Source organism: Pinus tabuliformis, chromosome 1_2 (assembly GCF_031772625.1).
Source record: "Pinus tabuliformis cultivar Carrire ecotype Pingquan chromosome 1_2, CPIR1, whole genome shotgun sequence".
Lineage (NCBI taxonomy): Eukaryota > Viridiplantae > Streptophyta > Pinopsida > Pinales > Pinaceae > Pinus > Pinus tabuliformis.
In genome coordinates this window covers 1,343,433,588-1,343,505,676 of record NC_142298.1, presented here as the reverse complement: position 1 = coordinate 1,343,505,676, position 72,089 = coordinate 1,343,433,588, and the positions used below count along the sequence as shown (strand labels likewise).

The 72,089-nt window shown below is 38.0% G+C and overlaps 1 protein-coding gene across 1 annotated transcript; it reads right to left on the bottom strand.

Annotated features, from left to right (window-relative positions):
* Positions 1 to 37,905: 37,905 nt before the first annotated feature.
* LOC149211194 (uncharacterized) lies at positions 37,906 to 38,316 on the bottom strand. The gene has a single exon (XM_089399209.1). The coding sequence runs from the start codon at positions 38,314 to 38,316 to the stop codon at positions 37,906 to 37,908; it is 411 nt and encodes a 136-aa protein (XP_089255335.1).
* Positions 38,317 to 72,089: the final 33,773 nt, after the last annotated feature.

Genomic DNA, 72,089 nt, shown 5'->3' with positions numbered 1-72,089 from the left:
GAACTCCTACAATCCCTGTCTTGAATACAGTGAAAGCCTTTTTATTTCTATCTCTTTTCCGTCCCGCAGTTTACCAAGGAACACACTTCTAAAGCCACCAGACCCAATCTGGTGACTAAAGTTTTGTGTGGCTTCCACAATCTCGTGTAGGGTAAAAACCATCGATTCGTCTATAATCCATATAAAATTCGCAAAGTATGAAAGCACCGTCTATATGGGGAATTCCCACTATATTTTTTTTTCAGAGAGAAAAAGCATCATTGTATTATATTGAGACAATATAAAAACATCAGAAGATACAAAATGGTGGCTCGTGGAGCACCCACGATAAAAGCATCAAGGACAAATACAGGATCATAGGTCCATAAAGAGACATATACAACATCACGAGCCAGATCATGACATATTGAACTGAGAAACTATACAGGACAGCCAAAAGGCATGTCAAAGACATCAGCAAAGGTTAAAACAAAAACCATTTCAAAAGAAAAACAAAGAAGCATCAAAATTTAATAACTAGGGATAAAAAAATCCTGGACAAAACAGGGATACTCTTCCTCCTTTACTTCCATAGACCATGATCCAGAGTCAAAGAGCAGACCATCCTTGGATAGGCAATCAGCATGGAGATTCTTATCATGACCAATGAGTTGAATGGAACAATCTCTCGTGAGCCCCCATAAGAACATTATCTTGTCCATCCACCCTGCCATGAGAGGGCTCCTTATGTGGCAAGCACCATTTACATGATCGATCACCAGCCTGGAATTACCATAGATTGAAATAGCCTAAACATCGAAGAAAACACAGAAGGCAAGAACGCCCACTAAGGCTTTAGCCTCAGCCATCCTATTAGAGCCTGTTCCCACTATATTTCACATTAGAATGTTCTTAAAATATAAGTTCTTGACCTTCATTATATAGTTTTTCCCAGTTTTTATTTTTTTCTTCTCATGTTTTTCCCCGAATGGAACATTGAACATCTGAATTTATATTCTCACCTTCATTGAGAAGCAGCTTTTCGCTAAATTTTCCCCCAGCACGCTGCTTTGCCCTGGATTTCTTCCAATATACGGTAATACCCGCTATCATCACTAAAGTCCTGAAAAACTACTTAAGTTAAACCCTTAACAACCGGTGGATTCTTTAATTCTTAACCCGCTCAGCTTTTTCTCACGATCTTCTATCTACAGTCCTATAGTTTCGTTACCAATTTGTTGGAAAGATAGGGAAAACATAAAAATTGATACACACAAATAATATGAGCTTGATAAACCAAAACTTGATTCTAACAATGAATCTGGTTAGGAGTAATTATGCTTAACTGACTCTCCTAAATTAAGCCAACTTTAACATGCTGGAGTAATGACAATTTCTAACCACACCCACTTTGTTCTTCCCTAAATTATTTTTGGTTTCTTGAATACAATATGCGCCCTTATACATACATATAAGGATTTCCAGAGTATCTGCAACACACCAAATGAGGAATTCTCACTGTAATCGTGAACCTCTTGCAGTAAGATTTTATAAACTTTCAACCGTTTAGGTATTACTGTTGTACTGGGCATTCGTTGTTTTGCTGGTAACAAAAATTTTAAATAAAAAGCATAACTTGAACATTTGATAATGGAAATTTGTTGTGAATACAAATAAATATTATATTACTCAATTTAATGAAAGCTTGTCGAAAACTTATGCACAAATTATACAAGTGAAACAATTGTTCCATATAAACTTTGTTGGGAATTTTTGATAATTCCAAAACAAAATGAAGAGAATAATGCTCTGTTTTATCAAAGGATTTTAACACAGGGAAAACAAAAATTGTTTGGAAGAAAAGAGTTTTACACATGGACAAAGAAACTTATATTCATTAATAAAAACCACTGTTGTTACAAACTTCTTCCTCGCACAAAGGGATTATACCAGGAACGCTTCAGTTCCACAAAAAAAAATCTGAAAAATACTGTCTCTACTTACAAAATGTCACACTGCTATGTGTAAAATTTTCAATACATACGCGCTGCTGCGTCTCTGGTATTGCATTACATATTCACCAACAGAAATTACATTCACGTTGCTGCTTGCTCACTCTCGTTTTCTCTCAACGAACAACAAAAATTACCTTCAGACTTTCACGCTTCTGTGTATATTACATTACAATGAAAAAACAAACAGGGCATAACATTTTGTTTTACATCCGTAAAAACAAAGCTACTTCCGTGAATTTAAAAAAAATATTAAAATTAAAAATCTTTACTTGCATTGTACGAACATCAGTAAATTTCTTTAATTATTTCACTGAAAAACTGGCAGGCAGTCAATGAAACTTTCACTTCCCGTCAAGTCCATATGGTGCAGGTCTTACATTCACACTTTCACGCTTCTACGTATATTATATTGCAATGAAAAAACAAACAGCACATAACATTTTGTTTTACATCTGCCGTAAAAACAAAGCTACTTCTGTGAATTTAAAAAAAATAATAAAATTAAAAACCTTTACCTACATTCTACGAACCTCAGTAAATTTCATTAATTGTTTTACTAAACAAACTGGAGGTCAATGAAACTTTCACTTCAAGTCAAGTCCATATGGTACAGGCCTCTACATCCACCGTTGATTTAATCGGACGGGCACGGCCATTTTGACCGATCTTTATGTTCTAAGGAAAACCGTTTTGGAAAAACTGCTCAGCCACGTGTCAGCTGTTGAAGCTGTTGATTGTGATCGCAAACCATCATCACGCGAAAAGCAGTGCGGGGAACTCATGGCGGTTTTCTGGAAAAATAAGGCGGCAGTGGAAATTACCATTTCAACAAACCTGCGATAATAGTAAAGAGATTGTAATATGATATTTAGTGATTAAAATTCCCTTCAGAGAATATAAATAGGTATAAACATGGAACTCTTTAGGGTTTCTGAGATCAATACCCAGTCTGGAAAATTAACACTCAAGTTTTTGTTTTGAAGATGTATGCACAACAAGCGAACCGATCCGCAGCAGTTTCAGAATTTATCTAAAGAAACACCCGAAGAGAGCTTATTTCTTTGACAATGTCTATCAAGAAACACCCGAAGAGAGCTTATTTCCAGAAGAAACGCTTACAATTTGTCCAACAGGCTTAAACTGGAGAAATCTGAAGGGAGAAATCTGGCAAAGGTCCGATCTGACCGACTAATTGCCACTAATCGATGCAAGCCTTGTGGAAAATAAGACTACAATCAGGTATCACTAGTCGCTGAAGCAAATCGACTAATTTATGTCTTATAGAAAAACTTCGTTCATTATATTATCGCATCTCACATGCTTAAGTATTCCTTATAATTGTTATTCATAATTATTGATCCTATTTATAAATTTGGAATATCTTTTATAATTTATAATTATATTTAAAAATTAGAATATGTACTTTTATATATCTGTATATATATAAAAATAATAATTTCAAAATAATATAGCTTATTATTATATTTAATATTTATAATATTTAGGAACAATTATCAATCACATTTACAAATTTGAAATGCACAACATATTTATATTAATTAACATTCAAATAATTGCATAAAAAAATTATATCTTTTATATTATTGCACTTCACATTTATAATTGTTTTTCACAATTACTATTTATATTTATAAGTTTGAAATATTTATTATATATGAATTGCAGATTGGCAAATAATTGAGCACAGAGGCTCATTTTACAGCTGAGTATAGTGTGTAGCTCTGTCAGTCCATCATTAAAGTTGAAATTTTGCTACGTCTACCCAAATTAAACTAAACCTCAAAAAACACTAACTATACAACCTTACTAAATTTATAATTTATTTTCTCAATTAACAAAAACAAATCATTTTGAAAAAATTAAAAATTAAAAAATCAATAATCAAATCACCGAAGATTAATTAACAAAAACAAATCATTTTGAAAAAAATAAAAAATCAATAATCAAATCACCGACGATTTCCCGTCAAATTTTATTCCTTTGTGCCAACTAACATTCAAGCGATGAAATATAATATTACGGCTCATTTTAAAAAAATCCAACAAATATGGGGTCATCGTTCCTGTTCTTTTCTCAACGTGCCAACTAACATTCAAGCGATGAAATATAATAATGATGATAATGGTTAATGTGCGCTGAGACTAAACATTGCTTTATCGGACCTAAGGAAACAAATTATTTATTTTGATTTAAGATTTTATTCCTATGCTCAAAAAGCTTGGAGAGAAGCCTCCAAGCTCACTATAATTTTGACATTGTAAAAGGCTGGGAAGGTCAGTGTTGTAACAAAGATTGTGACACTAAAATCTAATGTGGTTATAGGCGAGGCACTCTAAAAGAAAGTGGGACCATCGTTCCTTGTTCTTCATTAAAAATCCAACAAATATTGGGCCATCGTTCCTTGTTCTTTTCTCGTCCTGCCAACTAACATTCAACCGATGAAATATACTATTACGGATCATTAAAAAAAAATCCAACAAATATGGGGCCATCGTTCCTTGTTCTTTTCTCGTCGTGCCAACTAACATTCAACCGATGAAATATAATATTACGGATCATTAAAAAAAAAGTCCAACAAATATGGGGCATCGTTCCTTGTTCTTTTCCCGTCGTGCCAGTTAACATTCAACCGATGAAATATAATATTACGGATCATTTAAAAAAATCCCACAAATATGGGGCCATCGTTCCTTGTTCTTCCTGTAAACCAAAAGTTTGTCTCGGACTTTATGATTTCGATGAAGAAACCGTTCACTTTGATGTGACTTGAGCATTTGCCTATGAAATCGATCACCGCATGCTCGTGAGCTCGCTTTTATCCTGAAATATGGATTAGGATAAAATATGGATCAATATAGTGTTGTTAAATTATTTTAATTGATATCATTTTTGGGATTCAACTGCGTTAAGTAAGTCATTCAAAGTATGACCATTTCCATGAGAGGTAGTCGTAAAGTGACTAATTTCTCATGATTTTTGAATAGTTCACTTAGCACTCATTGCATCGGGTGATGCTCACAGGGGTGAAGAAGTGGGATTGAAACTAGTGAAATGTGGAGAACGAATCACATAGCATCAATCATCACTTCCGGGGCTTGCACCCGGTAACCAGGACTTCCCAGCATTTGTAAGGGGATAGATTTCAAGCATTTTACTTTTATTAAATGTCATTAAGTGACTTAGTAGACTCATTACATGTCACAAAGGAGGTATGGGTACTACAACATAGTGAAGCATGACCTGTGTTAAACTCACAAGCACTCGCGGGTTTTGGTGGGTTCTATACCGAGCTGTGTCACTCGCATAAAACCTGCATTTAAGATCCAAATTTTGCGGGTATCTTATAAAACTCGTCTACCCATATAAGACCTGCGAGTATTCTATAGGACCTATATAGAACCCGTCGAGCCTCAAAAGGCACAAAATGTTCAATTCTTTTATCTTTATTTTTATTTTTTATTTTTTCTTTTTTGGAAATGAGGTGATCTATCTCTTGCATTCCAATTAGACTTATACCATCTAGCTCTTTCAAATATTTACTTCCTTGCGGTAAACATCCCGCCACTACCAATGGCTTCTTTGCAACTCTACCCTTATGAATCAAGGTCTCCATGGCTTATTGACTGAGTGACTTTAGTGTGCATTTGTTCAAAAAGCATATAGTTATTCACCTTGTGTGTATCATCCATGTCCATAGTCCTTGAAACCCTCCTGAATTCTAACCAAGGATTTTCAATTTCTTTTCGTTATAATTCTTTTAATATTTGTATAGTAATGCACCTGTATCTACCAGCCAATGGGCTTTATTTCTTTGCACCACCACCTTCTTGGAAAGGAAATTACCTCTTTGGAAGAAAGTTACATGCTTTCTAAATGTGAGTTATGCTCCAAAATAAAGTGAGGCATGAGGAATGATCCTTTGACTCAAAATAGTTTCAGAGGTGGGTGTACATGCTTTTCTATTATGGTGCAATTTTGGCCATACCCATCACTCAATTGAAGGACCTTTAAGCTTGCATTATTGGGGTCACACGTCCAATTTGCTAGCATGCTTTTATACATGAGTTTGATTTAGATTTAGAGTAGAGTTTTCTTTTATTGTGCTCTTTGCTGGTAGATGCATTCTTGCATTCCTTTTATAGTTGTTGATGCATGTTAACATATTTTGGTCATTTTTGGATGTTAATCAAATTTCAATTTTTGTACAACTTGCATACATTTTTCTCAAAGTCTCTCCTAAATTTTGTAGAAAAGTGTCAATCTAACCTTCCTCCTTTGAACTAGGTTTAATGTCCCCTATCTAGTATCAACATTTTCTCTCCAAACTTCATCATTGCTTTATCTTTCTCCTGCTTGGTGAAGTTTGACGGTTTATGAACTTTGTTCATTTCCTGTTGTGGTGGTTTTGGTGGCAGCCCCTCATCTTATTTTTGCTTCTACAGGCCCCCTTGTATGTGCTTATTTTGAAGAATGTAATCTCTAGTCCTTTCAATCTAGTTTCATGATATTAGTGAAGAATGTAATCTCTAGTCCCTTCAACATAGTTTCATCACTGTGAATGTAATATCTAGTCCCTTTTGTGCTTAAAATTTATCATATTTTAACCTTTTTTTGTATTTTGACGAGTCTTATAAGGGTCATTCCTTAGTCTTATATGAGTTGATGAGTCAATGACGTGACAAGTCTTATACGAGTACAAGTCGTCCAACATTGCTACAACGCATAGGGGATTTTACGATAATATTTGAGACAGTTTTTGGGTAAATTCTCTTAATTTGAGATAAAAATAAAAACTTCTATATTTTCTTGAATGTTGTCTTTAAGCGAGCATCTTAAATTATTGTCTTTATAGGGACAATAAAGAATTATATTCGAAGACAATATAATATCACTTTTGCTTCTTTAGAGACAATATAAAACAATGAATCCACAAAAATATCACACCATTGAAATAAATCAATATAAAAAAGTTTAATTAAAAATAAACTACAATATCATTGATTAATTCATGTTAGGGCACAGTGGAATCGAACTACCAACCTCCTTCTTATAAGGCAAGTGTTCTGCCATTGAACTAACACCCTATAAAGAATTATGTGATGATATAGGCGTTGATTTAAAAAAAAATGCTTGATACATAATGACATAATATTTATAAAATCTATAATCACACAACCCCTATTTTTAACTTAATAAAAAATAATTCAATAGAGTTATATCAACATCACACCCATGTGGCATGACCCACACAACAATAATTACAAACAAATTAATCTAGTAATACAAAAAAAAAGTAACTAGAATTAGCACAAGCTGTTAAAATATTGCCACAACTATTGAATGGTTTCTGTTTAGTGTGTTTCCACTGTTGATCTCTTTCTCTAGTTCCTCTTTGTCCACACCATTGGTTAAAATATTATATTGAAAAAAGATAAGAAAGGAAATTTTTTGCAACTTGGTAAAGCAAGGAAAATCTTTAAAATGATTATCTTTGAAATCTGGTTAACAAAAAAATCAACAACGATGTGTCTACACAATCTAGATTGCATATTTCATATAAAAAAAATTCACCTCAAATTCAAAATACCATTTTTAACGGACATCCCTAGATGAAGCATTAGCATGTCAATTTGTAGGAAATTTGGAGAAGGTTTTAGCCATTTTAAATCAAGTTCTATTGTTCATCTACTTATATATAAATGAGGCAAATGTCCAAAGAGAATAGAAGAACATCTTAGGATTCTATCGCATGCTTAAAGAAAGTCTTAGATCAGCCCAAAAAAAACCAAAACAGAAGAAGGATCAATGGGGGAAAAAGGGGGACCCAATGAGGAGTGGACAGGTGGGTTGTTGGCACGAAAATTACAGTAGGGAAGAGACCTTGGGGTTCAGGCTCAAGAGGCCGACAAGGCTTTGTTGTAGTCTAGCACAACGCCGACATTTTCACCTTACCCGGAGGGCAAGGAGTCTCAGCCGAGGCATGCCACGACTGAAGTTAGATGGAGCAGGAGGGGTATCGAGGAAATGTAAATAACATACAACAATAGCTCATCACACTCAATTTGTTGTAATATCTAAGGTTGTCATTCTGCTCATGCCATCGCAATAAACTACCTAGTTATTGATCATTCATTTAGAATTTTAAATAGCCCATCAAGAACACAATAATACAATAAGGAACCCAAAATGCTTCTTTCATTAACTGGAATATAAGAGAGTACATGACAGAATATAAAAGGCTCGAGGCCCGTTCATCAAATACCGAAAGAGTACTTTTCATAGAACACAACTGACAAGAATGGACATAAGCAAAGTTGAAGACAGTCCTAGCTCTTTCGTAACCAATCCGACTCTCAGGATCCTACCCTTGCTCACCCACTTCATCACCAACCCCTTCCTCATGATCTCTTTTGCTTTTTATCCTTTGTTCTACATTCCCACTGCCAATTTCGTTTGATTGAAGCTTCCCTCACCTGCCTTCTATTTCCCTCGCTCAGTTGCTTCTGTACTCTTCCGCCACATTGTCACAACTTCCCGTTCACTCCCAGTTCCTATCCCTTTCCTTTGGTTTTCAGCTTCGCAACTCGAACCGTTGTCCCTGCCCCATGTTCTTGACCTTTCTTCCCACCAAAATCCAAAACGAAGGCCCTAACAAGCGCTGACTACAGTTCTTTGACTCATCCCCAAGTTAATCTATCTTCAGTGTTGTCAGCTCTGTTGTTGCTCCTAGTAGGGTCTATCATTATTGTTTGTTTTTGTGTTGGTTCCTCCTCTTGCGGCATTGTTTCTTCTTCCCTTGGGTGTGTTGGTCCTGCTTCATGTGGGGTTGCTTCTGCTACATTTTGGCCCTTCTTTCTCAAACGAAGGCCCCAACTCAATTACTGCAACAATCGTTTCCTGGTGGAAGTAGTTATAATCTTCCAATGTCGTATGCCAGATGCTTGTGAGGGTTTATGTGTGTTGGAAAAATTCGGTTGTTGATGTGTAGTTTGGTTGCTCGGGCCAGGCATTTTGCAGGGTGCTCAACTTTTCTTCAACATCGTCACATACCTCCCGTAGTGCTCTTACATGTTTACGGACCGGTGACCTCAGATCACAAATTTTATCTTTCGTTTCGGCCAATTCCTCCTCAATTTGTTGTACCCTGTCCTCAGGAGAGGCGATCTCATCATCGATTTGCTTCAGCTGGCCTTTGTCCCTACAGGCCTTTCTATCAGCGATGCGTTGTTGGAGTTGTTGGCAAAGTGGATCGGGAAACGCTGCTCTGGCCATATCTAAACTCTTCTTTAGCTCCTTGTTGGTGACCACAAGTTTTGTACATGATGTCTGAATATGGTCACAACAGTCAGCCAAAATGATGGCCGAAAAATCATCAAGCGCTTCAATTACTAAATCGACCACAATTGGCCAAAGTGCTCTTAGCTTTGATGTCACCTGCTCGACCTGTGATTGTAGTTGTTAATTGTTATTTCAGAGACGATCTCACTCAATCGTGATAGTGACAATTTGTTTCTTCTCCTGTTCATGCTCGGCGACCATGTCATTGTTTCTTTGTTTATCCCTTTGAGCTTCCTGTTGGATAAATTCGAAGAGTTGTGTAGATGACCAATGCTAAAGGTTCTTAGGTTTCATTGTTGATGGGTCCAGGAAGTTTCTTTACAAGGGTTGGCTGCTAGCAATGGATTTTCCTGAGTGGCCTTGGGGAGAAGTTGCAGGCTATGTGGTTTCAAGAAATTGGGGAGCAGGAGGGATAATTACTCACTCTGGAACCACTGGGAAATTTATATGAAATGAGGCTTCAAATAGTTCGATCGAAGTGGAGTGTGGTGTTGATGTGATTAGTTCTTCGCCCGGGAGTTGGCCCATTCCTAGCAATACGGATACTAGGGATGTTTGAACAACAGTATGGCCTTCACCCCCATTTAGTGACTTATTGGATTGGATAGCCGAATCGACTTCCATTTCTTTTATGGTTATTCAAGTACCTGGAGGGACTATGTTAGATAGGGTCATGAAGGTGGAAGTCGTATGGGGGGATGGATCTCGCAACCTGGGTGAGACAATAGAGGTAGATTGTGGGTTTTCTTCAACAATTAGGGAGGTCGATGCTAACTGGAGTCCATCTCTGGTGAGGTCAACAATAGTCACGGCAGGCATTGTCTTTTGCTTCTTGGCCGCTGGTACCTTGGTACCTTTGGGCTACCTGGGTTTGGGGATGGTTGGCTTTGTTTGAGAGTGAGGGCTATGATGGGGGATAGCCACAGCGAGGGGAGTAGTTATGATCGGATTGAACAAAGTAAACCCTTGAAAAGCACTAAACTAGGGAGTCATACTTGATGAACCCTTGAAGATGGAAATTGTCTGCTTAATGGAGCTCATCTGTTGCTCCATTTGATAGACCATCGACTGTAATTCCTCCTCTAGCCCCCTCTTCCTATTTCTACCAACCATGTCTCTTGTCAACCGTTGTGGTTGCATTCCCCCGAACAAATATTTGAACTGGCCATTTGTAATCTCGCAGGCAACCCCTGGCCATGATCTGACCTCCATGTGGAATGCCCCTTCTGCTAATGTGAACCTCTGCAGCCTCATTTGGAAAGTCTCTAGATGGACACATTATGGCCTGATATAAGTCTGGCCATGTGTTACCCCAAACCAGATTTCTTGCGAGTAGTTATCGAGCAATCCCTTGGGGATTCTTTTTGTCACCCTTATGGTTGCAACAATCTTCTGGTACCAGTCCTTAAATCATACCTCATTGATCTCTTTGCTGCTAAGGTCCTTGGACGTCCTCCATGGTGTGTATCTAAGCATTAGTGGTTGCTCATCTGTGATTTCCGCTAGGTTCCTCCCTGCCGGCACGCACCATTTCCACATCGCCAAAGTCATAATCAAATACCCAAAAATGAAATTTTTAGTTCGTCTGTATAGATCCTCGCAAGCTTCAAATAACTCATTCAGTAGAAATGTCGATCAGTTGAGCGAAATTCCTTCGTAACAGTGCTCCACAACTGATATGGTGTCCAATGTGCACTCATTTCTAGAGAAATGTCTCATTACTTTCCCTGTAATGATGTAGCAAGTGAATCTGATGTGGTCCTTGCTGATCAAATCTATTTTAGTGCCCTTGCCACCGCGCTTGGTGTTATACTCACTGTAATAATCATTTTTCCCCTCCTTCTTGGCTTGCTTCGACCTGGTCTTGAACACGGTCAAGATTTCATCTCCTATTAGTGAGAGCTTGGTGAGGTGTTGAATTTCCTCCACATGAATTGGACATTATTTGTCTAACCAGAGTGAGCCACCATGCATCTTACTCACCAGAATGTTAGTGCATTTCATTGCAGTGAAAGACGTTCCGAAAATCAACAAACTCCTCAAATTTATCAAAGTCGAACGCTAAAGTGACTGAGATGTTCCTTTGATATTTGTTGGAAATGTATCATCACCCTTCGAAACTTCTTCTGTATATAACTCTCACTTGAGCGCTAGAAACTGGAAATAATTTGAAAGATCATTGTCTACCAGTGTTGCCTTATCATATTTCCCATACAATGATTCTATAACAGTGTTCTGTCATCTAGTTTGTCTTCAAGAACTGAGATTATCTTCGTCATACTTTTGCATTGCTGATATATGACAGTTACAGGGGGCTGATAGTGAGTGCTTGAGTAACGTTGTTGAGTTTCGAGCTGAGACTCAAATAATTTTGTCACCTGAATTGGAACTTCTAAAATTCCTACATAACCATGCAAATTAAGTAGACCGACTTTGACACGACGTTTCTGACTAGACTCGCTAACTAATTACTATGACAACTTTACCTATGCATACTTGATCATGTTCACTGGTCATTGGCTAAGTTGTACCTAACTTGGAGGATGCATCATGGGAAAAGCACAAAGTGGAGTAGATGGGTAATAATGTGACCGAATGGCGAATTTATTGGTTAACTCTTTCCATAACAGGAAAAGATTCTATGGAAATTTAATTGAAAGGGGTATTATTACCTAATTATTACGGAAAAACTCTGAATACAATGGATAAGAATTATGAAACGTGTGAATGACCTCCACGATGACTGTCAGTTGCGGTGAGGTGGCATAGGTGCCGCAACTGAGCTAACACACGAGAATTATTATATGGAAAATAAAATAAAATAAAACTTAAACGAACTGACTGCTTGATTTTCTTATTCCTATTAACTCTAAACCTACCTATAGGCCCTTTTCAGAGACCTAATCAATTAGAATATTGGGTGTTGTACTGATGGAAAGGCTTCAAGCATACGCCATTCGCCCATCCTGGTATCAATATTCCATCCAGTTGCACAAGTTTCACTGCTCCAGAATCCCTGATTTCTGCGACTATGAATGGACCATGACAATGCATCTGGAACTTACCTAGGAACTTCTGAAACTTGATGTCTTATAATAAAAATTGTCCTCCAACTGTGAACAATTTTCTCTTAATGTCCCTGTCGTGCCATGCTTTCTGCCTTGTTTTCTCAATAGACTAGTGGAATTCAGCTAGAAATCTGGCTTCATCTAATTTCATCAATTCCTCCAACCACTTCTGTAGCGATGCATCGTCTTTCATCTTTGTATCTTGAGCAATGAATATGCTTGGTGTTGCAAATTCAGCAGGTACTGTGGCTTCTTGTCCATAGACCAACTGGAACGGTGTTTGCTTATGTGATCACTTGATTATCATTTGCTACACCCATAATGTAGTTGGTACACGCTCATCCCAATTGTCTCAACTTGCCGAACATATCTTCGTTAGTCCCTTCTCCAGTATCTTGTTGAATGCTTCAACCATCTCATTAACCTAAGGGTGGTATGGGTTGCTCTTATGATGTTGGACTAGGAAATTCTGCAGGACAGACACAACTATTTCATTTATAAAATGAGTCCCTTGGTCACTTGTTAGGATTTTTGGGCATCCAAACTTGGATATGATATTTTCAAAAATAAACCTTGTCATTGTGTCTGTTGTACAATATTTAACTGGTGCCACCTCTACCCATCGCATGAGATATTCGGTAGCTGTGATGATATATCGTGTGTGATAATGACATGCTGGTGGGTTGATCGACCCAATGAAATCAACTTCCCACTTTTCAAAGATCTACACTATACATATTGGTTGTAGTGGTAATTCATCATGATGCAAAAGTTTTCCAACTCTCCAACACACATTGTTGAGCTCCAAAACTGCCCTTTCCTTAATAACTTTTCTCATCCATTCTTCTTTGAAAAATGCATCCTCGTCATCAATAACCATTATACATTGCCTCAAGGAGAACATTTTAGTGATTTACATGTTATACTTTTATGTTTGTTGTTTGAATAAGTTTTTGCCTTTTAGCTACGAAATGCAGTCACATTCTGTAACTAATCGACTGTTCCGCAACTACCTCCATGCTTTTGCAGGTTCCAGGTGTCAGGAGGGGAAAATGACTACATGGGAAGCTTGGAAAACATCAGGGCATAGATCGTGTCCTATTCACCTAGCCCAGATTGACAAGGAAGACTTCGATCAAAGGGAAGTCAAACATAGAAACCTAAGGCAAACAGGACTCTATTTTGTACACGTTTCTCAGTGATGGGATCCGAAGCAGTTTCCTGAGGCCATGGACTTCATCAGCCACTTGTGCAAACTGAATCCAATAGCCATTACCTTAGATTTATGTCTCCAGCAACTAAGGAAGAGAATTCCGTGGGCTTGTCTGCCTATGTGTTTTGTTGTAGCTCATTTTTCTCCATAAAATAGTTGTATAATTTCTCTATAAATACCTGTGTGAAGAACACAGAACCAGTTCAAATTTTCTCATGTGTTAAGTTCAAATTACTGCTCTGTAGTTTTGAGAACTCATTCTCTATTTTCAATATAAAGACTGTGTGGCTCATGGATACCTAAAAGCGTTTGTTGGAGTGTTGATTTTGCATTTGTGATTCTACCCAAGCGATCAAGTTGCCTTTCAACAACATTTTCAGTTTTGGATGATTCAAGAAAATTACATCTCAAATACAACAAACTTTTTGTTGACTTCATCATAGAGACAGTATGCTTTGGAGGTGTTTGAATACCCTAGGAAGATACACTTACGACTTCTTGCACCAAGTTTGTTTCTATGTACATTTGGTATTAAGGCACAACAGGTGGAACTAAAGTCCTTGAGATGCTTTACCAAAGGAATATGCCCATACCACATTTCATAGGGAGTCTTGTTTCTGATAGCATTAGATGGACATCTATTCTTTATATATACAACACATAGAACTGTATCAGCCCAAAACATCATTTTTACATTTTTGAAGAATAGCATAGAGCATACCATATTTAAGATTTTCCTATTCATTCTTTTAGCTACACAATTCTGTTGGGGATTATAAGGCATAGTTGTTTGATGTTTGATCCCATGTTAGCAAAGATAGTTTTCAAATTCATTTGAAGTGTATTCTTTTCCATTATCAGTGCGAATAGAGCCAAAATGAGATTGTGCCTCATTTTCAATCCATGTATGAAAGTTCTTGAATGTTTGAAAAGCATCAGATTTGTTCTTCAATAAATAAACCCAACACATTCTGATGTAGCTATCAATAAATGTCATCATATATTTATTTCCATTTGCAGAAGGAACAGGCATTGGACCACATAAATCTGAATGAATGAGTTCAAGTTTTCTATGTGCTCTTAAATGTGAATCATGAAAAGACTGTTTGCTATGCTTTACTAGAATGCAAGCATCACATTGCTTAAGTTTCCAAGGAATTGTAGGCAAACCAACAACACCATTTTTCTTCAACAAGCAGAGGCTGTCACAGTTCAAATGTCCAAATCTAGCATGCCATAATAAACTTGATAGAAGTGTACCTTCTTCATAATGAGAATTGTATGAGAAATGTTTTGCATGAGCAGAGGTACCTTGCAGCTTGAGAAGCCTTTCTTCTTCTATTCCCCTCATGACAAGTGAGTGGTTAGATGCTTTTCTCACCTCAAGCTTGCCATCAAAAATATGAATGGAGTGACCTTGCTAGCAGATGTGGACCAAGGACAACAAGTTTCTCTTCAACTATGGGAGATATAGAACATGATGTAGAAGAAAGTCTGGAATACCAAACAATTTAACCCTGATTGTGCCAAGCCCTGATGGCTTGATTTTTTATTGGTCTGCAAAGTATACTGCTCCATCAACATTGTTAGTAAATTCTTCAAAAAAATATTTTCTATGAGTCATGTGGCAAGTTGCTCCTGAATCAAGCAACCAATCATTTTTCCAAGAAGCAAGTGAAGCATTAAATAAATCTTCATTTACTCCAATATTACTTTGAGCCACAACATAATGAGCGGATTCAGGTGCTTTACCTTTGTCTGTGTCATTAGTTTTACCTTTCTGTTGGTTTCTTTGCTGCTCAATTTTGTCCCCTGGTAACTTGCATGTAAAGGCATCATGTGATCCATTTCTTTTGCAACGTATGCAGTGCAAATCTGACTTTTCTCCTTGAGAGTGTCTACCCCCCTTGCCTCTGAAATATCTTCTTCTTCCTCTTCGACCACATCTTCCTCTGGAAGAATCTTGAGCAAGATTCTTTTCTTTATGAGCAAGGCACACAGCCTCTTCAGAAGATTCAGGGGCTGTCTTCTTTCCAAAAGCTTTCTCTCTTTTAGCAATTTTTTTCACAAGATAGTTAAAGGTAATATCTTTGAGATTTCCATTTGCTTGCAATGACTCAAGATAATTGGAGTAAGTAGGATAAAGTGCCTTGAGAAAATTGATAAGAGGAATATCCAATTCAACATTAGTGGCTTTGATATCATGCATTATAGATTTTATTTCGGATGCTTTTGCAATTCAAGAGTGAAGAGTTTAATCATGAGTTGAACAACTTCAAGTGCAGAATGTGAGTCATAGAGTTCTTTCAACTTTTGTAAGGCTTCAAAAGCAGTTGAAAATGGCGTAATATGGCGACTCACCTCTTCACTTACAGATGCTGCAATTAATGCATAGGCTTTGTTGTTCTTATTTTCCCAAATGGCGAGCTCTTTGTCTGAGGTAGGTTGTTCTGGCTCTTTGTCTCCATCTCCAATACACACTCCTTTCCACAACTCATTGAAAATGAGGGTGTGTTTTATCATCCGGGACCACTCAGGATAGTTCTCCTTGCCAGTAAGAACTATTCCCACAATAGATATGATTGAATGCATACTGTAAAAAAAAAACTTCTGCTGGCAAAAATGTGCTTCAAAGCTGTCCAGAAATTTCAATATTTCGATGAACAGTGGAGTGCCAGTAATGTTCTGGGGTTACACGCATAGAAAAATACAAACGAAATCTATATGGAGTCTGCCAAAAGATATGGTGGCATCACGTGGAGACAATAACAATATTTTTGGACAGAATTCGATATATTGATGGCAGGTGACTGCACAATAAGCTGAACAACAAAAACGGGGTTAATTTCTAGGAACGTTACACATAGTTGTTCGTGCAAATTGTCGTGATAAAAAACATTCAGTGTAGTTTTTCCTATTTATATGGAGCTACTTAGAAGCAATCAGCGTAATCCATGAGCATAAAGAAGGGATTTATAGCATACAACCTTGGTACATAGAGTTTCATGACAATGTATATATAACAATGCACTGAACAAATGCCTCAAACAACGCACCGAACAACACAATGAACAACACATACATATCATGTGTTTTTCAGAAGGGATTTATAGCATACGACCTTCAAATAGTGGTGTTTCAAAACATTCAATGCACAAAATTGATGGCATACATATGCCAATCAATGTATTAACGCCTTAACGTAGAATGCAACACCATACCGGTTAACATAAAGCATACACACCACTCAACGAACCGTCATACTCACAATTAGTGCTATAGTCATAGTTCGGTCGTCTTCCACAACGCCACTCTCAGTAGACACATTCAGACCAGAACACGCCTGGACCAGCGATATTCACCCAACAAAACGGTTTGGAGGGCGGACTATTCACTACAAGAATAAAACGTATACTGACACGGAGCAAGCTTCAGGGAACTGACACCATCAGCAGCATATTATACCATCAGTAGCGTATTATATGGAAAATCGCAGATGGAGCAGGTCTAGCAATGAATAATGGTAAATCGCACATGGAGCAGGTCTGGCAATGAATAATGGTAAATTGCAGATGGAGCAGGTCTGGCAATGGAGCGCTATTATACCAGCGTGGAAAGAGCAGCAAAAGCTCAAGCGTTACTGAGATTATCAGGTAGAGGGCAGACCCAGATTACTGAAAAATGGCAGAAGGGAGTTACAATGGCAGTTAAAAGCCAAAAATGGCATTGGCTCTGATACCATGTCAGAACAGGCAGTAACTCCTCAAAAACAATTCGTTAATATTCATTTAGGTTGGTCTTTATTATATACAATAGGGAGACACTGTTCATTTCATCTCTCGGTGACTATTCATATTCTCTATTATTTATTTACATCAATTTCAGTGATTCACCCAATCCTGATGATTAAGTGTCAACAAAATTGAATTATTTTCTGAAATTTTCTTTTTGTTTTAGGCTCTCTCCAATAGACACTCTATGTTATCAGGTTATGGAAATTTTGAAATATGCTCTCTACCGTAACTGTCAAATTGAATTATTTTCTGAAATCTGCTCACTACAGTGACCTGCAAATTGAGTTATAATTTATATATAACTATCACAATCTACAAATATTAACATCTAATATGAGTACATATTATTTTGATTTTTGATTTATATGAATCTATCATCTGCCATTTGCATTTTTCTCTTCTAGTTGCTAGCTTAGGGCTTAGAATATATTTTTTGAAATATTCCTGGTTTTCTCCATGTTGGAATTTCTCTTTCAAAAGCTGAAAAACATATATATATGCCAAACAGAAACAAGGAAAACAAAAAAGTAAAGTCAATGTTTTAAGGTTACTCTTGAATCTTTACATGTTTGGCAACGACAACCTCCTTTAGCTTTACTTTCTCATACATGAAAGCCTCCTTCAGCTCTCCTACTACCTCACTCATGCTGGGCCTCCAAGATGATGTATGCTCAACACATCTGAGCGCTAGTTTGGCAACAATAGTGATTGATTTCATGTCATATTTTCCGTCCATATCCTTGTCTATGATTTTCACCATTTTTCCAGGGGTTTCATTGATGGCCACATAGTCTTTCACCTGTGATGACGTGCAAATATAATTATTCGTACACACACTTAAAATGAAAGCGTATGTCGTAAATTTGGATGATTAATTACAAATAAATTCCTTACCCATCTCAAGAGATCAATTTCTTCCTCAGGTAGAGTGTGATCGAAGGGTTTTCTCCCACATATAATATCTAATAAAACCACACCAAAACCATATACATCGCTCTTTGGAGTGAACTGTCCAGTCGTAGCATACCTGTAAGAATATGCAACAATAAAAGTGAAATTGCCGTGGCTCTTAATACTTGATCGAATTCCTGGGTCATCAAAAATAAAATTTTGAAGAGAAATGCAATTTATATGTGTCATTTACTCTGGATCCAAGTATCCCAGAGTTCCGATCACAGCATCCTCGATAGGAGCCTTCCGATCCATTGTCATCATCGACAAACCGAAATCGCCTAATTTTCCATTCAAATCGCTGTCGAGGAGGATGTTTTCAGTTTTCACATCCCTGTGAATTATCATTGGAATGCAACACACGTGCAGATATTGCAGTGCTTCATACAGAAACAGAAATGGGGGAATATGGTTAATCACGATTTCTCTTATTTAGTTGTATTCAAACACACAAAATTAAACATCGTTTACACTACAAAAATGTTGTGTGATCCCTTTTTTTTATATATAATTTACCCTCAGCCACATCGATTGCTATTTTGAGCCTGATTTTCCAATTTAGTTTGGAACGCCATGCGTTCTTACCTGAAAGACAAATTTATAATTAAATGTATACTGTTTTTGTTGCAATATCAAACCAACCAAACAATATCCCTCCTTTAAAGACGTATTTACCATAAAGATGGTCCTTTAAAGACCCTTGAGACATGTACTCTTAGATAACCATAGGCTGTTCGGGTTTAGCAAAACAGTAACCCAGTAGAGACACCAAGTTCTTATGATGGACTCTAGAAAGCAGATCCACCTGTTAACAAAGTGAATCTGTATACATCAATTTTACTATGTTCACATATATTTTCTTCTTAATTGCGAGATCAGAAGCGAAATGATTCGGAAATTGGAATTACCTCACTGAAGAACTCCTTAAAATTCTGTCGAGAAGGCAGTGAAAGCCTTTTGATTGCTATCTCTTTTCCGTCCGGCAGTTTACCAAGGAACACACTTCCAAAGCGACCCTCCCCAATCTTGTGAGTATCACTAAAGTTTTGTGAGGCTTCCACAATCTCGTGTAGGGTAAAAACCATCGATTCGTCTGTAATCCATTCGCAAAGTATGAAAGCACCGTCTATATGGGGAATTCCCACTATATTTCACATTAGAATGTTCTTAAAATATAAGTTCTTGACCTTCATTATATAGTTTTTCCCAGTTTTTATTTTTTTCTTCTCATGTTTTTCCCCACATGGAACATTGAACATCTGAATTTATATTCTCACCTTCATTGAGAAGCAGCTTTTCGCTGAATTTTTCCCCGGCACGCTGCTTTGCCCTCAATTTCTTCCAATATACGGTAATACCCGCTATCATCACTAAAGTCCTGAAAAGCTACTTAAGTTAAACCCTTAACAACCGGTGGATTCTTTAATTCTTAACCCTCTCAGGTTTTGCTCACGATCTTCTATCTACAGTCTTATAGTTTCGTTACCAATTTGTTGGAAAGACAGGGAAAAACATAAAAATTGATACACACAAATAATATGAGCTTGATCAACCAAAAATCGATTCTAACAATGAATCTGGTGAGGAACTTGATTCTAACAATGAATCTGGTTAGGAGTATTTATGCTTAACTGACTCTCCTAAATTAAGCCAACTTTAACATGCCGGAGTAATTACAATTTCTAACCATTTTGGAAATGACACCATTTTGGTTTCTTGAATACAATCCCCGCCCTTATACATACATATAAGGATTTCCAGAGTATCTGCAACACACCAAATGAGGAATACAAATAAATGTTATATTACTCGATTTAATGAAAGCTTGTCGAAAACTTATGCACGAATTATACAGGTGAAACAATTGTTCCATATAAACCTGCGATAATAGTAAAGAGATTGCAATATGATATTTAGTGATTAAAATTCCCTTCAGAGAATATAAATAGGTATAAACATGGAACTCTTTAGGGTTTCTGAGATCAATACCCACTCTGGAAAATTAGCACTCAAGTTGTTGTTTTGAAGATGTATGCACAACAAGCGAGCCGATCCGCAGCAGTTTCAGAATTTTGTTGAAAATATAATTTCAACTGCGATTGCCGATATCGCATCGGCAAAATGAAGTGAAGGAATTATAAAGGAGCCTTTGTATTTGCGATAAGCGATCGCCGATATCGCATCGGCAAAGTCAAAGTGAAGGGCCGATATCGCATCGGCAAAGTTGAAGTGAAGGAGTCATAAGGAAGCTCTTGTGTTTGCGATGAGCGATCGCCGATATCGCATCGGCACTTCGCTATCGGCAATATCATAGGGTCGGGGTCTTTGACATGAGTAAAGTTGCGATGCGATGGAGTGGACCCGATGGCTTCCCAAAACCAAATTGCATAATGTTTGAAATTCACCCCGCGGCAAATATTAAATGTTGCGTGGAGTAAATCTAAGTTTTGGTTGACCATACGTCTTAATGAAATGTCATAGTGGTAGGTAAAATATTAAAGTTTTACATAGAGTTCGTAAGTTTTTTTTTATGAGAAGGAATGGGCGTATGTACTTATCACATAAATTCTGTATGGGATAGGTGTATGTAATTTATTACTGTGTTGACTTGTGTTTTTATGAATGGCACACGGGAAGTGAATGTTGTGTGTTCGCAGCAGCAAAAAGAAGAACCAGAGGATGTAAGCACAGCAGTGCAAAAATATATTTTGTAAATTTTGTGAGGCATTGAAAAACAGAGGTGAAGGAAAACCATGTGTGGTTTTGCAAGTGCATAAAGATAATTGTGGAGCGAGTTTTTGTAACTCTGTAAGTTTTGTTTTTACAGCAGCATGTAAAAGTGTTTCACACCAGTGAATGTAAATTTTGTTTTACAGCAGTAAGCTCATGTAAACTGTTGTTACAGCAGTAAGTTGTTTTTCACAGCAGTGAATATGAAAACAATTTTACATTGGTAAATCCCTCTCAGTAAAAGAGGATGTATCAGTTCTTGTTTTAATGAATAGAAATCTTTTATGGTGGTGAAATACTCTAGTTCTCTGAGTGAAATTTCTTTTAAGTCTTCTTGCATAAAAGATCCTGGAGAAAAGTAAAAACAGAGCATTGCCTCTGTGTGTTTGAATATTTGGTTTTTGGTATTTTCCCCATTTAAAAAAAAAAAATACCCAACAGCGGTATCAGAGCAGGCTTAGGCTCTTTGAAGGAGACAAAGAAGCTGAAGGGAGAAGGTTGTTGCTGTAGCAAAACTTCTCAGGCACACAGAAGACTCAGACAACAAAAGGTTCAGGTATTTCTATAAAGTTTTTTTTCTTGTGTTGCTAAAGAAGCAGTGATTTGTTTTAAATACACAGTCAACGAATGGCCAGCACAAGCACTGGTATGGGTTTGTTTAACACCCAGCTCCCACAGTTTAATGGGAAGAACTATGATTATTGGTCAATAACTATGACAGCCCTGCTTGCTTCCCAAGACTTATGGGAAATAGTTGAAGATGGCTTTGAAGAACCAGCAGATGAAACTGAGTTCAATGCATCAACTCAGGGAGAGAAGGATCTGCTGAAGAACAATAGGAAGAAGGATTCAAAAGCCCGAGTGTTGTTGTATCTAGCAGTAGACCAGAGTATGTTTCTAAGGTTAGCAGCAGCTAAGACAGCCAATGAAGCATGGCAAACCCTCAAGACAGCCTATCAAGGCATGGAGAGAGTGAAGACAGCAAAACTTCAATTGCTGAGAAAGGATTTTGAGAATCTGAATATGAAGGAGTCAGATAACATTGACTCATTCTTCACTCATGTGATTGGTGTAATCACACAAATGAGAACTCATGGAGAAACCATTGAAGATAGAAGAATAGTGGAGAAAATAGTGAGGGTCTTACCCTCAAGGTTTGATGCCATAGTCACCACCATTGAAGAGACAAAGGATCTCTCAAGCTATTCAGTTGATGAGCTACATGCATCACTGATAACACATGAGCAGAGGTTGAGTAGGAATGAAAACTCATCTCTTGAGCAAGCCTTCAAGACCCAGATGTCCTTTGGAAGAGGCAGAGGTCAAGGCAGAGGAAACAAGAGAGGAAGAGGCAGAAGCCAGAACAGAGGTGGAAGGAACAGCCCATCAAATGCACAAGGAAGAGGCAGCAATCCAAATCAGAACCAAGGCCAAGGCAGCAGCCAACAAGGAGGACAACATCATGCTCAAGGACAAAGGTATGATAAATCTAATGTTCAATGCTATTATTGCAAAAAGTATGGACATTATGCAAGTGATTGTAGAAAGAAACAGCATGATATGAACACTAGACAAAATGCAAATGTTACAAGAGAAAACAGCAGTCAAAATAATGTCCTGTTAGCTTGTAACATGGCTGAAACACATAGTGAGGACATATGGTTTTTAGACTCAGGTTGCAGCAACCATATGACAGGGAATATAGCCCTCTTCTCAGCCTTAAATCAAAACTTGAAATCAGAAGTCACACTAGGAACTGATAGCAAAGTCTCTGTTATGGAAAAAGGGGAGATAAAAATATTTACAAAACAAGGAGAAAGGAAAACCATAGCAGATGTCTACTATGTCCCCGGAATGAGATGTAACCTATTGAGTGTTGGACAGCTTATCCAAAAGGGTTACAATGTTTACTTTGTAAATGATGTGTGCACCATCATGGACATACCACCCAGCAAAAGATGCATTGCTGAAGTGAAGATGACAAGGAACAGGATGTTCCCTCTCCGGATCAGGGCAGACATGAAAAACAAAGGAGAAATTGCAGCAGTCACCCAAGAGGCCTTCCAAAGCGTGCCAAAGGATGAGAACTGGTTATGGCACTTGAGATTCGGGCATCTAAATTTTGGAGGTCTGAATTTGTTGAGCAGAAAAGGAATGGTAAGAGGATTACCATTGATAGAGAAGCCGGACAGCCTTTGTGAAGGTTGTATATTGGGCAAACAACATAGAGAAAGTTTTCCATCAGGGAAAAGCATAAGGGCAAAGACACCCTTAGAGATTATCCACTCAGATTTGTGTGGACCAATGCAAGCTCCATCATTAGCCGGCAGCCTATATTTCCTAACATTCATTGATGACTGTACAAGAAGAACTTGGATATATTTCCTTAAAAACAAAAGTGAAGTGTTTGAGAAATTCCAAAATTTCAAAGCACTTGTGGAGAACCAAAGCGGGCTGCATATAAAAGTTTTGAGAACTGATAGAGGAGGTGAGTATATCTCCAAGGAATTCCTAAGATTCTGTAGAGAAAATGGAATTCATAAACAGTTTACAACTCGGTACACCCCACAGCAAAATGGAGTTGCTGAAAGGAAGAACAGGACCATCATGGATATGGCGAGGAGCATGCTGAAGGCAAAGCATTTGCCAAATGAGTATTGGGCTGAAGCTGTACATTGTGCAGTTTATATATTGAACAGGTGTCCTACAAAAGCAGTCATGAACAAGGTGCCAGAAGAGGCATGGAGTGGGAGAAAGCAAGGAGTCACCCACATGAGAGTTTTTGGGTGTGTGGCCTATGCACACATACCAGATCAGCTAAGGAGGAAGTTGGACAGCAAAGGGGAGAAATGCATCTTCATTGGATACAGTGATGAATCCAAGGCATACAGGCTGTACATTCCATCTACCAAGAAGTTCTTTGTAAGCAGGGATGTTCAATTCATTGAAGAGGAAGCTTGGGATGGAAGCATAGAGAAGACAGTTAATGTCAAGAACTGTTTGTCTCATGATGAAGATGAAGAGGAAGTGGCTGAAGTACATCCCCAAACAGCAGCGCCAACACAAGGACAGCAAGGTACACCATTGAGGATCAATGAGAGTGCTTTTCCAAGCACACCACAAGGAGGAAACTCAAGTGCATCTTCAAGCACTTGCACACCAAGTGAACGAGGTAAGAAGTTTAGAAATCTAAGTGACATTTATAATGAAGGAATGAATTCCTTATTTGCCTTGTATTGTCATGTTGATGATCCTATTCATTTTGAAGAAGCTATTAAAGATACGAAATGGATAGAAGCTATGGATGAGGAGATGAATGCCATAGAGAGAAACAAAACATGGGATTTGGTAGAGTTACCAAAAGGCAAAGAAGTCATTGGTGTGAAATGGGTCTACAAGACCAAAAGCAATGCTGAAGGCAAGATTGAAAGGCACAAGGCAAGGCTGGTTGTCAAAGGGTACAAGCAGCAGTATGGGAGAGATTATGAGGAGACTTTCGCACCGGTTGCAAGAATGGAAACCGTGAGAGCAGTGCTGTCCATAGCAGCACAAAACAAATGGAAAGTCTACCAAATGGATGTGAAATCAGCTTTCCTAAATGGAGTGTTAAAAGAAGAGGTTTATGTTGAACAGCCTCTCGGCTATGAGAAGAAAGGTGAAGAGCACAAAGTGTGCAAATTGAAGAAAGCTCTTTATGGGCTGAAGCAAGCGCCAAGAGCATGGTACAGCAGGATAGATTCATATCTATTAGATAATGAATTTGACAAATGTGAAGGAGAACCCACAGTCTACATCAAGGAAAAGGATGGTAAAATTTTAATTGTTGTCTTGTATGTAGATGATGTTATTTTCACTGGAAATGATATTTATCTTATTGAGAATTTTAAATCAGTCATGAAGGATGAATTTGAAATGACTGACATGGGTTTGTTGAGATACTTCTTAGGCATAGAAGTAGAGCAAAATGAAAAAGGAATTTTTATATCTCAAGCAAGATATGTAAATCAAGTTTTGAGCAGATTTAAGATGGAAGAATGCAAGGCAGCAATCACTCCCACAGTGATGGGATTAAAGCTCAGCAAAGAGGACAGCAGCAAGGACTTTGATCCTAGCTTGTATAAAAGCATTGTGGGCAGCCTTATGTATTTAACAGCAACTAGGCCTGATTTAATGTATGCTGTTAGTTTAATTTCCAGGTTCATGGAGAGGCCAAAGGAGGCACATTGGCAGGCAGCAAAGAGAATTTTGAGGTATGTCAAAGGCACCAAAATGTTTGGAATTTTATATCATGCCTCAGAACATTCAGATTTGGTTGGATACACAGACAGCGATTGGGCTGGAAGTGTAGATGATCGGAAGAGCACTTCCGGTTATGTTTTTAATATGGGTTCAGGAGCCATTTCATGGGCTTCTAAGAAGCAGTCCATTGTAGCATTGTCTACAGCAGAGGCTGAATACGTGGCAGCTACAACAACAGCATGTCAAGCAGTGTGGATGAGAAGAATGTTGAGAAGCTTAGGCCAAGAGCAGGCAAAAGCAACAGTCATCTTTTGTGACAATAGCTCTGCTATTGCATTGTCAAAGAATTCAGTGTTTCATAAGAGAACGAAACACATTGATACAAGGTTTCACTATATCAGAGAATTGGTGAACAATGGAGAAATTGTGCTACAACATTGCAGTACTCAGGAACAGGTAGCAGACATTTTGACAAAGCCATTGGATCAGAAGAGCTTTGAATTTTTGAGGAAGTGTTTGGGTATGATTGAATGCCCGACAGTTGAAATTAAAGGGGAGTGTTGAAAATATAATTTCAACTGCGATTGCCGATATCGCATCGGCAAAATGAAGTGAAGGAATTATAAAGGAGCCTTTGTATTTGCGATAAGCGATCGCCGATATCGCATCGGCAAAGTCAAAGTGAAGGGCCGATATCGCATCGGCAAAGTTGAAGTGAAGGAGTCATAAGGAAGCTCTTGTGTTTGCGATGAGCGATCGCCGATATCGCATCGGCACTTCGCTATCGGCAATATCATAGGGTCGGGGTCTTTGACATGAGTAAAGTTGCGATGCGATGGAGTGGACCCGATGGCTTCCCAAAACCAAATTGCATAATGTTTGAAATTCACCCGGCGGCAAATATTAAATGTTGCGTGGAGTAAATCTAAGTTTTGGTTGACCATACGTCTTAATGAAATGTCATAGTGGTAGGTAAAATATTAAAGTTTTACATAGAGTTCGTAAGTTTTTTTTTATGAGAAGGAATGGGCGTATGTACTTATCACATAAATTCTGTATGGGATAGGTGTATGTAATTTATTATTGTGTTGACTTGTGTTTTTATGAATGGCACACGGGAAGTGAATGTTGTGTGTTCGCAGCAGCAAAAAGAAGAACCAGAGGATGTAAGCACAGCAGTGCAAAAATATATTTTGTAAATTTTGTGAGGCATTGAAAAACAGAGGTGAAGGAAAACCATGTGTGGTTTTGCAAGTGCATAAAGATAATTGTGGAGCGAGTTTTTGTAACTCTGTAAGTTTTGTTTTTACAGCAGCATGTAAAAGTGTTTCACACCAGTGAATGTAAATTTTGTTTTACAGCAGTAAGCTCATGTAAACTGTTGTTACAGCAGTAAGTTGTTTTTCACAGCAGTGAATATGAAAACAATTTTACATTGGTAAATCCCTCTCAGTAAAAGAGGATGTATCAGTTCTTGTTTTAATGAATAGAAATCTTTTATGGTGGTGAAATACTCTAGTTCTCTGAGTGAAATTTCTTTTAAGTCTTCTTGCATAAAAGATCCTGGAGAAAAGTAAAAACAGAGCATTGCCTCTGTGTGTTTGAATATTTGGTTTTTGGTATTTTCCCCATTTAAAAAAAAAAAATACCCAACAAATTTATCTAAAGAAGAAACACCCGGAGAGAGCTTATTTCCAGAAGAAACGCTTATAATTTGTCCAACAGGCTTAAACTGGAAAAATCTGAAGGGAGAAATCTGGCAAAGGTCCGATCTGACCGACTAATTGCCAGTAATCGATGCAAGCCCTGTGGAAAATAAGACTACAATCAGGTATCACTAATCGCTGAAGCAAATCGACTAATTTTATGTCTTAGAGAAAAACTACATTCATTATATTATTGCACCTCACATGCTTAAGTATTCCTTATATTTGTTATTCATAATTATTGATCCTATTTATAAATTTGGAATATCTTTTATAATTTATAATTATGTTTATAAATTAAAATATCTACTTTTATATATATATAAATAATAATTTCAAAATAATATAGCTTATTACTATATTTAATATTTATAATATTGAGGAGCATTTATCAATCATATTTACGAATTTGAAATGCACAACATATTTATATTAATTAGCATTCAAATAATTGCATAAAAAAATTATATCTTTTATATTATTGCAGTTCACATTTATAAATTATATCTTTTATATTATTGCACTTCACATTTATAGTTGTTATTCACCATTACTATTTATAATTATTTATCATATTTATAATTTATCATATTTATTATATATATATGAATTGCAGATGGGTAATTAATTGAACAGAGAGGTTCATTTTACAACCCAGTATGGTGTATAACTCTGTCAGTCTATCATCAAAATTGAAATTTTGCTATGTCTGTCCGAATTAAACTAAACTGGAAAAAATATTAACTATACAACCTTATTAAATTTATAATTTATTTTCTCAATTAACAAAAACAAATCATTTTGAAAAAATTAAAAATTAAAAAATCAATAATCAAATCCCGACGATTAATTAACAAAAACAAATCATTTGAAAAAATTAAAAAAATCAATAATCAAATCACCGACGATTTCCCGTCAAATTTTATTCCTTTGTGCCAACTAACATTCAAGCGATGAAATATAATATTACGGATCATTAAAAAAAACCAACAAATACGGGCCATCGTTCCTTGTTCTTTTCCCGTCGTGCCAACTAACATTCAAGCGATGAAATATAATATTACGGATCATTAAAAGAAAATCCCACAAATATGGGGCCATCGTTCCTTGTTCTTCGTGTAAACCAAAAGTTTGTCTCGGACTTTATGATTTCGATGAAGAAACCGTTCACTTTGATGTGACTTGAGCATTTGCCTATGAAATCGATCACTGCATGCTCGTCGTCAGCTCGCTTTTATCCTGAAATATGGATTAGGATAAAATATGGATTAATATAGTCTTGTTAAATTATTTTAATTGAATTATTTTGTTGGTGATTTGTAAGGGATAGATTTTAAGCATTTCACTTTTATTAAATGTCATTAAGAGACTTAGTAGACTTATTACATGTCACCAAGGAGGTATGGGCACTATAACATAGTGAAGCATGACTCGTGGTAAATCCTCAAGTACTCGCGGGTTTTGGTGGGTTTTATGTCGAGCCGGGTCACTCGCATAGAACCCGAATTTAAGATCCAACTTTGCGGGTATCTTATAGAACTCGTCTACCTGTATAAGACCCCCGGGTATTCTATAGGACCTGTATAGAACCCGAGCCTCGAAAGGCATAAAATGTTCAATTCTTTTATTTTTATTTTTATTTTTTTATTTTTTCTTTTTTGGAAATGAGGTGATCTATCTGTTGCATTCCAATTAGACTTATACCATCTAGCTCTTTCAATTATTTACTTCCTTGAGGTAAACATCCCGCCACTACCAATGGCTTCTTTGCAACTCTACCCTTCTGAATCAAGGTCTCCATGGCTTATTAATTGACTTTACTGTGCATTTGTTCTAAAAGCATATAGTTATTCACCTTGTGTGTACCATCCATGTCCATAGTCCTTGAAACCCTCATGAATTCTAACCAAAGATTTTCAATTTCTTTTCGTTATAATTCTTTTAATATTTGTATAGTAATGTGCTTGTATCTACCAGCCAATGGGCTTTATTTCTTTGCACCACCACCTTCTTGGAAAGGAAATTACCTCTTTGGAAGAAAGTTACATGCTTGCTAAATGTCAATTATGCTCCAAAATAAAGTGAGGGATGAGGAATGATCCTTTCACTCAAAATAGTTTCAGAGGTGGGTGTACATTCTTTTTTATTATGGTGCAATTTTGGCCATACATGTCACTCAATTGAATGACCTTTAGGCTTGCATTATTTGTTGGATGTACTACACACCTACATGCGGACACTTAGTTAGAGCATGGGACTACATGCAAGATTCCTTCTGCATGATTTACTCCCTGATTTGCTCATTCTTTAACTCCGCAACTGGTTAGTTCTTCTGCATGATTTACTCCCTCATTTGCTCCTTCTTTAACTCTGCAACTGGTTAGTTCTTCTGCATGATTTACTCCCTGATTTGCTCATTCTTTCACTCCGCAACTGGCTATTTCTCTCCAGAACTTGTTGTAGGTGTTGAGTCTTCTCATTGATCACCACTATGGTGCATTACCTTGGGATCTTCACCCAGTAATGCTATATCATGAGCATTGTAACCTATTTTCTAATGAATCATTCTTTTGTTCTTTCGATTTTCTTTTAGTGTTTTTGCTCTGCAAAGCTGTGTGTTCAACCTTTACTAGCTAGATCCATCTGTGCAGGTTTTCTAACACATTTACATGGTATCGGAGCCCACAAGTTGCTAGATAAAAGGCGCACCAGTACTTTATTTTGTAGGTATTACAACTTGGAGATCAAAGATCGACATAAAAATAGAGTTTCCCAAAGCATCGATCCTAACACCGTACAACTGTCACGAATGGAAGGACCAAATGGCTCGATAGCTTCGTCAAAAAGGGTTGTACAGGATTACCATGGCTGCAGAAATGGAACCCACTTCAGCCATAGAGAAATCCAAGTACCTCAATAGTATGGATGAGGCCCACGGATCCATATGCATGTGCATCTCTCCAGAGTTGCAGTTGCATCTATCTGCCTGCAATACTCCCAATGAGATTTGGAAAAAGGTTGAAGAACTCTACGGGAAACAGGATGAGATGAAAGGACATCTGCTCGAAGTGGAGCTGCTGTCATTGGATCCACGGAACTATGATAGAATTCAAGACTTCTTCACCAAATATAATTATCTATTGCTGCAACTCAAGGGTTGTGGAATTGACAAATCCATGGAGGAGAGTCGCCAAGTTCTCTCTATTATGTCAAAGCTCCAACCGAAATAATCCATCTTTGTGTTTACATTTCATTCAGTAAGGCTCACAACAGGTAAATCCTACACTATGCCTTCTCTCAAAGAGTTCATGGAGTCCCTTACGTTTGAGCAAGATAAACTCATTGGCATGGGGAAAATCAAACCTCCAAAAGCGCATGCACTTGCTATGCATGATGGCAACCACAATAAAAATCACAAATCTGATTCAAATAAGAAAAATTAGCAGCAAAAAGACAAGGGAAAAGTGCATTCCCATCCAAAGAAGGAAGGGTACACCAAGCCCTTCAATCACTCCTCTGGCTTGAGAAATGAGAAAGGGAAGAAAGGAAATAGATGCACCTACTGTCAAAGAGGATTCCATCCAGAATCCTCTTGCATGAAGAAACAAATTGACCAAATGGCAGAAATCCTTCAGAAGCACAACCTTGGGGACCACATCCCTCAGGGCGCCAAGAAGAAAACTGAAGATCCGCCACACGGGAAAGGTAACAATTTTCATGATGTAGTTGCAATTAATTCTTCCCCTGATGCATGGATTATAGATTCTGGTGCATCACATCATATGGCTGCTACAAAGGAAGTCTATTCCTCTTTGGATGCATGCAAAGGACCTCCCATCCTCATGGGAGATGACTCACCTATTGAGGTCACCGGAAAAGGTAGAGTGGAAATTTTACACAGAAGCTTTGAAGATGTGCTTCATGTTCCAAAACTTTCGGTAAACCTGCTTTCAGTTTATCAGATCACTCATTCTGGCACTGGAAAGAGAGTGAAATTCACTCCAGATGCAGTGAACATATATGACCTACATAGTAGCTCCAAAATTGCAACCGATGAGGTAAACAATGGAGCCAGACTGTATACATTTTCTGAATTTATTGAATCTGAATCCTCCTTATTGCTTATACATGCTGATGTTAGTAGTAGGCTTTGGCACGAGAGGTTTGGTCACTTAAATTATAGGTATATGCAGCAGCTAAGCAAGCATGAGATGGTGGAAGACCTGCCAAATATCAGTTTCTCCAAAGGAGTTTGTGAAGGGTGTGTCCTTGGAAAACATCCTAGAGAAAAGTTTGACACTAGCAAGACTCACAGAGCATCCTCTCCTCTAGATCTGATCCATAGTGATCTCATGGGGCCTTTTCCTCATCCTTCCATCAACAAAGCAAGGTATGTGCTTACATTTATTGATGAGCTCTCACGATATACTTGGGTGTATCTTCTCAGGAACAAATTTGAAGTTTTTGAGCACTTTGAAGATTTCAAAGCACTAGTTGATACACAGTCAGAGAGAAAGATTAAATCCCTACGTACAGACAATGGGGGGGAATATGTTAACACAACACTTCAGAACCTTTGCCTTTAGTCTGGCATACAGTTGCAATACATAGTTCCATACACTCCGCAGCAGAACGAAGTTGCTGAGAGAAAGAACCGATCTCTTAAAGAGATGGCTTCCTGCATGTTGCATGCTCAATCACTACCTCATAAGCTATGGGCTGAAGCACTTAATTGTGCTAACTACATCCAAAACAGATCTCCTCATAGGTCTGTCAAGGATCAGACCCCCTTTGAGGCTTGGAGCAGCACTAAACCAGAGGTCACCCACTTCCGTGTTTTCGGCTCCCAAGCATGGGCCAGGATCCCCTCTGAAAAGAGGAAAGCTCTTGATCCCTCTTGTATGTGCTTATTTTGAAGAATTTAATCTCTAGTCCCTTCAACCTAGTTTCATATTTATTGGTGAAGAATGTAATCTCTAGTCCCTTCGACCTAGTTTCGTCATTGTGAATGTAATATTTAGTCCCTTTTGTGCTTAAAATTTACCATATTTTAACTTTTTTTTGTATTTTGACAAGTCTTATAAGGGTCATTCCTGAGTCTTATACAGGTTGACGAGTTAATGACGTGACGAGTCTTATACGAGTACGAGTTGTCCAACATTGCTACAACACATAGGGGATTTTACGACAATATTCGAGACAATTTTTGGGTAAATTGTCTTAACTTGAGACAAAAATAAAAACTTCTATATTGCCTTAAATGTTGTCTTTAAGCGAGCATCTTAAATTATTGTCTTTATAGAGACGATAAAGAATTGTATTTTAAGACAATATAATATCACTTTTGCTTCTTTAGAGACAATATAAAAAAATGAATCCACAAAAATATCACACCATTGAAATAAATCAATATAAAAATGTTTAATTAAAAATAAACTAAAATATCATTGATTAATTCATGTTAGGTCACAGTGGAATCGAACCACCAACCTCCTTATTATAAGGCAAGTGTTCTGCCATTGAACTAACACCCTTTAAAGAATTATGTGATGATATAGTCATTGATTTAAAAAAAAATACTTGATACATAATGACATAATATTTATAAAATCTATAATCGCACAACCCCTATTTTTAACTTAATAAAAAATAATTCAATAGAGTTAGATCAACATCACACCCATGTGGCATGACCCGCACAACAATAATTACAAACAAATTAATCTAGTAATACAAAAAAATAGTAACTAGAATTAGCACAAGCTATTAAAATCTTGCCACAACTATTGAATGGTTTCTATTTAGTGTGTTTCCACTGTTGATCTCTTTCTCTAGTTCCTCTTTGTCCACACCATTGGTTAAAATATTATATTGAAAAAAGATAAGAAAGGAAATTTTCTGCAACTTGGTAAAGCAAGGAAAATCTTTAAAATGATTATCTTTGAAATCTGGTTAACAAAAGAAATCAACAACGATGTGTCTACACAATCTAGATTGCATATTTCATATAAAAAAATTCACCTCAAATTCGAAATACCATTTTTAAGGGACGTCCCCAGATGAAGCATTAGCATGTCAATTTGTAGGAAATTTGGAGAAGGTTTTAGCCATTTTAAATCATGTTATATTGTTCATCTACTTATATATAAATGAGGCAAATGTTCAAAGAGAAGAGAAGCACATCTTAGGAGTCTATCGCATGCTTAAATAAAGTCTTAGATCAGCGCAAAAAAAACCAAAACAGAAGAAGGATCAATGGGGGAGAAAGGGGAACCCAATGAGGAGTGGACAGGTAGGTTGTTGGCACGGAAATGACAACAGGGAAGAGACCTTGGGGTTCAGGCTCAAGGGGCCAACAAGGCTCTGCTGTAGTCTAGCACAACACTGACCTTTTCACCTTATCGGGAGGGCAAGGAGTCTCAGTCGAGGCATGCCACGACTAAAGTTAGATGGAGCAGGAGGGTTATCGAGGAAATGTAAATAACATACAACAATAGCTCATCACACTCAATTCATTGTACTATCTATGGTTGTCATTCTGCTTACGACATTGTAGGAAATTACCTAGTTATTGATCATTCATTTAAAATTTTAAATAGCCCATCAAGAACACAATAATACAATAAGGAACCCAAAATGCTTCTTTCATTAACTAGAATATAAGAGAGTACACGACAGAATATAAAAGGCTCGAGGCCCATTCATCAAATACTGAAAGAGTACTTCTCATAGAACACAACTGATAAGAATGGACATAAGTAGAGTCGAAGACAGTCCTAGCTCTTCCATAACCAATCCGACTCTCAGGATCCTACCCTTGCTCACCCACTTCATCACCAACCCCTTCCTCATGATCTCTTTTGCTTTTTATCCTTTGTTCTACATTCCCACTGCCAATTTCATTTGGTTGAAGCTGCCCTCGCCTGCCTTCTATTTCCCTTGCTCAACTGCTTCTGTACTCTTCCGCCACATTGCCGCAACTTCTTGTTCACTCCCAGTTCTTGTCCCTTTCCTTTGGCTGTCAGCTCCGCAACCCGAACCGTTGTCCCTGCCCCATGTTCTTGACCTTTCTTCCCACCAAAATCCAAAACGAAGGCCCCAACAGGCGCTGACTACAATTCTTTGACTCATCCCCAAGTTAATCTATCTTTAGTGTTATCAGCTCTGTTGTTGCTCTTGGCAGGGTCTGTCATTATTATTTGTTGCTGTGTTGGTTCCTCCTCTTGCGGCACTGTTGCTTCTTCCCTTGAGTGTGTTGGTCTTGCTTCATGTGGGGCTGCTTTTGCTACATTTTGGCCCTTCTTTCCCAAACAAATGCCCCAACTCAGTTACTACAACAATCATTTCTTGGTGGAAGCAGTTATAATCTTCCAATGTCATATGCCAGACGCTTGTGAGGGTTTCTGTCTATTGGAGAAATTCGGTCGCTGATGTGTAGTTTGGTTGCTCGGGCGAGGCATTTTGCAAGGTGCTCCACTTTTCTTCAACATCATCACATACCTCCCACAGTGATCTTACATGTTTACGGACCAGTGACCTCAGATCATGAATTTTATCTTTTGTTTTAGCCACTTCCTCCTCAATTTGTTGTACCCTATCCTCGAGAGAGACGATCTCGTCATCGATTTGCTTCAGCTGGCCTTTATCCCTATAGGTCTTTCTATCAACGATGTGTTGCTGGAGTTATTGGCAAAGTGGATAGATTGGCTGGTTTTTCATGGACAAGCTGCCTGACCAATCATTGACGTGCTCCAGTAGCACATAACCATCTGTCAGGGCATCAGTTAGCAAGATTTCATTGCAGTGGAAGTGTTGAGTTTATGCTCGATATCCATGATGTAGCTTGTAGTTGGATTGGGAAACATTGCTCTTGGGCATATATAAACTCTTCTTCAGCTCCTTGTTGGTGGCCACAAGTTCTGTGCATGATGTCTGAATATGGTCACAGCAGTCGGCCAAAATGATGGCCGAAAAATCATCAGGCGCTTCAATTACTAATTCGACCACAATTGGCCAAAGTGCTCTTAGCTTTGATGTCACTCGCTCGACCTGCGGTTGTAGTTGTTGATTGTTATGTCAGAGCTGATCTCTCTCAATCGTGATAGCGATAATTTGTTTCTTCTCCTGCTCATGCTCGACGACCATGTCATTGTTTCTTTGTTTATCCCTCTAAGCTTCTTGTTGGATAAATCCGAACAGTTGTGTAGATGACCAATGCTGAAGGTTCTTAGGTCTCATTATTGATGGGTCTAAGAAGTTTCTTTACAGGGCTTAGCCACTAGCAATGGATTTTTCTGACTGGTCTTGGGGGGAAGTTGCAGGCTATGTGGTTTCAAGAAATTGGGGATCAGGAGGGATAATTACTCACTCTAGAACCACTGGGAAATTTATAGGAAATGAGGCTTCAAATAGTTCGATCACAGTGGAGTGTGATTTTGATGTGATTGGTTCTTCGCTCGGGAGTTGGCATTTTACTAGCAATAAGGATACTAGGGATGTTTGAACAATAGTATGGCCTTCACCCCTGTTTAGTGACTTTTTGGATTGGATAGCCGAATCGACTTCCATTTCTTTTGTGGTTATTCAAGTACCTGGAGGGACTATGTTAGATAGGGTCATGAAGGTGGAAGTTGTATGGGGGGATGGATCCCGCAACCTAGGTGAGACAGTAGAGGTAGATTGTGGGTTTTCTTCAACAATTGGGGAGGCCGATGCTGGCTGGAGTCCATCTCCGGTGAGGTCAACAATAGTCACGGCAGGCATTGTCTTTTGCTTCTTAGCCATTGGTACCTTAGTACCTTTGGGCTGCCTGGGTTTGGAGATGGTTGGCTTTGTCTAAGAGTGAGGGCTATGATGGGGGACAGCCACAATGAGGGGAGTAGTTATGATCATATTAAACAAAGTAAACCCTTGAAAAGCACTGGACTGGGGAGTCGTACATGTTGAACCGTGGAAGATGGAAATTATCTGCTGAATGAAGCTCACCTGTTGCTCCATTTGAGAGACCATCGACTGTAATTCCTCCTCCAACCCCCTCTTCATGTTGCTCCCAACCATGTCTCTTGTCAGTCGTTGTGGTTGCATGCCCCCGAACAAATATTTGAACTGGTCCTATGTAATCTCGCACACGACCCTTGGCCATGATCTGACCTCCGTTTGGAATGCCCCTTCTGTTAATGTGAACCACTACGGCCTTGTTTGAAAAGTCTCTGGATGGACGCATTATGGCCTGATATAAGTCTAGCCATGTGTTACCCCAAACTAGATTTAGTGCAAGTAGTTATCGAGCAATCCCTTGGGGATTCTTTCCGTCGCCCTTATGGTGGCAATAATCTTTTGGTACTAGTCCTTAAATCATACCTCATTGATCTCTTTGCTGCTAAGGTCCCTGGACGTCCTCCATGGTGTGTATATGAGCGTCAGTGGTTGCTTATCTGTGGTTTCCGCTAGGTTCCTCCCTGCTGGCATGCACCATTTCCACATCGCCAACGTCATAATCAAATACCTGAAAATGAAATTTTTGGTTCATCTGTATAGATCTTCGCAAGCTTCAAATAACTCATTCAGTAGAAATGTCGATCGGTTGAGTGAAATTCCTTCGCAACAGTGCTCCGCAACTGATATGGTGTCCAATGTGCACTCATTTCTAGAGAAATGTCTCATTACTTTCCCTGCAATGATGTATCAAGTGAATCTGATGTGGTCCTTGTTGATCAAATCTATTTTAGTGCCCTTGCCACCACGCTTGGTGTTATACTCACTGTAATAATCATTGCCCCCCTCCTTCTTGGCTCGCTTCGACCTGGTCTTAAACGCGGTCGAGATTTCATCTCCTGTTGGTGAGAGCCTAGTAAGGCGTTGAATTTCCTCCACATGAATTGGACATTATTTGTCTAACTAGAGTTAGCCACCATGCATCTTTCTCACCAGAATGTTAGTGCATTTCATTGCAGCGAAAAACATTCTGAAAATCGACAAACTCCTCAAATTTATCAAATTCGAACGCTAAAGTGACTCAGATGTTCCTTTGATATTCGTTGCCATTGTATCATCACCCTTCGGAAATTCTTCTACATATAACTCTCATTTGAGCGCTAGAAACTGGAAACAATTCAAAAGATCGTTGTCTACCAGTGTTGCCTTGTCATATTTCCCATACAATGATTCTATAATAGTATTTTGTCATCTAGTTTGTCTTCAGGAACTGAGATTATCTTCATCATACTTCTGCATTGCTGATATATGACAGTTACAGGGGGTTGATAGCGAGTGCTTGAGTAACATTGTTGAGTTTCGAGCTGAGACTCAAAGAATTTTGTAACCTGAATTGGAACTTCTAAAAATTCCTGCATAACCATGCAAATTAAGTAGACCAAATTCGACACGACTTTTCTGACTAGACTCGTTAACTAATTACTACGACAACTTTACCTATGAATACTTGATCATGTTAACTGGTCGCTGGCTAAGCTGTACCTAACTTGGATGATGCATGACGAGAAAAGTACAAAGTGGACCAGATGGGTAACAATGTGACCGTAATGGCGAATGTATTGGTTAACTCTTTCCATAATAGGAAAAGATTCTATGGAAATTTACCTGATAGGGGTATTATTACCTAATTATTACGGAAAACACTCTAAATACGATGGATAAGACTTGTGAAACGTGTGACTAACCTGCATGACGACTGTCAGTTGTGTTGAGGTGGCATAGGTACTGCAACTGAGCTAACACGCGAGAATTCTTATATGGAAAATAAAATAAAATAAAACATAAACGGACTGACTGCTTGATTGTCTTATTCCTACTAACTCTAAACCTACCTATAGGCCCTTTTAAGAGACCTCGTCAATTAGAATATTGGGAGTTGTACTGATGGAAAGGCTTCAAGCATGCGCCATTCACCCATCTTGGTATCAATATTCCATCCAGTTGCGCAAGTTTCATTGCTCCGAACTCCCTGATTTCTGTGACTATGAATGGACCAAGACAATGCATCTGCAACTTACCTGGGAACTTCTGAAACTTGATGTCGTATAATAAAAGTTGTCCTCCAACTGTGAACAATTTTCTCTTAATGTGCCTGTCGTGCCATGCTTTCTGCCTTGTTTTCTCAATAGATTGGTGGAATTCAGCTAGAAATATGGCTTCACCTAATTCCATCAATTTCTCCAACCGCTTCTGTAGCAATGCATCGTCTTTCATCTTTGTATCTTGAGCAATGAATATGATCGGTGCTGCAAATTTAGCAGGTACCATGGCTTCTCATCCATATACCAATTGGAACGGTGTTTTCTTGTGTGATCACTTGATTTTCGTTTGCTACACCCATAATGTGGCTGGTACACGCTCAACCCAATTGTCTCGACTTGCCGAACATATCTTTGTTAGTCCCTTCTCCAGTATCTTGTTGAATGCTTCAACCATCCCGTTAGCCTAAGGGAGGTATGGGTTGCTCTTATGATGTTGGACTAGGAAATTCTGCAGGAGGGATGCAACTATTTCATTTATAAAATGAGTCCCTTGGTCACTTGTTAGGATTTTTGGGCATCCAAACCTAGATATGATATTTTCAAAAATAAACCTTGTCATTATGTCTGTTGTACAATATTTAACTAGTGCCGCCTCTTCCCATCGCATGAGATATTTGGCCGTTGTGTCGATATATCGTGCATGATAATGACATGCTGGTGGGTTGATCGGCCCAATGAAATCAACTTCCCACTTTTCAAAGATCTACACTGTACATATTGGTTGTAGTGGTAATTCATCACGATGCAAAACTTTTCCAACTCTCCGACACACATCATAGCCTTTCACATATTATTTGGCATCCTTGTAGAGTGTAGGCCACCATAACCCTACTTGCAAGACCTTCCTCGCCATTGCTTTTCCACCGACATGCCCTCCCACAACTCTAGAGTGGCACTCCCATAGTACATCTTGCCTTTCATGCTGGAGGAGAGATCGTCACAAGAATTGATCGAGGCCCAGCTTATAAATATGTCCTCCAATCAGCTAATAGTCAACTTCTTACATGACCATGTGTCTCTTTTGCATTGCCGTATGTCCCTCCAAACATTTCCCTGTGGCTAGAAAAGCTGCAATTTCCTCCAAGTAGTCAGGTATTGCTTCTATGCGGAATAAATCAGCATCTAATAGTTGATCATCTAGGGAGACCCCACTTTCCCTTGATTCTAGTCTGGAGAGGTGATCTGGTCCCACATTCAACCGGCCTGGTTTAATGATAACCTCGAATGTAAACTCCTGGAATAACAGTAGCCACTTGCAAATTCTTCCCTCTAAGACTGGCTTGTTGACCAAGTATTTTAATGCCGAGCCATCTGTAAAGAATTTGAACGGGGCTCCAAGTAAATAGTGCTGAAACTTTTGTAAGGAGTATACCATGGCTAGTTCTTCTCTCTTGGTCGTGGTATAGTTCTTTTCTGTAGTTGACAACTTACTACTTGCAAAGAATATTGAATGATCCAAGTTCCCTTCCCCTAGTTGAACCAACGCTACCCCTAGCACAATTCCTGATGTATTGATATGTGCGTGGAATTTTTTGTTCCAGTCTAGGTATACTAAGATGGGAGAAATTACCAAGTTTTCCTTTAGGATGTTCAATGCCACTTGACAAGTCTTCATCCAATTGAATGTTTTTGTATTCTTGAGTAGCTTCTCCATGAGGGCGGTTATGGACGCATAATTTTGGATGAATCAACGATAATACCCTGTGCGGCCTAGCGTCGATTGCAACTACTTCATATTAGCCGACGGTTCCATATTTAAAATTGCCGCAACCTTTGGAGGGTCCACACAAACACCGTCTTTGTAATCGATGTGGCCCAGCGACGTACCAAATGGAACTGCAAAGATACACTTCTATAGGTTTAGGGAGATTTGTAGCTATCTACACTAGTCAAAAATTACTCTAAGTAAGTTGGCATGCTTCTTCGACAGGTTGTAAACTATCCAATCATCCATGTATACCTCCAAGAACTGGTGATGTAGTCTCTGAAGGCGGCAATAAAAATTTAGGAGAACACAGCAGGCACATTCTTTAGGCCACAAGGCATGACATGGTATGCATATGAGCCCCATTATGTGGTGAACATTGTTTTCTTCTTGTCCTCCTCTTCTATTTGGACCTGATGGTACCCTAAGAACCTGTTGTAGCAGCTACAATCATCCTCCCAAAATTTTCCTTTGCTTCATTTTGGAGGCTCTCTACCAACCATCCTTGGCAAATTTTCTTTCACTGCCCAGGTACTTATGCTTTTAGTTGAGTTTCTTCAGCTTATTAGCTTGTGTTTGCTAACTTGTTTACCTTTCACTTGCAAGTTGGCCTCCCGTGACTTAGTCTTAAACTGGTTCTTGTGTTGAATTGGAGAATTGTGCAGAACTTGAGGGTAGTCAACCTTTCTCTCTAGAATTGCACAGTGCATACTGACAGCCAGAACCACTCTCCAAAATTGCGAAGAGTATGCAGGATTCCTTCCCCAAGAAAATTGCACAGAGAAACCCATCACTGGGCTTTCTCTCAGAATTTGCGCAGTTCTAACTAGAAACCTTGGCTTCTGTCTAGAAATTACGCAGAGCTTGAGGGGCAGCGAGAGCCACTTAGCCCAAAAACTATGCAGAAGTCATCCCAAGGCTTGTTTTCTGTTACATGTGCTCACAGGTTGATCGGTTCCCTCCATGACTATGCAATATTTCCTTGCATGCATGGGCAACTCTTTCCCGAAAATGAAAAGAGAAAAAAAGAAAAATCATCCCTAGATTTTAGGGATCTATTTTTAGAAGCTGGGGTTTACATGCAAAAGCCATTTTAGAAACCTCCGCAAAGTGTCACATTTTCCTAGAATTGTGACATGCACATCATAAGCCTCGATTGCGATATTGCGATAATGAGATTATCATAATTGCACATCTCTCATACTTAATTAACTGATACAGTGATATCGCTATTGCATATCGGTGGGGTACTCGAAGATAAGTTTTATTTACTATTTGAAAAGGTTTTACGATGCGCTATATTAATTAATAATAAATAACCACGTGAAGCCATGATTTCAGTTATTAAAGGATTCTAACAGTATTTATGATTTCAAATCCGAAGGAGATTTGATGGCCTGTTTAGATTGATTCACATTTAAAATTCCCTTTCCTTCATTTCAAAGCCTTGTGTGTTTTTATGATTCTGCATTTAACTCCTATTGCTCTTCATTCCTTTGTATTCTTAATGTGCAGGTTTCGCCCGAGAAAGAATTGTGTAACAAGATGACTAAGTCGAAGAAAGGAAAGAAACCCAATGAAGCTACACAATCCTCTACATCTGATGTAACAGAAATTCCCCCATTATTCTCAGACACAACATGCACTATCGACAGTGGTACTTCCTCATGGGAAACCATGTACCAGTTGCTAGAGAGTGAGGGTCCAAGGATAATTCAAAGTAAAGCAACAACAGATGCCACTACCTCTTTTGAAGCCTCCCACTCTGAAGCTACAAGTTATTTCCTTCACAGAATTGTTGTTGGACCTAGGATTTTAGAATACACTGATATGGTAAAATGGATAATAGACAATATTAACATTGTCGACTGAGCATTCCAGACCTCAAGGAAAACAATTATTGGATCCTTCACAGCGGAAGACTTGAAAAGCATGTATCATATACTAGACCCAAAGAAGGTGTATGATAAAGCCTTCTTCGAGCATTTCGTAGCCGAGAATGAGGAACCATCAGACCCAATTAAGCAATGGAGGTCCAATTCAAACAAGCACAAATATGAGAAATTGGGTATGTATTCTATATCATCTCTTGATGCTCCCTAGTCTTATATTGCAGCTATGATGTGTAGATTGTTTGAATATGCCGATACCACAGAATTCTCTATTGAGTGGGTTCCCCTAATTGATGTAGTAGTAAATTATTTTATAATGGATTGGGGCATTATCTTGTCTAACAACCTTGCCTTACAAATTTGGGAATATAGAAAACACCGATATGTCACCTCTAGAAAAGCCCCACAATTTTTTATGAGTGCCTACATTATGGATGCAGTTGGTTTCACTGCCAGTTTCCCAACTATGGGGTGGAAATGGACTATTCAAGATCCTACCCCCATTCATATATATCAAAAAATCCTGTGGGAATCCAATTTTCAAACCCATTTCTACAAAATCGACCAAGGAATTATGCTGCCCATCCACCAAGCTGTTTTTGACAAGAGGGCCCCAAGGTTATCTGATGTGGCCAAGATTGATATTTTACCAATAGGTAGGTGGTTTGGGGAAGAAATGTTTACTTATGTTTGAGCCTTTGGAAGTATAGCACCTCCCCATGTTCTCCCATGGTATGTACCAGATAAATTGTTTGCCAAAGAAATTGCTTACCAAACTATAGGGGATTGGATAACCAAGACTCTAAAAGAATCCAAAAAGTCACTTTGGCCTTCCTTTCCCATCCAATGCGGTGTTTACGCATTACACAATTTCAAGCATGCTACTCTTGAAATCGATCACATTACATATTTAAAGCTTACCACCATTCGTGGCAAATAGTTTGACCCCAATAAGGTTGCATAGAACTTCACTGCTTAAGTAATATAAGACAGTTCAACCATGAGGATGTTGATTTCGATGACTTGTTTGAGTCAGCTTAGATGTTTTCACAAGTGAAACATTTGGCTACTTTGAGATTGGACCCGCAAGAGTTAGCTCGTTTCCACTAGTACAGAAAGAAAAGGTTACAAAAGGTCCCTTTGGATCTGTTAGAAATCCTTTGGAGCATGTACTTAAACATATATTTAGAAGTTTTTTGGATCAATATTTTTTAATCAAATAAAAATGGTTGATATTAATGATTGGGTGATTTCATTTAATTTTAATTAATACTATTTTTAATAATATAATTATATTAATTCATAATAAAATTATTATAATTATTTATTAAATAAATGTATTATTTAGGTGATTAATATATATGATTAAAATATTTTATCGATGATGAAGATGATTCACTAAGATTGATATGGTTTATCGGACTTTAAGAAAGTACTAGTCTAGATTCTTGATCTATCATGCGCCGAGAGGAATTAAACCCTTGAGGTGCAAACCTTTTTTTGGAATGTAGAATTTGAAGAATTTGATTTGCAATAAGCTTGTAAAGTAAATCATAAGTTGTTTTTTTCACTATATTGAATTTTGATTGAGATAATTACTTGCAATGTTGAATAGAAAATAAATCATTTATTTAATGTTCTCACTAATATTATGCAACTCTCGATTTAGCCAAATATATTTTATTTTGTGAAATCCTCAACTCTTCATTAAAATTTAAACAACTTAATACACATTTAAATTTTATAATCTAACTATTATAAAAACACATAGCATTAGAAAATTACATATCAGTTTCATCTCATATGTTTTCGATTAAGAAACTATGGCTCACCTAAAGTTCATACTTACTATTCAGACTGGTATCGTTCATAACTACTAGTCAGACTGATATCGTTCATAACTACCAATTAGACTGGTATCATTCATAGGTACTGTTAGCACTCTAGGAAGCTCTCTTAGGTTGTAGCTCAGAGATGCTTGGAAACATATAAATCTTCAATATCGTTCTCTGAACTATTGGAATGGATTGGGGTTTGGATCAAGTCAGATGACTGTTTCAACTCTATTTTCACTCAAAACATGCATGAACACCCTCAACTTGACAAGGCTTTCAACCAATAATGCTCAATAGTTTATAGATTCAATGAATAGATGGAGAATCCTAACTGTACCAGCAGATACATACATAAACACATATGAATGGCTAGCTATAGAAAGTAAATGAAGCTTACAAATATAATTTATCAACATAGAGATAAGATGACAGTTATTTGGCATTCGACAGAGAAGAAAACATGAATAACCCATTCAAGTGCAAGCTTAGAATAGAGGGAAAGATGGTGATTGAACATATAACAACAAAAGAAGCTTGTATTACTGGAATGAAGATGAGATGCTAAGAGGAGCAGAGTCTCCATAGTCTCCAAAAGTTGAACCCCTGATACTTCTAACTTTCAGCCATTTATAGGCTTTTTACAATGCTCTCGGGCTCTCTGAGGCTCGAGGTGTCTTAATCTATCCCCTCTGGCTTCTAACTGCTTGATGCCATGATTAGACAGACATGAGCTGGAGGTCTCTTTTTCTAACAACCCAGTAACCAAATTTTGGTAATTTTGCCGCACTGTCAGGTAGCTCGCTCGTGCCAGCGATGCTCCATGATCACTTTTGTTGATTCGGCTGCATCATGCTGTGGCTTTTTCCCCTTCCGGCCATCTATCTCCCGGCTTCTGTAATGTAACAGAATGGGTCTTCGGGACTTTGAAATCCTTTTGAATACCGAAACAATAGTTTTCTGTTTTACACAGAGAAATGCTACAACACTGTGAAATTCCGCCAAAACTATGTTCATTCTAGACTTCAAAAGTCCTTAAATATGGTCTATTACTCTATCGAGTCCGTCCTCATCGCTATCGCAAGTCGCTTCAGCCTTACTTCTTTGTATTTATTTAAATAACGAAATATGTGAAAATACATTAAAAAACGCCTTTCGAGTGGATCTCAAAATCTATGCAATAATGTTTATATAGCCATCGGGTCTGGCTAATCGAATCGCATACATGTATGGGTATAGGCCCCGCTCCATAATGTTTCTCCAATTGTGATATCGCGATGCGATTAGTCGCAATCGCATATCGCGATAGCCCTGGGCCATTTTAAGTGCTCTGTTGTGGTTGCCAATTGCGATTTTCTGATCAGATCTGGACCATTAATTGGCCAGATCTGACGGCTACTATGCCTTCACTTGTTCATGGCTCTGATACTCTATTTTTCATTGTTTTTACGTGTTTTGGGCCTCCCGATAGTGTTTCTTCATCATTCTAAGGGCTCTTCTCATGCAATTGTTTTGATCTTTGGCATGATTTTACTAGCTTTTGAAGACTTAGAGAGCATATTTGGATCCTTTTGGATCAGGACTTGATGCAATTATAGATGCGAGATTAATATTTTGAAGTTCGGCTTATGGCCAAAGCGGAGCAAGAGGAGACGTGGTCGTCGGAGCTAAAACAGGGGACATTTTCGCTAAAAATAGTAGCACTACACCTCAGGGGCTAACAGGTACTAGTCATTTCAATGTTTGTAGATTGGTATCGTTCATAGGTACCAGTCATTTCAGTGATGGTTGATTTTTCCGATAAGTCACTTATCTAAGGCTTGATTCGTTGATTCCCGAAGACACGTGGAAATTTGAATACATCGATCCAGTCGAGCGTTGACCTTGATTTGACGTGAGCATTTGCGTTTTGGGTGGAGAAAGATAAGTGATGATGTAACTATTGGCCAACTAATTCATAATATAGTAATATTAATTCATAATTAAGTTATTATAATTATTTATTAAATAAATGTATTTTTCAAGTGATTAATTTATATGATTGAAATATTTTATTGATGATGATGATAATGATGATTCACTAAGACCAATATGGTCTATCGTACCTTAATAAAGTACCATCCTAGATACATCGAAATCCATATCTATCATGTGTTAAGAAGGATTAAATCCCTCAAGGTGCAAACCTTCTTTTTGGAATGTAGATTTTGATGAAAAGTTTGTACCTAAAGGAATTTGATCCCTCTTGGTGCATGAAAGATCTACAGTTAGATTGATGTATGTTGCTTCTAGTTGAGGGAAACATTGTCACATTTTTAGATTATCATTATTATGTATATGTTTGAGATAAACTTCATACTTTGAAATTTACACTATGTTTTCTTTGCTTAACATGACCATATCATTCTCTTCTTTAATTTAGTTTATATTGCTTGCCTTGAATGGTTTGTGTTTGGATGCTTTGAGTGGTTTGTGTGTTTATGCGTTTGGATTTGGATGGTATAATGTTTGTGAATGTATTGTGTTATATTTCTATATATGTATGTAATTTTGTATTGGTAATTAGTTGGTGATGAAGGAAGGAGACAATTTTGTCAATAGTTTGCAGGAAGATTGATACTGCACATCTATTTCATTTAATTTTAGGTATCACAACTTTTGAAAACCAATTAATTCTTAATAGTGTCCCTCCAGGTATTACTAAATATAACTTGAAGAGTAGTCTTAATTTTAAATTTACTCAATTACCTCAATTTGTTGAGATGATAGATATTGTTAATAACTTTAATAATGAAATAAAAATTTTGAATACAAAGTGAAAGTGTAATAATGTTGAATGACATAAAATGTGAATAATAAGAATGTAGTCAAATACTAATAGTCTTAATTGTGATTAATCTCAAACTATTTTCTTCTACTATTCTTATTGTCACCCCTATTAGTTTTACCATATTTTCATATCGATTATATGAAAAGAAGAGTTGAAATCATAAATCATTCAAATCTTTAACTCGATTTATTGTAGTAAACATCATACATTCTCTCTCTTACTATCCAATATTAATAGGTTGAATTACTAAAACACAAAAATCAATACTTATTATCAATACATTTTTTGTGCTTACACTGAAATCAATGCATATAACACAAGCTGTCAAATAGGATTAGAAATGAACATCTACACTCAAATAAATATACATTGCAAGAAATAAAAAAGGATTAGAAAACAACATCTACACTAAAATAAATGCATATAATGCAAGCAATGAAATAGGATTAGAAATCAACATCAACACTAAAATCAATGCATCTAGTGCAAGCAATCAAATATAATTAGAAATCAACTTCTACACTGAAATCAATGCATCTAGTGCAAGCAATTAAATAGAATTAGAAAACATCTACACTGAAATCAATGCATCTAGTGCAAGCAATCAAACAGGATTAGAAATCACTACATTGAAATTAATGCATCTAGTTCAATTAATCAAATATCATTAGAAATCAACATCTAAACTGAAATCAATGCATCTAGTGCAAGCAATAAAATAGGATTAGAAATCACCATCTACATTGAAATCAATGCATCTAGTGTAGGAAATATTATTCCCTCTCTCTCTCTCCTCCATCTATATCTATATCTCCCTCCATATCTCCTTCTGTGTCCCTCTATCTCACCCCCAAATATAGACACTCTCTCTCCATCTCTCCCTTTTCACTCCCTCTCTCTCTCTCCACTTTTCTTTTTCCATGTCTTTTTTCTTCCCTCCCTCTCTCCCCTTTCAACTCCATCTCTTTTTCCCTCCCTCTCTCCTCTTCTCTCTCCCTCCCTCTCTCTCATCCTTCATCTCTCTCTCTCTCTCTCTCTCTCTCTTTGATCTGATAATCACCCTATGAGTGATCTCAGTTGAAGAATTATCAAATGAAGGTATTACAGACTCATGTGCTGGTGTGTGTCTATGTCATCTTAGGCAACGGATCAATCAGATTGCAAAATGCATAGACATTGAAATGGAAACAACAAAGAAACACAGTAAGAAAATGCAAAACACAACAAATTAATAAGGAGTTCACCCTATCCTCCAGGGCTACATCTCTGGTCTAGCTCTCAGTGGTGGCCTTCTTTTATTGTGTCTTGAAGCAGAGAATTACAATGAGGAGCTCAATCTGAGTCTCCTGAAACAGAATTGCTTAGCAGGGTGGTTCTTGGATTCCCCAAGCCACTAGAGTGCACAGACTCTTTGCCTTACTAGCGCTTGACCTCTCTGGTCTTTAATGGGAGGATCCCAATGTGGTGCTCAGTTCCCCGACAGATCCTCTCAGGGATTGATCGATGCTGCCTTATGCTGCAGGTCAGCTTGGCTCTCTATCTTTCTGCTCCTTGCTTTACTATCTCTTCTTTTCTCTGTCTCCGTCTTCTTCTCTCTGGTTCTTCCTCTAGGTGTCCTCTCTGTGTCTTTTGTTCTTTGTTCATGGCTTTAAAGCCAGTCTCTCTCATGACTGCTCGTTTCCTCTTCCGCCCCCGTCGGATCACCTGCTACTGCTCGCTTGGAGTTCCCTGTCTCGGTGTCATCATCAATGGCTCACAGGGAGGGGCCACTTGTCCTCCTATGAATTGCGCCATCTCTTCATCGTCGGTTCGATTCTTTGTTTACGTCGGTAAATGACTCGTTCGCCACCTCAGCGGTCAAATCGTACCTCAATTCCTTATACATCACGACTCAATCCCCTCTCAAATCTAGTTCTTTCATTGGGTGCATTCTCAGTCATTAGATCTGGAGCCCCCAGATCCAACGTCATTTGCTTATTTTGTGCGATTGACTTGCTCGAACGTTAGTGTGCGATGAGCGGAGGTTTTCTCTCTCCTCCGCCTGCCACGCCTCGGTTGTTGAATGGAATTGCTAGGTTTCAGCCAAATCCGCTTACCGCGCAAGGGTGCCCCCGATAAATACTGCTGGTTTTGGAGCGCGGGTCCCGCCTTTAGCATTTAACGCTTTTCCCCATAGCTTTCCTAGCCTCCATGTGACCGAGCGCTCGGGGCCCTTCCTTCTCGAGGGGTTTTTCCCAGCGATGCACGATTGCGCTAATCGTACATCAGAAACTACCTCCTTTTCCCGATTCGGGTTTCCCAAGTGCCAGTTTGGCCTCCTGCGCAGTCTCCATGGGCCTCGGTCAGTGTGCTTTGACTGAGGTCCTCGTCGTTCCTCGCTGGCTGCCAACTGCCATTGTTCAGAGGTCTTCCTAATTGCTCTGTGCTCTTCAATTTGAAGTTTGTCCTGATCTGATACAGTCATGGTACTTTGGTTATTCTTCATGGATCCAATTCGGATCACGGCCTTCCCACTAAAAAAGCTTTTGGACCACCAAAAGTTGGTTTTCAAGCATCAACTAAGTGAAGATACAATTATCTCACTTGTCCAATCTCTATCCACTTTGTACTGCTCGGCTTTGAACCTTTGAGCCTAATTCTGAGGTACTCAACATCTCCTCTGCGCGCCATCTTCACCTTCTTGTCCAGCACTTTGTCTTCCTGTAATTCATTAAGATATTCAGGTAGCAGGTCATCTATAGAAGGCAATTGACTCTGCTCTTCGAGATCCTCAATTAGAGAGGGTTCAAACAATCTCAGGCAATCTACATTTACGACTAAGTAGATGTGCATCTAAGCTAGTAGATCAAGGCGAAAAGCATTCTCACCAATCTTCTCAAGTATCTTGAAAGGTCCATATCTGATAGGCTTTAGCTTTTTACCTTCACCCTGCATCCTGTCCTTGCTGATATATAGCCAGACTTGGTCACCAACTTGGAAACTCTGCTCCATCTAATGCTTGTCATGCCTATCCTTGTATTTGGCTTGGCTCTTTTCTAGCTGTTCCTGTACTACCTGGTGGATCTCATGGATTTGTTCAATGAACCTAGTTGCCTTGTCCACATCATTGCGCCCATCAACTGTGGTATCTTTACCAAAGACAAAATCCAAAGGAGACCTTGGTGTGAAACCAAAATAGGTCTCAAAAGGAGATCTTTGTGTAGAAGACTGTTTTGCTCTGTTGTAAGCATGTTGCACATAACACAAATGTTCATCCCAAAGCTTAGGATGTTTGTTGCAATATCCTCTGAGTAGCTGGATTACTGTCTTGTTAACTACTTTTGTCTGGCCATCAGTTTGTGGATGAAAAGTTGTGCTTTTCTTCAGTTTGGTGTCCATCAGTTCCCACAGACTTGACCAAAACTTCACCACAAATCGAGTGTCTCGATCAGATATAATAGAAGTGGGTAATCCAAAATGAACCCATACATGTTCAAAGAACAGTTTTGCAGTTTGTTCAGCTGTAATCTGTTTATTACAAGGTATTAGAATACAGATTTTATTGAACCTATCCACAACAACATACAGATAATCATGGCCTTTCCTAGATTTAGGCATTCCTCCAACAAAATCCATGGAAACACTTTCCCAAGGGTGAGAAGGAACTGGTAGTGGAGTGTATAAGCCTAGTTTTCTATTGCTGGGCTTGCTTTTAGCACACATAATACACCCTCTTACATATCTAGAAATTGTCTCATTCATTTTTGGAAAGTGACCTGATATCAAAGAAGTGTGTGCTTCTCTAATTATCTTTACTCTCTCAGTTTGTGGAATGCAGAGTTTCCCACAATGATATAAGAGTCAGTCCTTCACATGATAATCGAATTCTTCTACTTGTTTTCCTTGACTTAAAGTTGCATATACATCTTTAAAGTCTATATCTTGAGCATATTGTTCAATGTAGGTTTCATGTAGCACAAAATTATGCTTTTAAGTATAGTAGATGCATTTATAATGGGTCTAGATAACATGTCTGCAACTTTATTATGTATGCCCTTTTTATATCTAATGACTAAATGAAACTGTTGTAGAAAACCCATCCATCTATAGTGTCTTGATTGCTGCAACTTAGTTTGGGAGTGTAGATATTGAAGTGGTTGATGATTAGTATGTATCACTGTCTCTTTGCCAATTAAGTAATGTTTCCAGTTTTTCACACTCTGAACTAATGCATACAATTCTTTATCATATGTAGGATAGTTAACTATTGTAGGATTAAAAGTCTCAGAATGATAACATATGGGTTTACCGTGCTGTGTCAACACTGCTCCCATGGCATAGTCACTGGCATCTGTTTGGATCTCAAATTGTCTTTGCAGATCAGGCAGTGCTAGTACAAGTGTTGTACTAATCTTTTCTTTCAAGGTGTCGAAGGTTTTATAGTGTTTGCCTCCCCACTGAAACACCTTGTTCAATCCTGTTAAAGCATGTAAGGGAGCTACAATTGAGGAAAAGTTAGAAATGAACTTCCTCCAATATTGTGTTGCCCCTAAGAAGCTTCTCACTTCTGTAGCAGAATTGGGTTTAGGCCAGTTTACAATGACTGCCACTTTAGAGGGATCTATTTTCAATTCACCACCCCCTACTATATGACCCAAATAATTCAGAGATGTTTTGCCAAATTCACATTTTGAGAGTTTAACATGAAGTTTTTCTCTTTGAAAAACATCTAATGTCTGCTTAACATGCTTTAAATGTTCTTCCCACGTTTTACTAAAAATTAGAATGTCATCCAGATACACAATAACAAAATCATCAAGAAAAGGTCTGAGTACATCATTCATTAATCTCATGAAAGTAGTAGGAGCATTGGTCAAGCCAAAAGGCATAACCAACCACTCATACAATCCTTGCTTTGTTTTGAAAGCAGTCTTCCATGCATCTTGTTCTGCAACTCTGACCTAATGGTATCCACTGTGCAAGTCCAGCTTGGTGAAATAAACAACTTCTTTCAATTGATCTAAAATATCATCTATGCGAGGAAGGGGATAACAATTTTTTATTGTTATCTTATTCAGTGCTTAGTAGTCAATTCACATTCTCCACGAGCCATCTTTCTTTCTCACCAAAACGATTGGTGACCCACATGGTGATGTGCTAGGCCTGATGAACCCCTTCTCGAGCAACTACTGCACCTGCTTCTTGATTTCAGCATTCTCTAAAGCAGACAACCTATACATTCCAATGTTAGGCAAAGGAGCATCTTGTTGCAAAATAATATCATGTACTATTTCCTTTTTGGGTGGTAGACCTTTAGGTTCTTGAAACAAGATATCATACTCTGAAATAACCTTTTCTATATCAACTTGTTGTTTAGCATTACATCCCTCAAATACATTGGTTTTATCAAGTTTCTTTTCCTTTACAACCATCAATAAGAATTGTTTGCATGAATTTATCATTCTTTTCATATGCCCTCAGTTTATGAGAGTATAATTATTCTTGAGCTTATGAGCTCTTACAAAGTATTCAATTCCATCATCTTTGACAAGTAGATACTTGTTCTGATCTCTATAGAAAATAGCTTTTCTATCATACAAGTAAGGACTTCCTAAAACAATTCCACATATATCCAAATGAATTATGTCTAACTCGACCTCATCTACAAATGCTAACCCAAAAGAAAACTTGAGTTTGCACTATCTAGTCACTTGTAGTTGTGCTTTATCATTCAACCATCTTAATGGGTATGGTTTCTTATGAGGTGTAGTTGCTAATCCCAATTTCTTTACAATTGCTTCAGAAATTAAATTTACTTGTGAGCCACTATCAAACAAAGTATCAATCTTTTGATGTTTGGAAATAACTCGAATATGGAAAAGCTCATGTCTTTTTCTCTCATTTTCTTCATCAGTAATAGATTGTGCAGAATTACCAGTAGATGCTTTAGAATTCTTACCTTTTATACCTGTGGCTGCAATGGTTGTTTCATCTCCTGAGTCTGACCCCAAATATTTTTAAATAGCTGTAGCAGTCTTCTTCTTCTTTCCCTCGAACTTCTTAGGCCTTAGCTCTGGATGTAGAATCCAACAATGCTCATCATCATGCCCATCCTTTTTATAGTGAGTGCATGAAGCTTTGCTTTTCTGTGTAGTATTGGCCTTTTTTGCTTTCCACTTCTGCTTTCTTTTCTCTTTTCTCTTGCTTACAGTGGGTTAAGATGGTCCCCCAACTTTTGGATTTCCATTCTTTCCTCTAGCATCTAGATGAGTAGCTTTTACAGATACTTCATCTATCCTAGTAGGATTAAACATGAGGATGGTATGCCTCATGTAGCTTTGTAGACCACCAATGTACTTCAAAAGAGTCTCTGGTGAGTCTAATGAGATTCCTAGAATCAATGCTCTCTTTCTGAATTCTTGAATGTACCCTTGCACACTTTGCCCTTTCAACTACTGAAGAGTTTGCTAACTCATCATGGCTTGTTGCATGTAGGCCAATGGATAGAACTGCTTTTTGATTGCAAAAAAAAATTCACTCTAGATAGAGATAGTCTTACCATGTCTTTTCATATCAGCTTGGGTTTTGCCTTCCCACCAAACCAAGGCAGTGCCTCCTAGGTGTAGGCTTGCCAGCTGAATCTTGCTCTTATCTGAGTCGATGTTCTGTACTCTGCAATAAACATCAATTTGTCTAATCCAATTGTCTAACTTTTCTGCATTTAGCTCTCCATCATATATAGACAAATCAAATTTGACATCTAGTTTGATCAAAGATGCTTTCTTGTTATGCACAGGGCTATTAGGAGGTGTGAGAAAGCTTTCCTCTTTCCCTTTTCCTTTTGAGTGGTTATGGAAGTGTGATTCATCTTCTCCCTTATCTTGTTTAGATCCTAATGAATCTTCATCCTTATGCTTTCTAAAGTCCTTATACATTTCTTCTACCATGGACTTTATGGCTAGGAAACTTTCTATGAATTGAGCATTTGGCCCCACAGAACCTTCCTCTGACATTGTCTTCTGAGGATAGACTCTCCCAATTTCAAGATTAGTTTCGACCAACTCTCCTCCTCCTAATTTGAGCTTTGATTTAGTGAGCATTCAACAGCTAACCCAACACAAGCTTGTCTAACCTTAACAGCCTAAAGCTCTGATACCAGTTGATCTCATAATCACCCTATGAGTGATCTCAGTTGAAGAATTATTAAATGAAGGTATTACAAACTCATGTGCTAGTGTGTGTCTATGTCATCTTATGCAACGAATCGATCAGATTGCAAAATGCACAGACACTGAAATGGAAAATAGTAGAAAAACACAGTAAGCAAATGCAAGAACACAACAAATTAACAAGGAGTTCACCCTATCCTCCAGGGCTGCATTTCCGGTCCAGCTCTCAGTGGTGGCCTTCTTTTATTGTGTCTTGAAGTAGAGAATTACAATGAGGAGCTCAATCTGAGTCTCCTAAAACAGAATTGCTTGGTAGGGTGGTTCTTGGATTCCCCAAGCCACTAGAGTGCACAAACTATTTTCCTTACCAGCTCTTGACCTCTCTGGTCTTTAATGGGAGGAGCCCAATGTGGTGCTCAATTCCCCGATAGATCCTCTCAGGGATTGCTCGATGCTGCCTTATGCTGCAGGTCAGCTTGGCTCTCTGTCTTTCTGCTCTTTGCTTTACTGTCCCTTCTCTTCTCTGTCTCCATATTCTTCTCTCTGGTTCTTCCTCTGGGTGTCCTCTCTGTGTCTTTTGTTCTTTGTTCATGGCTTTAAAGCCAGTCACTCTCATGACTGCTTGTTTCCTCTTCTGCCCCGTCGGATCACCCGCTGCTACTCGCTTGGAGTTCCCTGTCTCGGCGTCATCATCAATGGCTCACATGGAGTGGCCACTTGTCCTCCTATGAACTGTGCCAGCTCTTCCTCGTCAGTTCGGTTCTTTGGTTACGTCGGGAAATGACTCGTCTGCCACCTCAGCGGTCAAATCAGACCTCAAATCCTTATACATCGTGGCTTAATCCCCTGTCAAATCCGGTTCTTTCATCGGGCACGTTCTCAGCCGTCAGATCTAGAGCCCCCAGATCCGAAGTCATTCACTTATTTCATGCAGTTGACTTGCTCGACTGTTAGCGTGCGATGAGCGGTGGTTTTCTTTCTCCTCCGCCTGCCACGCGTTGGTCATTGAATGGAATCGCTAGGTTTCAGCCAAATCGGCTTACCGCCCAAGGGTGCCCCCGATAAATACCGCTGGTTTTGGAGTGTGGGTCCCGCCTTTACCCTTTAGCACTTTTCCCCACTGTTTTCCTAGCTTCCATGAGACCGAGTGCTCGGGGCCCTTCCTTCTCAAGGGGTTTTGTCCAGTGATGCACGATTAGCGCTAATCACACATCAGAAACTGCCTCCTTTTCCCGATCTGGGCTTCCCAAGTGCCAGTTTGGCCTCCTACGTAGTCTCCATGGTCCTTGGTCAGCGCACTTTGACCGAGGTCCTCGTCGTTCCTCGCTGGCTGCCAACTGCCACTGTTCAAAGGTCTTCCTGATCGCTCTGTGCTCTTGAATTTGAAGTTTGTCCCAATCTGATACAGTCATGGTACTTTAATGATTCTTCATGGATCCAATTCGGATCACTCTCTCTCTTTCTTACTCTCTCCTCCTCTCCCCTCTCCTTCAGTTTATCTCCTTCAATGCAAGCAATCATATATGATTAAAAATCACCATCTACACTAAAATAAAAGCATCTAGTCCAAGAAATCAAATATAATTAGAAATCAACATCTACACTGAAATCAATGTATCTATTGCAAGCAATCAAATATAATTAGAAAACTTATACACTAAAATCAATGCATCTAGTGCAAGAAATCAAATAGGATTAGAAATCAACATCCACATTGAAATCAATGCATCTAGTGCAAGCAATCAAATATAATTAGAAATCAATATCCACACTTAAATTAATGCATCTAATGCAAGCAATCAAATAGGATTAAAAATCACCATCTACATTGAAATAAATGAATCTAGTGCAAGAAATATTCTTCCCTCTCCCCCTCTTCCATACATATCTATATCTCCCTATGTCTCTCCTTCTTTGTCTCTCTATCTCACCCCAAACATGCACACACTCTCTCTAGCTATCCCTTGTCACTCCCTCTCTCTCTCCACTTTTCTCTCTCTATGTATTTCTTCTTCTCTCCATCTCTCCCCTTCCAACTCCATCTCTTTGACCCTCCCTCTCTCCTCCAATCTATCCCTCCATCTCTCCTCCTCTCCCGTCCTTCCTGTCTCTCCCTTTCTCTCCCCCCATCTCTCTCTCTCTCTTTTTCCTATAACCATTTCACTATCTCCCTCACTCTCTCCACCTCTCCCCCCTCCATCTTTGTGTTTCCCCTCTCTCTCTTTCCCTTCTCTCCCTCTCTCACTCCTTTCTTTCTCTCTCTCTTTATTCCTCCTCTCCCCTCTCCTTCAATTTATCTCCTTTAGTGAAAGTAATCAAATAGGATTAGAAATCACCATCTACACTAAAATCAATACATCTAATGCAAGATATCTTCTTCCCTCTCTCCCCCCTCCATCTATATCTATATCTCCCTCCATCTCTTCTTCTTTGTCTCCCTATCTCACCCACCAAAACGCACACTCTCTCTCTCCATATCTATTTATCTCTCCCTATCTCTATCTCTTTCTTCTTCCCTCTCTTCACCTTCTATCTATATTCTCCCTTTGTCTCTCTTTTGTCTCTAATTCTCACCCCCAAAACATATACACTCTCCCTCCTCCTCTCCTTAACTCTCCCTCCCTCCTCCTCTCCTTATCTCTCTCTCTTCCCTTTATCTTCCTCTCCCCCCCTTTCTATCTCTCTTCCATCCTACTCTCCTCTCTCCCTCTCTCTCCATCTCCCTTATCACTCCCTCTCTCTCTTTGTCTCCACCTTTCTCTCTTTGTGTCTTTCTCCTTTCCTCCCTGGTTCTCTCCCTCCCTACCTCCTTCTCTCTCTCACGTCATTGCTCTCTTCCTTCCTCTCTCTCCCTTTTTCTCCTACCTCCCTCTCTCTCTCTCTCTCTCTTTCTCTCTCCACCCTCCAACTTTGTCACTATCTCCCTCTTTCTCTCCTTCATTCCCCCCTTCTCTCCATCTATCCTTGTTTGTCTCTTTATCTCACCCCCAAACATACACACTCTCTCTCCATCTATCCCTTGTCACTTCCTCTATGTCTCTATCCACTTTTCTCTCTCAATTTCTTTCTTCTTCCTTCCCTCTCTCCCCTTCCAACTCCTATCCCTCCCTCCCTCTCTCCTCCTCTCTCTCAATCCTCCTCTCTCATCCTTACTCTCTCCCCCTTTCTCTTCTACCTCCCTCTCCCCCCCTTTCTCTCCCTTTCTCTCACTCTCTCTATCTCTCCACCTCTACCACTCTATGTATTTGTTCTTCCCTCCCATATATATATATATAGATTTAATATATATCACGATATATTAATATATATTATAAGATAACAAATTTAATATTGTATTAATTCAAAGTTATTAAATTTAATAATATTAATATTAGATTTAATGATGTGTTTTACATGGCATGATGACAAAATTTATAATAAAACTATATCAAATTAATATTTTCAAATATTACAACTTTGACGTGGAAATATTATGTCTTTAAAGATTTTAATATATCCATAAGATATGGTTTTCCTTTTAAAGATTCATTTTACAAATATTTAATTAAAAGAAAGATTTTGGAGCACGATTTCTTTGTGTTAAATTAACTTTTTTACTTTGGTTTGATAAATGGTATTGCCTTTAGTAAAGAGTAAAGATGTTTAAAATTTTACCTAATTTGGAATTTTAATGTAGTAAAAAAATTTGTTTCAAAGGTAAATTTATGATCCATTTGAATTCAGAGTATATGATAAAAGAACTATTAAAGGCATGAGATAATTGTATTATGGTTTTTTTCATCTATATGGTTATTTTCATTTTGTCTAGGGAAGACATTGATTTTTTATTTATTTTATTATTGTTTTATTGGACAAATATAATTACACATTGCCCCCATACTAGCAGTAGAATGCACCTATATGAGCAATGAGATTAATTGATATTTTTAAACATATTATTTATATGCTTGAAAAGAGTGGAGAGAAGTGTTCCTAGATCATCCTAGTTTTGCTAGCTTAACAAGTCAAGAAGGTCGGTAGTGTGGCAAAGATTTTGAAAATTAGAATGGATGTGGCTAATATCTAGACAATTGAATAGAAAGTGTTTTTCATCGTCAACCCTATTAGTGTCCCAAATATGACTCTTTAGTTACAAGGATTTTTGGGAATTGACCAATGGCCAGTTTCACTTTGAAGCTGGCATGAATTAGTTCGTATTTTAACAATGTTTATTTTCTTCTTAGCACTATTCAAGACACAGAACAATATGATATCCTCCTTTTTGAGCATCCTTGTATCATCGTAGCTTGAACCAGAGGTGAAAGATTTGGTTAAAATTAAAAATCATTTTAGAAAACCTCTTGGCTTCCCATATAAATATATATTAACTATCTTTAATAATAATATTTGGTTTATGTTTTTGTATGAATGGTGAGCCACACTTGAACAAGGAAGTTGAAATAGTTGTCAAAAACTAATGAGAGAGGCAGCCAAGAATAAGGAAAATCTAGAGTAATAAATGTAGCTCATCGAATAACCCATGTTAGAGGGGCTTCTCACACAAGCTTGCTCGTCCATTGGCCTTGCTGCGTCTCTTCGATTGCCTTCAACTATCTTCCTTTACATGAACCCAACGTGAACCCATACACGAACCTACTTGGATATTTCTCGCTGTGTCGAACTTTCACACGGCTTCCCTCGCCTTTTAACGGTCTGGCGTCCCTTCTATCCTTTGGCGAACTTCAAGGAAAAGATAAATTGAAAACAACTACTACACAACAGACATTTACTCAAGCACACAAGTACTCAAATGCAGAATGAACACCAACACTCTTTTCATATTATTTCAGAAAATGGAATTGGTTACAATGTATCCCTTCTAGAGATTGACTGTGTTTGCTTTTATCGGTCTTTTAGCTCCTCACAGAGGAGAGATAATTACCGAAGGCTTCCTGGCAACACACAGAATCTGTCGCAGAATATACAGACTCAAGGCTTCAAAATTCTACTAGATCCGGCCACTTCAGATTCTTACCAGTGCTAAGCACACTGATACACAAGCTTCTCAGATCTCTATGACTCTAAGACTCTCAAAATCTGAATGCCTTGAATGAGCCTTACCCCCTTTTTATATAGGAGAAGGAGGGGACAAGAATTCAGTCATTGGGCCGACAAACTATTGTACTAATATTCTATTAGTCAAGAAGATGTGGCTCAAAGCACGCCAAAAGTCGAAGAAGTGCTTCAAGTCTCATGACTGAAGAATATTTTGTACATAAATACACTGTGGATGATTTATCAAATCCCACGGAAATTATTCTGACTAGATATTTACATAGTGGATGCTTTTGTACAGAAAAGCCCGCGAGAAAACTGGTCACAAAAAGTCCTTGTGACTAGACTTCATGATTACAAACTGGAAACTTTTAAGGACAAGCCCACGAGAACCCTTTTTTAAAAAACAGTGATTTCGGGAAACCGAAACTTTTTGTACAAATTTTCATCCCATGCTTTGGTAAATATTCTTCTAACAATCATGGGTTTATTTAAAACAATTTGATGCTTGATCTTGGTCAAAACAAGCCACTCATAGTGTCTAGTCATATATTCTCTTAAGGTTTCATTATCTGAAATCTGTAGCATTTCTTTAACATTGTTGTAGGGAGAGTGAAAACAGTCAGGGATGTTATGCTCAAAACAAATGTCGCATTTAAATCGACTGTAGGATTCACGGTATACCGGGTCAAAAGCAGTTTTATTGACTCCATAATCTGTCCACCAAGTTTGTAGCCAATCGCACTATTGGTTCCTTTGCATGATTCCAGTTGTTCCAAATTTTAATTTGATATAGTGGGTTTCATCCTTTCCATCAATATTTAGAAAACCCCACCAAAGTTTTTTATAGCCTGCAAGATCATAGATTGTATCGGGGAAAATAAGCTTAGGATCACCTCCAGGCCATAAGGCTGCATCATGTGTCTTCATGGGCCAGAAGATATTTCGAGTGCGATTTATGCTGAAATATCTGTTATAGTTTCCTCTTTGATTTCCGCCATGAGACCAAATCATAGTGATGTCGTGGAAATCACTTTTAAGAGCATCTTCTTCCAAGAGTGCATCTGTTCTACTTTTTGTGTAGACTGTTATGAAACCAGCTCAAGAAAAAGATAGAAAAGATAGATCAACGCCTTAGAATTCAGCCTCTTCGAGGGGGCAACCTCCTTTACATTACATAAATGAACAATTCTTGGATGATTCAAATGACAAAACCTCCTTTCTATATATAGGAGTCTAAGGAGTCACAATATAACCCAGCCGACCTAACAATAATAATATAAAGCCACAAAAATAACAATAGAGGGATTCTATGGGGCACAGTAATAACAATATGGGGATAATAGGGGCACAACAATATTAATAAGGGGTACAACTACAATAGTAATGGGGTAATCACTAGTATTATAGGGACCCAACATGCCCCTCTCCTTCAAAAAAGTGTTGTCCTCAACGCTTGAGAAGTTCTGGATACTTCTGTATAAAATTCTCATCCTCCCATGTGGAATCTTCAGCGGATAAGTTCTTCCACTTGATAAGATACTCTGAAATTGATCGATTTCGTAGCTGTCGAGTTCTTGTTTCTGTGACTGCTTCTGGTTCCAATATAATTTTTCCTTCCTCGTCAAGTTCTGGCAATATTGTTTGAACTGGGAGCTTGTCACCTATAACCTTCTTTAAACATGAAACATGGAAAACTGGGTGCAATCGAGAAGCTGCAGGAAGCTCCAATTTGTATGCCATAGTACCAATCTTTTGCAACACCTTGTATGGACCATAATACTTTGGTGATAATTTATTATCCTTCTTAGCTTGCTTGAGGGACATTTGCTTATATGGTTGTAGCCGTAGGAATACCCAATCACCTACATCAAAACTTCTTTCACTGCGATGTTGATCTGCCTGTTGTTTCATTCTATTCTGTGCCAACACGAGGTTATCCTTTAAGAGTTGGAGGACTTGTTGTTGATGTTCGATGTGATGTTCCACTGCTTGAACCTTAGAATTTTCTCTTAAATATGATGTGATGGATGGTGGTTGATACCCATAAAGTGCCATAAATGGGGTCATTTTTGTTGCTGTATGGAAGGAAGTGTTATACCACCATTCAGCCAGAGGCAACCATTTGACCCATTGTGTCTGTTTATCAGATACAAAGCAACGAAGATATCCTTCCAAACATTTGTTTACTATCTCAGTTTGCCCATCAGATTGAGGATGATAAGATGAGCTATGAGCTAACTGAGTACCAAGACAAGAAAATAATTCTGTCCAAAAATTTCCAGTGAAAATGGGATCTCTGTCACTTACAATAATCTTTGGGTTTCCATGTAGCTTTTGAATTGTTTCCATAAATGCAGTAGAAACTGTACTGGCTTTAAATGGATGTGATAATGCACAAAAGTGTGCATACTTGGTAAGTCTGTCAACTACCACCATGATGACACTCTTTCCCTCAGACTTGGGTAAACCTGTGATAAAATCCATTGAAACCTCCTCCCAACGTTGGCTTGGAATGGATAAAGGTTGTAATAGACCCGGTGTCTTAATTGTTTCAACTTTATTTTGTTGGCAAACCAAACATTCCGCCACAAACTTTTGAATATCTGATTTAAGGCCATCCCAAAAAAATTCCTTCTTAACCCTGTGGTAAGTTTTTAAAAATCCTGAGTGCCCTCCTAAGGGAGAAGTGTGCAATTCCATAAGAATCTTTTGTTTTAGCTGGGAATTCTTACAGAGGTATAAGCGATCTTTGTACCATAACGAATCATTTTTCCAGCTAAATGTATCAGACATACTGGAATCTTGTTGTAACTTTCGAATAAGTGCCCACACTTCTTCGTCATTCTTCCATTCCTCCCTTGCTTCGTTTATCCAATCTGGTTGGATAATAGAAATGGCACACAACAATGCTTCCACATCCTCATCCTTTCTTGAGAGTGCATCTGCCACCACATTTTGCTTCCCTTTTTTGTAGATGATTTCAAAGTCATAACCCAACATCTTTGTGACCCACTTTTGTTGCTCTTCAGAGGATAATCTTTGTTCTAAAAAGTATTTAAGGCTATCATGATCCGTTTTTACCTTGAAGTGTCTTCCCATTAGGTAGGGTCGCCATTTCTTAAGTGCATGGAGTATTGCCAACATTTCCTTCTCATAAATAGCTTTGTGTAAAAACTTTCCCTTGATTGGACGACTTTCAAAAGCAATGGGTCTTTCATCTTGCATTAAAACAACACCAATTCCATTTCCTGAAGCATCACATTCCACAATAAAGGTTTTTGTGAAGTCCGGTGTAGCTAAGACCGGTGCTTGGCACATTGCCTCTTTAAGATGTTCGAAGGCCTTTGTTGCTTCTGGAGTCCATGAAAATGCATCTTTCTTCAATAATGTTGTTAGAGGTGCTGCTATTCTCCCATAATTCTTAACAAACTTGCGATAATACCCTGTCAACCCGAGAAATCCTCGCAGATGCTTTATGGATGTGGGGATTTTCCATTCCTTAATGGCTTTAATTTTGCTAGGGTCTACCTTAACTCCTTCATGAGATACAATATGACCCAAATATTCCACCTCTTGTACTCCAAAGAAACATTTGGATCTTTTTGCATATAATTGTTTCTCCTCCAATAGTTGTAGCACCCTGTCAACATGTTCAACATGATCCTTCCAAGACTTGCTGTAGATTAGTATATCATCAAAAAATACTAACACAAATTTTCTAAGGAATGGTTTGAAAATTGAATTCATCAAACCTTGAAATGTTGAAGGTGCATTGGTAAGGCCAAAAGGCATGACCAAAAATTCATAATGACCCTCATGAGTTCTAAATGCTGTTTTCGGAATGTCTTCAATCTTCATTCTGATTTGATGATATCCTGAACGAAGATCCAACTTGGTGAAGTAAATTGATCCATGCAATTCATCCAGTAATTCATCAATGACAGGAATGGGAAACTTATCTTTAATAGTGAGCTTGTTGAGCTCCCTATAATCCGGACACATGCGCCATGATCCATCCTTCTTGTGCACCAATACTACTGGAGCAGAGAAAGAACTTTGACTTGGTTGAATTATACCAGCCTCTAGCATTTCTGCAACCATACGTTCAATTTCACTCTTTTGGGCATAGGGATATCTGTACGGCCTGATGTTTGGAGGAACACTTCCTGGAATCAGATGAATAGCATGATCATGATCACGAATAGGTGGGAGACCTTTGGGAGTCTCAAATACCTTGGAATGATTGTCCAAGACTTTTTGGAGATCTGGAGAAATAGATGATTCCAATGTGGAAACATCTAGCGAACATAATTGTGCAATTACACCTCTTTGTTCCTTTTTTAGAAGCTTTGTCATACCATTAGAGCTGATTATCTTTCCGGTTTCCCTGCAATACCCCTTAATTCAACTTCCTTTCCTTCCACAGAAAATTTCATGAAAAGTTCTTGAAAATTAAAAGCTATTGTACCCAAGGATTGTAGCCATTGGACTCCTAGTACAACATCAACACCTCCCATTGGAATGGAAAGCATTGGGCTAGTCAATACATATTCTCCCATGGATAGCTTGATATTATGGCACTTTCAGAGCAATTTATTGTTCCTCCATTTGCAACCATCACTTGACACTCTGGTGCTGGATATAAGAAGCAATTCAATTCTTTTGCTACCTTACAATGAATAAAATTGTGGGTACTTCCTGAATCAATCAACACTATTACCTTTTTCTTCTTGATTTGTCCTTCTATCTTGATGGTTTGAGGAGTGGTAATTCCCGCCAATGCATTACAAGATATGGTCGGATTCATTTCTTCTTTATCTAGGCTTTGTTCCTGGAGTATATCCTCTTCTTTTGACCTTTCTTGCTCCTTTTCTTCTTCCTCTTCACAATCTATGTAGAATAATTTCTTCTCAGCACACTTATGACCTTTAGTGTATTTGCTATCACAACTGTAACAAAGCCCTTTTGCTCTTTTTTCTTCCAATTGTTGTGGTGTCAACCTTATAGGTTGTGGAAGACTAGCGGCAAAAACACTTCCGTCTTTATAGTTGTGAGTGGTATGCTTCCTAGTTGCCATAATTTTGCTTTCCATTTTTCTTGCTAACCTGAATGCCTTCTCTAATGAATCAGGTTCCCAAAGGCGAACATCATGTTGGATATTATCCTTTAAAGACCCTATGAACACATCAATCCTATGCTCCTCTGGAATATCTTTTACCCTTATGTTCAATTTTTGGAACTCCTCAATGTGCTCCATTATTGAACCCTTTTGTTTGAGACTTATCAATTGGCTAAAAAAAGTGTTGCTTTTTGTATCCTCATAATGTGCTATCAATTCTTCCGTAAAAATTGCCCAAGTGATAAATTGTTTATGAGAGCAAAGCCATTGATACCATACAAACTGATTTGGTTCCAAATATAAAGTTGCAATACGTACCTTTTGTGTGTTTTGCACATTATTGAGATCGAAAATTGCTCCATCTGTAATATCCATGTTGCGGGATCCTTGCCATCAAACTTCCTCATATCGATTTTTGGAATATGGTGGGTCTTTGATCCAACATTAGAGTCTATGGAATCATGATTAACATTTCTTTTGTTCTCATCATGAGTTTCCTTTACTACCCTTTCACCATTAGTGACCCTTTCTTGTAGCAACTTATTCATATTTATCTTCAATTCTTCCATGTCTGTCTTCAAATCTATCTTCAAATCATCCATCTTAGCTTCCACGTCATTCATCTTAGCTTCTACACCTTTTTTTAAACAATCCATCTTAGCTTCTATGCCTTTCTTTAAACCATCCATCTTAGATTTTGTTCCTTTTTGTGCAAGGGACAGTTGTTGCACTTGGTCTTGTAATTTTGATATATCATGTCGCATTTCTTCCTCTTCTTCATGAGTCATGCTAGAGCTTTCAGGTTCCTTACTAGGTGTTTGCATTTTCTTTCCTCGGGGCATCAGTTACCGATAATAATGCTCTACTATGCCCTTTGAATTCCTTCAAAATAAATTTTCAAACCAAGCTTAAGAAAAAATTTAAGAAAATCTACACACCTTTTTTCACTTTGTAGGAGCTCGATATTGCCTCTGATGTATCTCTGTACTTTCCAATCATATAGATCTAAATTTGTGATCTGCAACAACCCTCTGTGTCCTCTTTCCAATGCCACAAGTCTGACCCAAATTGGATTCTCCAAGGAAGAGTTATGCAAAATCTCCCACAGTGACTTGATTATAGACTAGTTCAGTAGAGTGAACTTGTACGACTTGCCACAAGTCATTGTTTCGACCTTTGGATCTGAAAAATGCATACAAGAAACTACAATCTATCCTCTTTCTGTACCTTCTGATGAAATTTCAATATGATCCCCACAGAGAAAGTTATGATTCTTTTCCCCAGGTCACCTGTTTGGAATGTAATTCAGGAGTCTGCAAAAAGACCAACTTCCTCAGATCATATCTCCGCAAATATAGCGCGAACAGCTCTGAAATTTGGACCCGAGGTTCAGCGCGATTTCTTCTCAAATAGGTTTTTTTTGCAACTTCTGAAACGTCGTAGAAAAAAAGTTATAGAGAAAATTCCACGATGACCTGTTTGGAGCAGCGAAACCCTAGAATCCAAAGCTCTGATACCAAATGTTATGAAACCAGCTCAAGAAAAAGATAGAAAAGATATATCAACGCCTTAGAATTCAGCCTCTTCGAGGGGGAAACCTCCTTTACATTACATAAATGAACAATTCTTGGATGATTCAAATGACAAAACCTCCTTTCTATATATAGGAGTCTAAGGAGTCACAATATAACCCAGCTGGCCTAACAATAATAATATAAAGCCACAAAAATAACAATAGAGGGATTCTATGGGGCACAGTAATAACAATATGGGGATAATAGGGGCACAACACTATTAATAAGGGGTACAACTATAATAGTAATGGGGTAATCACTAGTATTATAGGGACCCAACATAGACCATATCATCGATCCACCTGCTACCCTTCGGGTACACTCTTCTTTTAGATACTAGGTGCAAAATATCAGTATGTGCTTGTAGGTTTGGATCTAATACTTTATTATTTATTAATTGCCAGGTTGGTTTCCAATTTTCTTTATATTCAGACCAGCTCTGGTTTTTAGGGATTGTTCTCAGAATTTCCTGGTTTTGACTTTGATCCCATTCTATAACAATCACTAGCACATGTTCTTACTGCTGAATGTATTCCCTACTAAGGAAATCTGGTAAAAACATTTCTACTCCTTTGATTTGCTCAGCTTCAAAATTGAAAGTTAGTAAGGAGGGCTTTCCATTTGGCAAACTTAGCTTCTCCAAGCTTTTTAATATCTTTGGTTAATACCTTTTTTAAAGCCGAGGCATCGGTTCTCAGTAGAATCTTCTTGTTTACTAGATGAACTTCGAACTTATCTATACAATTCCACGTAGCTTTGACTTCTCTTTCTATGGTGGAATAATTTCACTCCATAGGATTCCAAGTCCCTGATGCAAACTGAACAGTCTGTTCAATTTCATCTTTTCCTTGCTTAAGGATGCCTCCCCATCCAATATCACTAGCATTTGACTCAACAATTTTAAAAGCATTATCATCAGCTACATACAGAATAGGGAGTGTTTTTACCTTGGCCTTAATTTGCTGGACAACCCTTGTATGTGCTTCAGACCACTGGGGTGGATCTTTCTTCAATGTTTAATTTAGCAGTTTTCTGTCTTTTGCATAGTCTTGATAAAAGTTGCTAACATAATTGAGACATCCCATAAACCTTTGAAGCTGGGTTTTATCAATGATGACATCTGGAAATTTATCAGAAAATTCTAGGGCATGTTTTTTAAGTGATATCTGACCATTGAATATAGTGTGGCCAAGAAATTTTATAGAAGTCTGAAATACTTCTATCTGTTTCTTACTCAGAACCAATCCATTCCTTTTTACTAATTGTACAAATGTCTGTACATGTTTAAAGTGGTCTTGGATATTTTTAGAAAAGATTAAGATATCATCAATATAAACCAAAAGCCAATCAAAATATGGCTTAAAGATGGAATCCATTACCTTTTGGAATTTGGAGGGAGCATGCTTCTAACCAAAAGGCATTATATTCCATTCATAATGTCCTGCAGGTACGCTGAAGGTTGTCTTGAATTTGTCTTTCTCAAATATGGTGACCTACCAAAAGCCTGATTTCAAATCAAATTTTGAGAATATCTTTGCTCCTGCTATTCTTCCTATAAGATATCCTTTATGAGGAATAGGATAGGTATTATCAGCAAGGACAGAGTTTAAGGGCTTGTAATTTATTACAAGTCTTGGAATCCCCCTGATCTACTCTAACCTTTTATTCACATAAAAACCATAGCAGTTCCATGGACTATCAGATTCTCTGATAAGTTTTTTGTCCAGTAACTGCTTGATTTCTTTTTCACACAGTTCTCTGTATTCTTTATTCATTGGGATTGCTTTGCTTTTGCAAGGCTTCCCAGTGTATTCCGTTTTATAGGGCAATTCCACTGTGTGCTGCATTCGGTGCCAGAAAGCATTTGGCTCTTCTGAGAAACAATCATCTTCTATCCTCTTTTTGAGATCAGTAATTTTCTTTTTGATTAGAGGATTTTTCAGCTGCTCTTCTACATGTATAGTAGATTTCAGATCTTTTAGATCTGTCAATTTAGCTTCAGCTTTGTCCAGTTCCTTAATGGTTTGGAACATGGTAGAGATTCTTGGATTTGAGATGTATGGCATCTCAATTCTTTTTTAACTCCCTTTAGAGGCTGGAACAATAATGAAATAGCCCGCTTTATTTCCTTTTAGTCTTACTGAACCATGAGGTTCTACTACGGCTGAAAAGATATTACCCAAAATACAATCTATTGGAATGTCTGAAACTGCAAATTTTAGTTTTATACAATGTTGGTCAAAACAGATAGAAGCTTTTGGTACTTCATACTTGAGTCTTTTGTTTCCTAGACCAATTAGTTTGCTGTCTGCAGAGATCCAGTATTTTGTTGGAATGACTTTAATATTTAGTATGTTTACATCTGCACCTTCATCCAGTAGTGCAGTTAATGAAAACATTTCACCTTGTATGCAAATATTTACCTGTACATGGTGCTGCTGATATTCAATTGCAAAAATTCGCATTTCTCTGAATCCTATAATAGGATCTTTCTTTCCTTTAATGATTTCGAGTATTGGCTCTTTGGAGGTAGTTGTAGTGCTCCATTCATTTGTATCTGTGACTGTGGGCTGTTTTCCTTTCTCTAATTATACCAATTTAGACTTTAAAACAAAGATTTCAGTTTTGATAATATGTATTTCTCTACTTACCTCCCCCGAGGTGAGTGAGAGAACCTTATCCTATAGTTGGTGCTTCTGGAATGACCTGGTGTTTCGCTCAAAAGAGACATCTATAAACAATGGTTTTTTAACAGAATGTTTGGATGAACTGGAAGAACAAAGCTAATCTAGAAATGCTTCAGTGAGTCTGTTCTTCATATCTCCTTCTTTCATGGCATGAATGTGCGAAAGGATTTTTATCTCCTCTTCTTTTGTTTGAGCCATTAATACTTTCTCTTTCTGTGGTGCTACATAAATTTCTTCAATGGAAGATTCGCTGTAGTCATCAGAATCAGAGTCAGGAAAAATTTGGCATTGACAATTTTCTGAATCGGAGCAATCACAAGGTTGTATGTGGGTATTTAATTCTTCCATAGATGAAGAATCAGAAAAGGAGCTAAATGAATCAACAGATGATTCATCTAGTTGTTGCTGCTGAATTTTCTCTCTAATTACTACATTAGGGCAGTGATCTGTAGTATGACTCCTTGACCCACATTTCATACATTGTATTTGGGTCTCGGTTTTGACAGCTTTACCTCATCGGAACAGAGATTGAGATTTCTTACCTCTGTTTTTCTTCGACTCTTCTCCTACTAGACATTTATTGGAAGTGTGTCCAGTCTTACCACAAAGCCAACATGTAAGCTTGTTCCATTTCTCCTATTTGGAGGTGTGCAAGTGTATATCAGAAGGTTTGTAGTAATGCGTTCTAGGGACATACCTGTAGTATCCCTTTCTGTGTCTTGAAGAGACCCTGGGTCTACTTGAGACCTGTATTTTGATTTTGTGATATTTTCCAGTCTGTTTGTATTCCTTTTTAGCTTTCTTCTTAGCTTTTCTCCTTCTAACCAGGGGATCATCAATGGTTAGACCATATTTGCTACAGATAGATTTACTATCTAAGAGATATGACAATTTTTCTAAGGACCTGTTCACCTTAGAGCTAGTACATAGACTGACTAATGCTTTAGTAATGAGAGAATAAATTTCTCCCCAAGTATATGATTCAAATGGTAATTGAAATACTTCTTGCAGTCTAATATAATCAACAAATCTAGAAGGAAAAGCTGCAAGATATACCTGTTTCCATAGCAAATTTTTAGAATCTTTCACCTCGTAGATTCTATGCATCCAATCTCAGTGAAAGTCTTCGAATTGTGACATCTTATTACATTTGAGGTTCATAAGTATGACCTCATGCTTATCAGCAATCTCCATCTCAGAGCCACACCAGTGCTCTAAGATCATAGAAGTCAGAGCTCCAATCATATTTCTTTGAGTTGTCCCATTTGAATTATGTATAATATCTCCCGCTTCATCTTTGAGTACTTCGCTCTCCATTTCTACTAGTAGAGCTGGAGATGATTCCGTCTCCCACCATCTGAGAAGTGTTCCAATAAAACATTGAATGATAGTTTTACATGCTTCAACTTCATTCTTTCCTTTGAGACACATTAACTTGTACTCTGTGAACATCATGTCGATCATTTGTCTGATCTGGCCAACACTGAGATTATCAATGTTCCATTCTCTGTGTGAATCTGTGAATAATGTGTGTGTTTTTGAAATTTTTCCTTTTCCTTCCAAGTCAGGAGTTGGATATTTATTGAATCGACTTTCCAATGGTTCATAGATGGGAAGAATTTGGGATTTCTATTCTTTTCCTTCCTTGAATAAGGAAGAAATTGTAATTTGTTATGTAGCTTCAGATTTATCTGAGGAGGTCTGAGCTACTTCTTTTGGAAACAAATTTGGGAATCTGTCAACAGGTTTGACAGGATTTTGTATCTGCACATTTCTCTTATATAAGAAAGAAGTAGGGACTGGTTTATCTGTTTTTGACAGACTTATTTTGTCAACTTTTTCTGTTAAGTCTATTAACAATCCCTTAGTAGTACCAATGTGGTCTACCATTTTTTCTTCTACTTCTTCAATCTTATTGAGAGATTCTTTAACATAAGATCTTACAAGAGAAGATGAATACTATAAGTCATTAAGACACTTATTTACATCATTAAGAGAAACTTGGACAATATCAAACTATTCTTTTATTTCAACTGATTTTGTTGTATTCATTTCAAGCCCTTTTACTGCAGTGTTAGTCTAATTGATCTGTTCACTGGCTTTTTTTATTCTTCCATCTATACCCAATACATTGTCATCTTTGAGCACCAAAGGAATAGCCTTTGCAATGTTTTGATTCTCTCTAAGGATTATACCTTTGTATGGAGGGAAGGTAGTTGGAGTTCCGACTTTATTTCCATCTAAACTAGTCCAAGAATGTTTCGCTGTTGAGGAGGATGATGTACCAATCATCAGCACATTTTCTGACTGAGCATTTATTTTCCAAACATAGAAAGAAACCCAGGAACTTGTTTTATCCATATGCTTTTTCCACTCCTAGGATAGCTTGATTTTTTCCTCAACTATATGACTAAGACCAAATTGTTCTGCTTCAGGGTGAGTGTAGATATCCCAATTCAACATCTCTTTCATCCATTGGGATTCTATTTTGGTCTTTCTATAGCCATCCATTAGGGTAAAGAATTTATGCATCTCTGGTACAGAGGGATTTTTACAGTCAAATGGTAGAGAGAAAAATCTAGACTCTGGAATGAGGTCATTCGTCTGTTCTAAATACCCTAGGCCATATCTGGGCATATTACTTGGCTTCATCTTACTGAACATTTCTGTTAGTCTTGGATCTTCTAAAGTAGGCAGTTCACGCATCATGAGAACATGGTCAGACTCGTGTGGAAATGGTATGTCTGAACATTTTGGATTTGGACATGGATTTATGGATGTGGAAGGAGGTGCTTCACTAGTCCGAGGATGGGGTTCTCATGTATGGCAGATTCAGCAAGAATGCTCAGATTTACATAAGAATGACACTCAGGACATTTTACTTCTAATGAAGAAAAATTTACAATCTGTGCAAATTAAAATAAAGAAATATGATGACAAGGATTAGAAACAGTACTAGAGCAGGCAGTGTCTACAATGCTTGGATCTTGATAAGTTGATGAGATTTTGCAGGCTTGTTCTATTCTTCTGTGGTCTATCGTGGATCTTCTGGGAAAGGATAGGACAACAAAGGATTGATTCTCTTGTATGTCTACAGAAGTTATTTTCCTTAAAACCAGAGGTTTGGGATTAGAAACAACCCAGTGTTATGGGAAAGTTAAATCTTCCCAGTGGATAGTCTAGTGTTCAATCTTTTGATTTTTTGAATCAGTTAAAACAACAACACTAGACTTGGAATCTTTACTGGGCGCATGGAGGATAGTCGTATACAAAGTATTAGTGTGCAGAAAACAACCCCTTGTTTGGATAGCAATGTTATGTCTCTTTTTGTGCATATCAAATCCGGTGGTCTGGATTTGTAGTTGGAGGATTTGATCAATAGTTTGATCAAAGACATAAATTGAGAAATTTGGATAACAGTCAAAATAGACTGGGCCATTAGACAAAAGAGCAACTATTCCTCCTGTCAGTGAATCAGTGTATTTATTATGGGTTAGATCTTTGACAGTAGCTAACAAAAAAGTATTTAGGCCTTGATGGGTCAAAGGATTTATGCCGATTCTAATACATCCCAGATGTAACTATTTGGTTTTAAGCCTTTTTGCTTCAGCTTATAATTGCTTTGGATCAAGAAGAGGGATAGACTGTACACTGTCAGAGTTTTCTTGGATTTGGCTTATTGACTCTTTAATACTGATTCTAGTAGCAACCTTTAAGTGAAATACAGAGAGATCTGAATAAACTTCTGATGCACTAATGCTAGGAAGTTGCCATCTTGCAGATGGCTGTGTTTCTTCATATTCTAGTTCGGCTTGGTTTAACACAAGACTAGAATAAGATGCAAACATATCTCTGAGGGGATTTTTTATAGTAGATAATTCTTTTTCTTCTATTTCGCAGATCAGATGATTACGTTGTTAATATCAAAAGCTAGAGAACAAGTAAAGATTAAATAGTGAGTTAGAAATGTAAGAGATCCAAAGGAGACTCCTATATAAACCTAGATGCTAAGTAAGTAAAAATGATAGATGAGATGATTACGTTGATTAACTGGAAAGCCAGAGAACAATCAAAGATTGTAAATTGAGTTAGAACAAGTAAAGGTTAAATGGCCTTTTTATATCACTAAACTTGTAAAGTAAATTACAGGTTGTTTTTTCACTATATTGAATTTT

What these genes read in the sequence shown, in the direction of transcription:
- LOC149211194 (XM_089399209.1), bottom strand. Translation starts at nt 38,316, where the DNA reads ATGGTACCTGCTAAATTTGCAGCACCGATCATATTCATTGCTCAAGAT.